This window comes from Saccoglossus kowalevskii, chromosome 12 (assembly GCF_978046115.1).
Source record: "Saccoglossus kowalevskii chromosome 12, keSacKowa6.1, whole genome shotgun sequence".
Classification (NCBI taxonomy): domain Eukaryota; kingdom Metazoa; phylum Hemichordata; class Enteropneusta; family Harrimaniidae; genus Saccoglossus; species Saccoglossus kowalevskii.
The window spans coordinates 7,225,390-7,297,478 of record NC_140652.1 but is presented as its reverse complement, the minus strand read 5'-3'; the positions used below and the strand labels follow the sequence as shown (position 1 = coordinate 7,297,478).

At 35.0% G+C, this 72,089-nt stretch overlaps 1 protein-coding gene across 1 annotated transcript; it reads right to left on the bottom strand.

Moving 5' to 3' along the window:
• Nucleotides 1-20,718: 20,718 nt before the first annotated feature.
• Nucleotides 20,719-67,846, bottom strand: LOC102807981 (glutamine-dependent NAD(+) synthetase-like). Its single transcript, XM_085505862.1, has 13 exons — nt 67,809-67,846; nt 30,861-30,942; nt 30,238-30,312; nt 29,491-29,664; nt 29,234-29,336; nt 27,463-27,631; nt 27,078-27,213; nt 26,596-26,702; nt 25,651-25,782; nt 24,727-24,796; nt 24,148-24,280; nt 22,301-22,476; nt 20,719-21,252 (listed from the first exon to the last, which is right to left on the bottom strand). The coding sequence occupies exons 1-13, from the start codon at nt 67,844-67,846 to the stop codon at nt 20,719-20,721; spliced, it is 1,929 nt and encodes a 642-aa protein (XP_085361988.1).
• Between the last annotated feature and the right edge of the window lie 4,243 nt (nt 67,847-72,089).

Genomic DNA, 72,089 nt, shown 5'->3' with positions numbered 1-72,089 from the left:
CAATGGACGATGTAACACTGTGTGGGAGGGATACGATGAAAATGGACGATGTAACACTGTGTGGGAGGGATACGATGACAATGGACGATGTAACACTGTGTGGGAGGGGCACGATGACAATGTACGATGTAACACTGTGTGAGAGGAATACGATGACAATGGACGATGTAACACTGTGTGGGAGGAATACGATGACAATGGACGATATATCACTTTGTGGGAGGGATACGATGACAATGGACGATGTAACACTGTGTGGGAGGGGCACGATGACAATGGATGATGTAACACTGTGTGGGAGGGATACGATGACAATGGACGATGTAACTCTGTGTAGGAGGGATACGATGACAATGGACAATGTAACACTGTTTAGGAGGAATACGATGACAATGGACGATGTAACACTGTGTAGGAGGGACACGATGACAATAGACGATGTAACACTTTGTGGAAGGGATACGATGACAATGGACGATGTAACACTGTGTGGAGGGATACGATGACAATGGACGATGTAACACTGTGTGGGAGGGATACGATGACAATGGACGATGTAACACTGTGTGGAAGGGATACGATGACAATGGACGATGTAACACTGTGTGGAAGGGATACGATGACAATGGACGATGTAACACTGTGTGGGAGGGATACGATGACAATGGATGATGTAACACTGTGTGGGAGGGATACGATGACAATTTACGATGTAACACTGTGTGGGAAGGATACGATGACAATGGACAATGTAACACTGTATGGGAGGGATACGATGACAATGGACGATGTAACACTGTGGGAGGGGCAGGATTACAATGGAGAACAATTTACTGAGGGCAAAAGGCTGCGTAACTCTCTCGCTTTCAACGAGATCTCGAGGCATTTGTAAATAAGATATATCAATTAACATAAACATAAAATGTAAATAAATACATAAATGAAGATTACAACCGAACGTTTAAGCGTAGTTGTAATGACGTTGTTGTTTGCATTGTAATCTCTAGGCACGGTAGCCTGGACAACTGACGAAACGGGAAGTTCTGAGTCAATGTCAGCTAAAATGAACAAATGTATTGGTTTTCAATTAGCAATGATGTCGCCGAGAGATATTCATTTTGGATTGCAATCCGATCTTTTAATATTCCAACTGAGTTAAGTTGGTTCTACACCATAAACAAATCTCACGCTAAAATTTCACAGATTAGTGTGTAATCTTAGCAACAATGACGAAATACATTGAACTCGTTCTATTATTGATAAATTAAAGATGTATTAATTTCAGACAAAACTCACAGAAAGTCCATCAATTGCATTGAACATTTCCTTTAACCTCTGTGCAATCGTGAACGGTTTCCTAACAGACATAATTGTGAAATCTCATTAATTACATATAATAGAAATATCCGATTCCAAAATACAGAGTTGCAATTCGTTATTATATTTGATGCCATGACTTGGGTTGATTAAAAGAGTTAGAGTCACTTACCATACTCATCAGATATTCATGGTGTATGGTTTAGCCGATCACTTGGTAAGCTATGTCGCCTCGTTTTGTATTGCCATGCATACACATACGCGTTATTTCGCACGCATTGCCACGTCGTATTGAAATTGAAATATGGATTCCGTATTATGCTGTTAAACCTGTGCCGTGACCGAATGACGATTAAATTAATAGTATTATAGACAGATCAGTAGCAGGTGCAGAATAGTCGTACACACACTGAGACAATGTAATTTGAATAATTTAACATTGGGAACATAACGACTATAATAACAAAGTAATTATTTATTTATTATTTTATGATTGACATTAGTGTGTTGAATATGTTATTACCTAAATGAAGAATACTTTCCACAATTAGCTACAATGTATGACGGTATATCGTCTAGTAAATATACCGGATATATAATATATAATACCAAAGCACTTATACGAAACATCAGTACAATTATTTGACTCCAATAAACGATCGTCGAGAAGAGAACCGCCATAGCAAATTATGCATATATGCAAATAAAGTATGCTTATTCCTTAATAATAATATGTTGATGTACAACGATACTTGTACGTGAGTCAAACTATCCAAGTATTTAGTTGATCACTATCATTTTAAATCTATCTAAAGAGGATCGATTATACTGAAGGGTTATCCGTTGCTGTGAGACGCACAACTGTATATCTACTATTATAGTTACCACGTGATTACCTGTAATACTTTGTCTACAACAACACGTAGATATAATACATAGTTAGTGATATACAAGGACAATGCACCAAAAAAAGTGTCACTTCTTGTAATTCAAAAAGGCTACTAATTTATAATTTAGACTTAAGGTATATAAGAATCAACTTATTCCCACACCAATGATCTTCACTTTGAAACAAGGATATACATTGAATTTCCAATATTAAAATTATCTGTTGAAAAGAAGAGTTTAAGTAAAAGAGTCATTTCCTTCCAGGTGTTAAATTATAGTACAGCGAAACTATCATTTATCTTATTTGTTGATTTACAATGTTCTTCATACTATGGCCCACGGCGAAATAAAGAACGCTATACTCCAAATCCCCATATAACGTTCTAACCCGACATAGAGCTAAGCTTATTCGCAATTAGATGCAATTTCTCGTCCTATAAATCACGTTGCTAACGTACTAGAGGACTTCAAGTCACATCGACAATCTTGTCGATGAAGTGTGTGATCGGCGTCTGATATTGTGGTCAGGGAAAAGTGCTTTATTTCAATCACGTGACAGCTTTGTTATCATAGGATTACATGACAGTGTATGAAGTCAATACAAGAACATACTTACAAAATGTGAATGATTCTTCACGTTTCATTGTTGTATTCAATTTCATGGCATTATAATTGAAATAAAGCACTTTTCCATCCGACGCTTGAAACCCCATATTATACAGTTTGTTCCTTCACACCCGCTGAATAATAGTAATTGTGAAAGCATAATTCATATATTTTTGTCAAATATGCTGTGAGTTAATTATAACAGCATTTACATACACAATAAAAGAATGATCAAAAAAGGTAAAATAATACACAGCTACATATATCTTATATCTAATACCAGGTAAATCAATTAATTAAAGACCATGAGTTGTTTCAACACATATTTCAATAACATACAGTATGCCGCGTCTGGCACTAATGATATTATCTCGTGTTCTTTTGCTCACTCGCCACTCACTCTGCTTTATATTATGAAATTTATTGTGTGTTGTCTGAGCCATAATTTCTGGTATTATATACCCGGCGTGACTCTGTACAATACTAGTATTTTATTTCATCGATAGGTACCGACTACGTGGAGGTTCATTTAAGGTCATGTTATGACATCTTTAGTAATTTGTTCTTGTTTTCCACCTAATCTCATCACTAAAATACAAATAATTATATTTACTTTCGGAGCTTCCCAGTAATAGTGTGGCATGTGTTGGGTACATATAGACTAAATATTGTGCATTAAGATGTTATTAACATAATTGTCTGTAGATCAAGTAATTATATTAGAATACAATTCATTATAATAAATTGAAACAAAATCGTACATCAATATTAGTTTTCTGTGTTTCATAATTTAGATTTTAGTGTTAGGGGATATCACCCTGGCACAGATTTCCGTATTTTATTATTTTATCTTACTCAATTCCCCAATTATTATACAAATAAGTTAAATAATAATAATAATAATAATAATAACGAGTTTGCAAGTCACCGTTTAGCATTTAGCATACATAATAGGCCCGTAGCCAGCGCTTTTGAATAGGGGGTTCGAAAACAATAATATGGTGTAATTTGATGTGAAATGTACATTTTTTAATTTTTAAAAGAAAAAGGAGCGAATTCTTTGGTATCTTATAGCTCTGTTACAGACATTTTTATATTCTTGGTTTTAAATTTAATTGGCTTACTTTGTGTTACGTTGTTAAGTTATTTCACGTAACATCTTTAACTATTTTACCATTTTTAGAGAAGGGGTTCCTGAGCCACCCCCACTCTCAGACAAACACAAACACCCAGACCCACTACTGCAAATTGTTGTAATTAAAGTTAAGATTTGATTTATTTTAGCATCATTTTCTAAGCATTTTAAGGTAGAATGCTACTCACGAGGGTTTATCTCTTCGCAAATTTTATAGCACATAGCAGTGACACTATTTGGTGACTGTCTGTGTTATTTGCATAATTGCATAGTGTTATTGACAAAAGATCTGACCTGGATATATAAAAGTGAAGTTCATTTTCTACCACTCATTTTCTCAAATGTATTACTGCAAAACAACAATTTCTTGATCTAACGGTATTTTTGTCTGTCTGCCTAACATTAAGTTTATGGCCAAAACAGCGAAAACTTGCCAGTATATATTTTACCTATAATTGCTTGCTAATAAAGTATCTTTAAGGTTCTAATAATTTGGTTTTTCCGTAAGTACACAGCCTGGATGATTGAGACATTTTCTTTCATTCATTGAGTAAATATGTTTGAGAAATTTGCAGTTTCCCCAACTTATTGACAATGCCGAAACCATATTTGAACAGAAGATGTTTTTCATGTGGGTTGTGTTTTCAACCAATACGAGATACAACGCTTGGAATAAAAACAGCATAATGGAAGCCTTCCACTGCAAAATTGTTTGTAGAACTATTAACACCAAGTAAAATGTTGTCCGTACCCTCTCAATGATCTACGAATGTTCGTACCCCCATATCTCGCTACCATAACAAATAGCTGTCACAATGATTGCATCGACCAAATTAAATGCACTATCCAATGGCATACCAGCAAGTTTTCTTACAGTATGTACATTTTTTTGGTTCACTGTAAATTTTTTTTGGGGGGGGGGGGCTGGTGGTAAAATAGTATGCATTCAGTTGTATTTTAGCAGCGGTCTCTATAGACTACAATGACTAAAATGTACTAAAAATATTGTCAACGTTTCACGACATCAAAACGAAACGTGACAGGCACTATTATTATTATATATCTTTGTTATCATATGTTACCGAGTCAAATTGTGAGATATATGCCTGCGATAAAAAAGACAATAGTAATATGCCCTAAAACAGGCAAAACAATTGCTGAACACAACTAGCTTCACTGTATTTTATTGATCGAGTACGGTGATCCCAATTTTTTTATTTCGTTTACTTCATTCTTGTAACATCATTTTTTTACATGATATATCATTTATGTAAAAATGAAGAGACTGACAATAGTTTGTGTAGCACACTACTTTGATAACGCAAACTTTGCATATCACACAATACATTACATAAGTTATCCTCCTTGGATGTAACTTTGCGAACGAATCCACAACACGATCAATATCGATTTCTCGATGAAATTGGAGTAAAATCTATTTCGCCCCATATATGTATTCAACCTTCTGAATGTGGAGAAACTGCGCTCACACTCACAGCTTGTCACTGAAATGACAGCAGTTTCTGTAGTCAAACGAATATGTTTGAAACGCGTGATTCATACTTTCAGTGCTGAAGCAATACACTGGAGTAAATTGTTGACTGCAAGAGGCTCTTCGACCTATACAACTCGTCATCGAACAATTTTGATGCTGATAAATCTTCGACATTTTTTTCAATGATCTTTTCAACCCGTAGCTGTACACTTTTGTCCAATACCACAGGCTACACGCAACAATACAATGAGTTGGCTACATTTGGCTGATTTATAAAAGCTTGCTATTTACAAAAACTCTTTTTGATTGGCTGCTGTTTAGCCTCTCAGCTTAACACCACATGCAAACTCTTTATATGATGGCAGTTAACAACAAAAATATCTTAATCACTGTAAATATATTAACAAACAGCCTCTGGCAGACTCATAACCTCAGTTAAATACATTGTTGATTGGTCGTGTAACTGTCTTTCTCGCTTTACAAAACTGGACCAAGAAGAGCAACTACTTCCGATGAATAACGCAGATCTGAACGCCAGTTCTTGTTCTACGAGAGAAAGAATGTAATTGTCTTCATAAAGGAATGTAAACTCTTTCCTCCCAGATTCAGCAATGAGACTTACTGGGGTGTAGACTCGTGTAATGCTCATCCGTAAATGTTCAACCACATTCCACGCGTCTGATGGCGCTGCCACATAGACGCACTTTACTTTATGGTGATTCATGGTCGACAGTAATTGTTCACTGATGATCGATCCAGTGTGGTTTAAATCATGAAGTAATCTGCATTCTGGGTATTTAAGTGTGTTGCACCATGTACGCATGAAATCGTCATTGATTCTCCAGTGCAGCACAGCATACGGAGCTCCGCTGCAGATAATTGCTTCAAATCCGTCTGCTAGTGTGTGGATTGCAGCTGTTCTGACCGTATGTTCATCAACTAGTCTCCCTATCGTGTAATACCTATTAACGCTGATAGGTGATGTTAGGTTCATGAATTCATAATCCATTGTCAATGGAGTGTAGAAACCTAGGCAATGAACACTTTGCGCATTTCTGAATTTCAAAGCACTTCTTAACACATATTTAGATGTAGCAGCGGACCCTGGTAGTACAATCCCAGTGGTGAAGTTCAGACGTCTGCGCGTTTTTCGATATTTATCCTTATAAAGTTCATAATCCGATACTGACTTCATCAACGGTCTTCCGTGCACAATCTTCTCAACTTCCCCATGACAGTCGCGATAGAATCGGTCAATGGATGCCACTGGTACAACAGATCTGATGGTAGAGACATCGAATGTCTCGTTAAAGTGTCTCATCTCTCGTTTCACAAGAAAGTGGTTATAGAACGGACCTAAAACCAAAGTCCTGTTAAAATGAATAGCAAACAGAGCCGCTACCTTAAAACTCCTGTACTGGTTATTCGGCCCTGTACCATATCGAAATATTGGTAGAAGATACATTGGGATGTCAGCGTGAGCGTAGTCTGTAAAAACTGTGGTCGAACGTATCACATTTCTTTCACCATTATATCCCACTGCTAAATCACTTAATGACAAATCAGCTAAATGAAGCGCGCGTTCGTTGGTGATTTTTCGGAACTTATCAAAGTCTTTTCTATGAAATTGAAGCCATAAAAATAGGAGAAATAAAGCAAATATTGAAACTGTGTATCGTACCAGAACCTTCATTATTCAGCAGTGAGTTCGCATTCGCGTAGTAAACTGTCACTTCAGTTATGTGAACTGAGGTATGACTGATCACCAACTTATAAATATGTAAAAGAAAACAGTGATAGGTTTTGATATGACAATATATATATCGACAGCTGCAACAAGAATCTATGATTACACGCGATGATAAAATATACAGTTTGTGCGTACCCATATATTGTACACCGATGTATATTACTCCATATTAAGTGTGAATATGAAAACAGTGTGTTATAAACCATTAACAGTTTCATTTTGTTGTATTTTACTACTGTTCACATCTTACTATTATATTTTCGAAATTATCAAAAGTGTGTTTCTATATCACTTATTTATTGTACTAGTAGTGTAGCCGACATATTTGAGCTGTGACTGAGTGTTTTAGATACTATGTCTACACGATATTGACTGATAATATGTAATTCAACTGAAAGACACATGATGTTGTAAGGCAATGGTCGAAGAGTAACATGTGCATCATATAAAACATGAAATTGCAATGATTGGTAAATAACAGTCATGTGTATAGGCTAAAGCGCCACCGACTGTCTTCTTTAATTTGAATGCGAAATATTGTTGGACAGGTTGGAAGACACACAATTCATACTCAATACGTCTGTTTATGCCACATGTAGACGATATGCCCTGACATACATACTGCATTCTCCGTAGTATTGACTCGCTTTGTAAACACACTTAAGTAAGGTTTGTTAAGCATATATTGTCTTTATACGTAATTAGGTATGTTTGATTGGCTCAGTATGTCGGGAGCAAAGACGTGTTCATTTCTAAATGTATGGTTTGAATTACCAACATATGTAGACAACAATGGAAAAGCAATATTTTAACAGAAACAAATATGCGAAATTATAACGACGTGAAAGGTCACGCTGAGTTATGTCTCTGAATATTCTCTCTAAATATAAACGGTATTGATCCTGAGAGTATGCATTGTTTGTAAAGCAAATGTTGTCGTAGGTGAGTATTACTTTCTATTGATATGCCAAGTATACTAAGATATACAGGATTTAGTTTAATTTAAATATACTAGGTTACCAAACACCTACACCTTCAATCATTACTTTCTATTGATATGCCAAGTATACTAAGATATACAGGATTTAGTTTAATTTAAATATACTAGGTAACCAAACACCTACACATTCAATCATCAGACATAACCAAAAAGCAATATTTTGTTTATATCTACAAAGGTCAGGACGTCAGGAGATCAATTATAAAACAGTGACACGTGACACATCCAGTAATATAGTTCATTTAGTATATTGTTCTTTGTTTTCTTTTTATATTTTGTATCGGTTTATGAGGCAGAGTTAGTAAATTATAGATATATTTAATCCATCCCGTTGGCGTTCCTTATTTCAGCAGTGATAAATAATGATGTTGATGCAAGCCCGCCAATGACGACCACATATTATTGAGATTAAACTTAAACATCGCCATGATGAAGAACTCATTGCTTTGCTCAAAATGAAAGAAAAAAGTTTCTCGAGCATCGAGAGATTCATATCGACGAAACTGTCGTTGTAGCTGGAGGTAATCGAGGAGTGAGACGTGATATTTGTGAAAATATCTAATTTCGAGTAAGCTGAGCTTTAGGTTGTAAAGAGCGTTATATGGCGATTCGAAGTTTAACGTTATTTTCTCTTTTGGTCTAGAAGCGACCTGTCAACCTTCCAAACTACAAAGCCCACCTTCACAAACATATATAATAATATATTATAACGACTCTGATAAATATGCGTACACAAACAACATTCGACTGATATCATCCTGGTATATTATCATAATTACATTGGCATCGCAATGATGTTTAACAGCGCCAGCACCGACGAAGAAAGATTCGGGTTTGTTTTCGCGATTGAGTGCGGCCTGTGTTCCTCCAATGGACGCACTTCGATTTCGGTAACATGGCGTACCAGACTTGTATTTACGGTGATTGTATAGAACGATCGAACCCCAAATAAGCAAGTCTAGTTGGTTTGCCTATATTACAGAATAATGCCTTAACCGAATGATCATCTACACGATTATTAATTTACAATTCTTGATGTTTAGCATATACAAAAAAGGAATCTTAACAATGCTATCACCGCATCCGCATAAACAATATATGAGCTAATATTATAACCAACGAACTCTGTAAAGTAGATGTAAGTGGTCCAATATCATCACATAGTCTTATAGCTGGTGTACTTGGTGGCGCTTTTGCACAACTGTGTTCTGGTATTTATATATATATATATATATATATATATATATATATATATATATATATATATATATATATATATATATATATATATATATATATATATATATATATATATATATATATATATATATATATATATATATATATACACTCGGATTTGTCATGATTGCTGATTATTGCGTCTGTCATCCAGTTGTTCTGACACGAATTGTTCACCTCATTTAAACACGACTTATCTACAATATATTGCTGTAACCGCAAAACACGTTGAAATACCGGCATGCAATTTTAGCGGATTTGACTCTTGGCATGAATTAACAAAATCTTAACTTAGCTAAAGTGCCTACTATCTCCTCGTCAGAATATACTTTCTGTTAAATTATCTGCATCTTGAATTAGCAAAATTACAGATTATCTAAATTAGCTAAAATAACATGCTAGCTAAAAAGACATGTTTTACAGTAGTAATCTCTGGCCCATCTTATTAAACTGTACCTCATGTTTTTTTTCTGGTTGGTCTTCAAGTGCCTTTTCCTTTGTCCATGTTGATACCTGGCAATGATTGTACTCTTCATGAAATTATCTTTTTTCTTGGTTGTTGAAAACTTCACGGTTCTTATGTCAAATATTATTTTTGAGTATGATAATAATTCTTGCATCTGTTTCATCTTAGAAACTGCAGAAAGTCTTAGTTGTATTTCTTTAATGGGTGGTAGTCGTTGCTCCATGCATGTGAGAAATATATGGGTCTCATATAAACAAAGATGGCGACTATGGCTGTCGCGCAGATTAATAAGTACAAACTGAGACGTTATCAAGCTTTAATTAGGTATTTTTAGGTGATTGGAATGTATCGAAAAGGTCACCGTAATTAGTGCAAGTCGCGCCCAGGGTAAACCTCATGTTGATTTTCATTAGAAGAGCGCATTGAATTGTGGGGAAAATCAATGTTTAGCAACAGAAATGTCGCACATGCGCAGCGCAATGATCACCGCCTTTTAATCATTTTTTTAAAATAATTTAACATATAGATGCCATGGTTTAATTTACTCAATAATAAAGTGTTTATTATTACGCTATTAGAATCACACAAACCACATTGCCATGTGTATGCAAACGTGAATTTACCGTGGCTATAGGTTATTGGTTGGTGAATAGTGTCTTAATTAAGATTGCTCTACCCTCAGCAATACATAAAACTATAAACAATGCACCTCAATAAGCATATACCAATGTGATTTAATTAAATAACAACTTACTATCAGTTTCAATAATAATAACAATTAGGAATCAAGTTACACCGAATCCACAAGAATAAACTATTAGCAACACAAACTAATCATAACCATAGCAACGAATCGCCACATACCAAACTAGGAGAATGCTTGGCCGTATCAAATATGCTAAATAAGAATTAAATTCGCACAAGCACTAAATTTTATTTCAAAGTAAATGATAGGTATTACGATATAAATATAATAAAGAAGTGTTTTAATAACAACTCTGAAGTGAATTAAAATCATTGTCCACTTTCTGTGTTACCAGGAATACCAACACTTAAAGGTTAGTGGCCCTGATGAAAAGTTGGTAGATCATCTTTCCAATGTTGTTAAAATCAGGAAAGCATCGGAAAGCAACATGCAGTATGTATGTACTTAAATTCAATACTGTAAATGAAACATCAATATCTTTTCTGACTTACGGAGTAACCTTCTCAATCTTTTCATGTAATTTGTATAACTTTGCTGCTGATTGTTGTCTCTACCGATATTTATTTATATTTATTGGCATTGCGAAAAGTCATTTTTGAAACAAAAGGCTCCAAAAATGATTATTTTCTAAACTGTTCCTGTATGGGTACGATAACTTTATTATACTGTGAGTTTGACGAGTTAATGTGGATTGTGTGATCCTTTTTTGTATAGAGAGATAATGAAGCGTTATTTTTGCAGCGTATACATGTGTGTGTTATATCAAACTATCAAACTATGTTTTTGCTATATCGCAAAAGAGTCGGTATTTAGTTTCACTAACAGGGGTTTCATGGAGGATCTGCCAGGACAGGATCTATTTCGTTTCCTTGGTGTGTGTGTGTTAGGTAACCGATTAGAATTACACAACACATATGTTACATGCACGTATACTTACTTGCAACACATTCAATTCTTTCATAATAAAAACCTTTTTTCCTAGAAATCCCTGGCACATCTTGATGTTTTAATTTTCATATTTTCTGGTGAGAACATTGCTGCATACGTGTGTTATGTAACTAGTTTTGTGTTGACGAACACAGGATTACATGCAGAAAAATAACACGTGATACATGTATCTGTATTCATGCATCACTTGTTACATTCGAACTGGATTTGAGACCCGGCGAAATAAAAATTTCCGGCTCAAAACATTGTCTTCATGGGGAAACAAGCTCCGTAATGCTCACCTGAAAATAAGATGCACTGATATTGTTCAGCTGGTGCTTCCAAAATGTATTCGAAACTAAAATCGCGTTTTCTAACCTACCGAGTTTGATGTCAATTTTGGGAAGGAGAGGCCGTTTAAATAACTAATCTGGGGTTGTTACTTTAGACCAATCGGCAGTGTTATTAGTGGACCAATAAGTAAGGCTTTTTCCGCCACTTACCGAAAGTAATTTTATTCTATATAATCTTACGTTTATTAGAAGTTTAGTCTCTCTGCGTAATAAACGTTGTTGCTGTTTCGTATTATACTGGTTGTGTCTGTTTGGCTTTGAATCGCATTCAAAAATAATCTCAGAGTGCAGCCTCTTTCTTAATTTCAATGGAGAAATGTTACAAATATGGAACCATTATTTTTCAGATCAACCAAACTCTTAAGTGATCACTCTACTGTCGAGCTAAGCAACTGATAGAATGGGTTGAAGTCATTAAAATGACATGTATCAGATATGATGTGAAACTCTGGTCTAAAAACGAAAGAAAAACACCAGGTTCTGGCAGAATCTTCCTGAAACTCACCTGAGTTAGTGGTTATCTGTAGCTGAAACTCCAATACCGATTTTGAGATAATTCTTCCAAAGCAACTTTCCATTTTTTCAATCAACGTTTTGCCTTCAAAATCTTCCTTGCTTTGCATACGACGTTTTTATCTTTTTAAACAACCTTCCTTACTTTGTAACAAACATTTACTTTTTTTAAAAACCGCTTTTCAACAACTCTCCCAACTTATAAAAAAGAACTAGGGACATTGCAGATGACTTTCTTGGCTTGTCAACCCACTTTTCATACCATTCAGGCAAAATGTTGGGCTTCCGAAGCAACTAGACTGACTTTTCATTGATATGCAATATCAAAGTATATGTATTCACTATTTGCAATATTAGGTGTGTTCTACTATCAATTACACAATCTTCGATTGCTGGCATCTCTGCGTGCTGTCTGTCCGCTTTGATATAGGACCTTTTTCCGTTTCGCAATAGTTTTATATTATGTAAAAATTACACGACTGTACCCGACTACGTTTTTAGGTATTGCCATGGAAACCAAACGCCATGGAATTTGACCAAACGCACCTGTCACTGATCTGTCTATAATACTATTATTTTTATCACCATGCGGTCACAACGTTATCAGCATAATACGGATTCCTTATTTCAGTGCATTTATATGTGTACGTGGAAACGTGTGTCAACAAATACGTATGTATAAACATGATAATACAAAACGGGGCGCCATAGCTTACCAAATTATCGGCTAAACCATGCACCATGAATATCCGATGAGTATAGTAAGTGGCTCTAACACTTTTAACTCTTTGTATTTGCAAATTGGATATTTATATCATATGTAATAGGTGGTTTTCCGTTCTGCTGTGAGATCTCGCGATTTGCGAGAAAGACGCGCGTCTGACGCAAAAATCGAACGATTTGATTTTGAACTCGAATTTCTTCATTTTGTAGCTCACTTCGGAAAGCCGATCTTTGACAGGAGAATACTGCGTTTGAGTATCCTCACCTTATCGAAATTTACCATCATCAAATATGTAGAGCATATTATTAAACATGAAAACAACCCTCTTTTGCGTTTGTCGAATCCCACGCGATGTTTGTAGCCACTACTACGTTATGACCTTTGTTTGTCCGGTTTTAGGTTCGATTTCACGCATAACGCGTGATCTCGCAGTGAACGGAAAATGGTCTATTAGAGACAACATAATCACAGCACTATATGTGTGTACACAATTATGCAAGTTAGGAAACCGTTCCATAGAAATTAAAGAGAAAGATAAATATAATGCAATTGACGGACTCACTGTAAGATGTCTGAAATTAAAACATTTTTATTCTATGAATAACAGAATGAGTACAATGTCATTATCATTCTCCAAAATTGTTAGATTTTGATACTTAGACATGTTAGGCACTGCTTTTGTGAGCGATTTCATTCAAACTTTGTATGGGGATCATGCATATTATTTTACAGGTTTCCATATATGGCCTGATTTAGTTGAACGTTTGTACATAGGTACTACTGTCGAGTTTGGAGGATATGTTTTTCTCTCACTGTTTATTTTATTTCTATATTCGTATGAAGCTGAATTTCTGCTAAAATTATTTAAAAAACAAAAGGTAGAAGAAGCCCAATCTTTTGAATTCGCATTCCGAATTTATTAAGTGAACGGTTTTGTAGATCCCTTAACAATCAAATTTTGTTTGCAGATATAATGATCTTACCGTTCAATACATAAAACTGTTACAAAGATGATCTTAGGTGGTAACAATGTCACTTGTCTGATGTAGGGATCTGGTTTCACAGAGAACCCATTCTATGACTAAGATTGATGTATGTGTAACATGATGTTCTTTTACAATTACCTTACATCCCACCATGTGTGCCATACGTCTATTGCTGTCAGGGAACATTACAACAGCATAGGTTAATAAGCTGAATACCAAATATGTGCATTTTTTATTTAGTTACGAAACATAGCGCCCCTCTTGTGTATTTTTTTCTCGAAAAGTTTATTGTAATAGACGCCTTATGTAATTGTGTCCTTACGTCATTGTTTAGAACACACTAGCGCCGTCTGGTGTTGAACATTAATACTCAGTTATCTACGTACATTAAAATTGTGCCTATCAATCATTATAAGATTGTCTAATATTAGTTATTTTTCTTTGTTTCTATTAGCACTGAGCTCTGATAAATTTTGTCTCAGTACACTATTGACCTTAATCCAAGCTTGCTATGGATTGCTTTAAGATTTTTGATCCCGTAGAAAACTTTGCATAAAGAGGGATTGCACGTTTTATGAACACAAAAATCTCTGCCTTTTCCATAAAGAGTGCGTTACACATGCATATAAAGCGTGTGTATGAATATTTGTACAATAAAGGTAAACATGTCAATTGCATTCGAAACTAGAAACTAGTGATCTCGTATCACGCCATATGTGACAATGTTTTTTTTATCATGGAATACAAAGTTTTTGGGAACCACCTAAAATTCTCGTGGATACTGCATTAAAATTCAGGACATATACAACATTGACCACAAGTTCTCGATGTCCATAGTGGTGGTTCACATTCACCAACTCAAAATACATGAAAAACTGTGTTAACAGATCCTGAACCACTCAATCATCTGCCCGATGTCCTTAAACTAGAAAAGCCTTCAACAGCATAGTGTTTGTAACTTATGACAAAATATGATTATTTGAACCAGGAGCATCTAACATATACAGGACGGGTATCATGTATGAACACTTTTACGGTCAAACTTAACAGACAGGTAACGTCTGGTAACAGGTAACAGTAACAAATACATCTATTCAAATCTGTGAATCAAAATCTAAAAATCTAAAACACATCTCATTCTAATTTGCTTGGGTGTGTGCCTAAAATTACTAGTTTGTTTTCGAGTCTATTCCACCGTTACAATGGCGTCACAAAAAAATGTTTTTCTTTTTCTTTTTTGAATGGAGCGGATCGCCAATCAGCCTACAGAAAAATAGTAAGTTAGTTGCGTTGTATTTGTACTTTGTAGTGCAAGTTTTGTTTATAAATTATGAATTCTGATCTTTATTGGGTATGATGTATTTCTATTTTGCTTATCTGAGAAACTTACGTACACTGTCGCCACTACCCAGTGACGCCAGATAGAGGGCGTGTCTGAGCAAGTTGGTTGGTTTCACATCGCTTCTGTAATTTCTCTATTTTCTCACGACTGTCTCGTCTAGTTCACTACCACAATGAGATGCATTGATTGCAAAACTACCAGGAAAGTTAATCTGTACCAAGGAGACTTACAATTATGCCAAAAATACGAAGAAAAGCGGTTTCAAACGCCAGCACCTAATACGCCAACAACGACAACAGCGCAAACAATAGACAACATGGCGAGTATGAAAATCTTGTCACCTTCCCGGCAAAGTCAAACACAGCCATCACAGCTACTGACTGCTGTATATGCAATACAGAAAGATATCCATGACATGAAGACGAATCAGCAAGGTATGGACACTTATATGAAGTTTATTAATAACCAATTTAAAGAAATGAGAAAAAGAATGAAGAAACTTGAATTGAGTAACACAAACCTGGCGCGAGAGAACATCCAATTACGTGACAGAGTTGGTGTATTAGAAAAGGAGCTTCGCGATCAAGATCAATACACCCGTCGAATTAACCTAGAAATCAATGGAATTCCAGAAAGTGAGAATGGTGAGGAGGATACGGAGCAAATTGCGTTATCTGTATTTCGCAAAATAGATCCGACCATAACACCAGCCGACATTGACGTCACACACAGCATTGGTAAAAAAGACACCTCAACCAACCAACCAACCTACGCGTCCGAGATCAATTATTGTTCGTTTTGCAGCCAGGAAAAAAACGCAATGTTATTTATGAAAATCGTCGCAAACTACGGGACATTACAACAAAAAATATCGGATACCGTCGTTCAAACTACATATTTGTGAATAAAAACTTAACACCATCGTCACGTCAGCTGTTATCAAGAGTCAATTGCGCAAGAAAGGAAGCACACTATCAGTATCTCTGGACTTATAATGGGCGCATATATGTAAAAAAGGATAACACTGCAATGTCCATCATAATTCACACTGAGCGTGATATCGAAAAAAAATTCATTAATTGAACATCATGTGAAATAACTCCAGGAACGTGAACTGTAATAATGGGTATGTCACAATGCTATGTTCTAAAGTTTATTTCATTCCAATTTCTATATTGTAATTGCATACTGTATAGTAATTCGTTATTACTACTACATTTATTATCAGTTCTTTCTCAAGCTGTAAATTTCAATGATGATAATGGATTCAAATAGTGAGGAATTTGACACACATTTTGACAGCTGCAACACTTATTCCTATAATGCATTTCTTGAATTCACTGGAGACATTCCGAAAGGTGCGTTTTCCATCACTCATGTCAACATAAGATCGCTTACTAAAAACTTTGATCAGTCAAAAATAAAGATATGTTCAATCTATATAATTACTCATTAGAAACAAAAGGCAGAACAAATCAAAGGGGTGGTGGAGTAGGGGCCTATATCCACACCTCTTTAAATTATAATTTGATTGATGTTGAGGTAAAACACGCTGAAACATTGTGGGTAAATGTTAATGTTGGTAGGAATAAGTCGCTGGTAATTGTCATAATCTACAGAAAACCAAACACAAATGTTGCTGAGTTTTTAGACAGTTTAGAGCATACAGTGTTACATAATTTACCAATTAATTCCGAATGTGTCTTAGTTGGTGATTTGAATATAAATTTAAATAATTTAGACTCTAGTCATGTTAGAAAACTTTGTCACACATTATCATGCTACAACTTTAAACAAATTATTAATGTACCCACACGTATAACAGCTAACTCTCATAGTGTAATTGACCATTTATTCACAAATATTCATTCAAATTTGTCAGTACAGGGACAATAGAGGTGGAAATATCCGATCACCTACCAATATTTGGAATTTTCCAAGACTTAGAAACGTATTTCCCGGAAACTGGTAATATATCATTTCGTGACTACTCCAAACTTGATATAATCAAATTTAAAAATGAACTTGAAAGTCAGAACTGGTCCGATGTGTATAATAGTAATGATGTTGATAATGTATATGAAGCATTCTCTGGCACTTTTTTGAATATTTGTAACAAACATGCCCCTCTCATTACCAAACAAATTGGTTCTCACACTATCCCCCAAAATCCCTGGTTAACTATAGAGTTAAAAAGGGCAATAAATAAAAAAAACATAAATTGTTTTCAAAAATGGTTAGATGTAATTAGAATGCGGACAGCATGGCTAAATATAAACGCTATAGAAATTATATGACAAATGCTCTTAGAGATGCCAAACGTAATTTCTATTCAGAACAGTTTGTTGAATATAAACTGTATATATTGGAAAACCAATAAAACCTGGAAAATAATAAATGAAATATTAGGAAGAGGACACTCAAAAACAAAATTACCGGACCACATTGATGTCCATTACCCCGGTAGCAATGCTACGACTACACTGAATGACCAAGATGCAATTGTGAATGGGTTCAATAACTTTTTTACCAGAGTTGGGGCGAACCTTGCAAACGAAATCCCACCACGTACATTCGACATTTACAATGCACATATGACAAATTCATTTTTCTTGCGTGATACCACAGCTCATGAAGTGTCAGATATATTGAGAGGGTTAGATAAAAAGAAGGCAGTTGGTTATGATGAAAAAAGTGCTAAGCTACTCATACATGCAGCGGAGTATATTTCTAAGCCCCTCTCTCACATTATAAATCTTTCATTCTCTTCTGGTTCGTTTTCAAATACTCTTAAAATAGCAAAGGTTACCCCTATCTTTAAAAAGGGAACTCCTTTTGACCCTGGTAATTATAGACCTGTCTCAGTACTGCCCCAATTAAGTAAATTATTCGAGAAAATAATCAACAAACAATTAACTTTATTTGAATAAATTCAATATATATTATTCCAAGCAGTACGGCTTTAGAGAAAACATTAGTACAAAACTCTCTGTTATAGACTTAGCACAAAAGATATTAGATGAAATTGATCAAGGGAATGTAGTTCTTGGAGTTTTCTTAGAGTTTTCTTAGATTTTAGAAAGGCGTTCGACACTGTTAATCACTCAATTTTACCTTTGGACTTGATCGACGGCTATTTACAAAAAAGGGAACAACATGTAAGTGTGAATGGTGTAACATCAGACTCACTTCCAATAATATGCGGTGTTCCGCAAGGGTCTGTACTTACATGGTCCTTCTTTGTTTCTTCTTTATGTTAATGATATAGCATTATCATCCACGTACTTTGACATCCGTCTGTTTGCAGGCGACACCAGTCTATTTCATACATTTCAATCTGGGAACAGTATTAATCTACACTATGTTAATGAAAAGTTAAATCAAATAGTTGACTGGTGCGACTGCAATAAACTGACAATAAATACTAACAAAACTGAATATATACTATTCAGAGGTAAAAATACAAAGGTAGTGACTTTTGGGAGTTTGACAATTAGAAACCAAAGCATTAGTGAGGTAAAGTGTACTAAATATGTTGGTGTGCTGCTGGACCACAAGTTAAATTGGAAAAAAACATATTGATCATGTGATGAGCAAAATAAGTGTCAAAGCAGGTATCATATATAAATTAAGAAAAATTGTTCCAAGGTCAACTCTATTATTATTGTATAACTCATTTATTTTTCCACATATTTCATATATGTTAGAAACCTGGGGAAATGCCCATAAAACTCATTTACAAACAATACTAATTATTCAAAAACGAATTGTACGTACTATTTCTGGTTCACCTCCTTTTTCACATACTCTCCCATTGTTTAACAGCTGTAATATACTTGATATATACAAACAACACCAGTTCCAATTAGCCCTTTTCGTTTTTGATAGTATTCATGGACATTTTCCTAATTCTATATCCCAACTCTTTCAGCATGTACCCAAAACTTATCATACTAGGTTTCATACCAAAGGAAATTTAATAATTCCAAAGTACCGTATTAATGTAGGTCAACGTTCTATTAAAAATACTGGCCCCCAAGCTATGGAACCAGCTACCACAGAATATAAAAGACATTACCTCAAGGAAATTGTTTAAGTTAAAAATGAAAGAAAAATTAATTGAATAATAATATAAGGTTATTACGAAGATACCTCAAAGTATGCACGAAGACAGTACAGCGGCAGTATCGACCGACCGTACTGTCTGTCGTAATAACCTTATTATTATACATCTTTTCCCTTCAAGGATACATCATGGAAATGCCGAAATCCAAAAAGTTTAGAACAGAATCAGCGAACTTCTTTGTATGGAGTCCGGACAAATCCTGGTGGCAGCCATGTTTGTTTTTATTATTAGAGGACGCTTACGCGCGTAATCATTCCATATTTGGAATTGGCATTTCCAAATATGGTAGTATGAAAATACCCCGTAAAATACCGCAAAATTATGGCACGCTGTAACTTATGGCGTTACGGTGACAGATGTATAATAATAATAATTATCATCATTATCATTATCATTGTCATTATTATTATTATTATTATTATTATTATTATTGTTATTATTATTATTGTTGTTATTGTTATTAATATTATTAGCTTCACTTACAGGTTCAGGTTATTATAAATCACCCTCAAAGATAGTGTAATTCATTATGTTTTTTGAGGAATCAGACTAGATTTGCCAACGGCTATTTCTGGTTCCTATTTTACCTATTTATAATTGATTCAGTAGTATTTCCGTGATGCACATTGAAGTTAAAAAATGTCAATGATTGTATAATAAGTTTCCATTGATACTAAATATAATATAGTTATCATAACCAGGAGTATGTTATTCAACAAATTGACTCGCTTATATCTACTTTATCTACTTATCTGTTTGGGTTGTTTATACGGTACGGATGGTCTAGGGTGTAGCAATACTTCAAAAAACAATGCTGGAAAATGCTAAAATGTCCGAATGGCAAACAAACTGAATTTTACTTGGTACGCGATAGGTTGAAACAATTTCTACGAAATTGCCTAAGAAAAAGCATAGGGCTTAAAAAGCATCAGGGACACCAACCATGATACCCGAGTTTCACCTTTTCTGAACTTTTTAATAGAATTTAGACATTATTTACATTTCATTATTCGATTTATTCACTGACCTAATTATTATTTGAATTATTCTAATGTTTTTGGAACGAGGTCTCCGGTTGATTATTTCGTAAATCATTAACATAGACATAGACAGACATAGGCTGGGGTAATGTATTCTTTGCGCCCTTAGGTTGAAGTTTTCCATGTCCAGGGCTTCCACCATGTAGCACCTAGATTAGAGAACCTACTGTTGGTAGCACTAGTACTCAAGGACCGTTTGAGCCCCGATATAGAACTTCTACGCTTTTTGATAGAACCCTTTAGGGTTTCAGTCACTCCTAAATCTTCGCTAACAAGACTGGCACATCGTTTTCTGCCTTTAAATCCTGGTTCAGATCTGGTTGAACATTGCCGATCGTGTGCTAAAATCTCATTCTCGTCTCTGTCAGTTGTTGCCGTCATGGCAACACATCCTGCATCATACTTAACACTGACAATGGAAGGATCAGTGCAAATTGAGAAATTTCTCGAAGCGGTTTCAGTTTCCATAGCAACGAATGCTCCAGCATCTGGTGTTTTGTCAGTGAAGAAAGCCCTTCCTGCTTTCTGCTCTCTTTCAGGACCACCAAACATTCTAGCATAATCTAAATCCTTCCTTTTACCAAACCTAGTGTTGCCATGGCGACTGTTCCTTTTATCTTTCTCCTCAAGCGTTTTCACCTATCAATAAATGCAAAACATACTTGATTTTTTACTCAAACTATTGTCTCATGTGTACAAGTGGCATTAAAGCAGCATGATGCAACATTCTCTTATTTTTACAACTGATATATTTGTAGTTGGTGAAATAGATAAAATAAAAAAATGATTAATCATAGTCTGAACACGCATCAAAGACTCTTGTATACTTTTCATCTGTATAAATATGCATTATGATATTATACAAAGCTGGGGGATTGTTTATTTTTATTATATCACATCACATCATAACATTATGTATTTTGTGTAATATTAAAAGGCGGTAATCGTCGCGCCACGCATTCGCGAGAGATATATGGGTCTAATATAAACAAAGATGGCGACTTTGACTGTTGCGCAGAAAGTCTACAAAAGTAGACGTATATTTAATTATTTTTTAGGTGATTGGAAGGTATGAAGGAGTCACCGGCGGTAATTAGTGCAAGTCGTGCACAGGTCAAGCCTCATAACTTGTGATTTCCGTTAGAAGAGTGCATTCTATTGTGGGAAAATCAAAGTTTATCAACACAAATGTCGCACATGCGCAGTGTGACGACCACCGTCTTTTAAGCATTGAAAAAAACATAAAAACAGAAATACTTAAAATGAGAAAAACAAACTCAAACTTTAACAAGGCATTCTGAATGTATTCACTGTGAAACAGAATCTGTTCTGGAATCAGATATTTGCCATCTTAATTGCATAAATGCTATGAGCAGCAGTCAATTCTAAACCAGTCTCCCGTATAAAAAACTGCTTACAATTCACAATGATTGTACTCCCTGACAAAAAATCTAGACTTGGATCAAATAAAAAAATCTAAAATTTGTTGCACCAGATATGGTATGCAAGATTTCAGGTTGCAGGTTGATTATGTTAATAGCTCCTTAATTTCTAGTGTTACCAAATGAAAAGCAAACTGCTGAGCATTGAGGTAATCGTAATCAAAGTAAAATATAAATGGATGGCAATGCCTTCAAATAATGTCATAATAAAGATATTCTATGTCTTCCTGTTAATACTGTCATACCTGCTCATCAATACTACGGAATTGCCAGGGCCATTTTGCATTGTACAGAAACTGACGTAGATCAAATCTGTTATCATCTAGACTGTAGGATTCAGCATGATATGATGGGGTCAGTGTTGTCATCTTATGTCGGTTGATGGAGTAGGTACGGAAAAATGCTTCACTTTCTCTGCTACCTGCAATACAGTAACATGATATGACATTTTTATGTATGCTGCAAGTCTTGAGACACACGCTGTTAATATTGTGCTTGACTATTTACTAGCATGTTTGTGGAAGTGAAAGCATTTTAATTTCACGCGTTTATACATTGTATTACCAGGTGTCCAACACAATTGATGCAAAAACAATGAAAAATGCAGCATGCATGCGTGGCAAACATCCCACAGTTAGCAACGAGCTTTCCCTTGAAATTAAATATTATGTGATGTGCTGTTCAAATAATCGAAACAATAATTTTCTAAAACACACGGCCCAATGTTTTCTATATTACGAGCGATTTAGTGAGATATATAGCATAGACATATATTTAATAGTATCATCATATAACTACACAGTTGAGTTAATTTAAATATGATCACTCGAAATTAAATTGTCAGTCTAACAACCACATTATACTCTCTACTTTGGGATTGCTTGCTTTAATCAAAACGTGGAATATAATTTTTCTAAGACTTCAAAACTTGGCAAGCAATGATACATAACATTATTTATAGGTACTTGTGCATCTCGATTTATATAACAGCAAATTACTTTGTATATGGGTCAATAGTATCCACAAAATTTACATTGTTACAACACATTTTTAGAATTAATTTGGTGATCAAAGAATTCTCCAAGTGACAATTTAAGTGACCTTATTTACAAACGGCTGCAGAGATCTGGCTGATAAAAGGAGAGCTATGTGACCTGGGCCCTCATAAAGTTCCATTCTCATAAACATTTTGCCACTACAAGGACTTTTCCATTACGTCATTATGGGCAAGCCAAACATTATTGTTGGCAATAATGATTTTAATTCCCTACCATGTGACCACGATTTGACCAATCAATGTGACATTTGCACATAAACCGAAATACAAGTATTGTTACTATTGAACATATAAAATAGGATTACCTTACAATAGCTATATGGCAACAATGTTCAATACCTTTTTTAACTAAATATCATAAGCAGTTATAGTTAATGGAAAAGTCAAATCTAACAACATAATACTCCCAGATGAAAGAGCTCGGCAAATGTAAGAAAATGCAATTCACAGTTTTTCACTTTTCATTATATATATATATATATATATATATATATATGTGGATCTGATGTCACACTTGAATATTTAGAGAATGAAAAGTGATATAAAAAAACTGTAAATTGCATTCTCCTACATTTATAGAGGTCTTTCTTTAGGGAGCATTATGTTGTTTGCCTTGACTTCCCCGTTAACTGAAGTAAGATTTTGTATTTTAAGATTACTGTTACTATTTTCCAATTTTGATTGTTAAATTCGTTTGTTTTATTGAGGAAAAACAATAGTTTTACTAAATGAAATAATATTTATTAGAGTTAATAGTCATATATGAGTTGTTTCAGCTGTTTCAGTCATAAATGACAATTGAAATAACAAACATTTCAAAAATATATTAAATTATGTTTTGTCTCTAACTAGTATTTTCGTGAATTCAGTAATAATCAAAATTATCGTTGGCATGCTTGTGGAATACATTTTTAATAAAATATTCATAATAATAACATATTTCTGTATTAACTTGTCAAAATCAATTGTTGTGGGGTGTTTTTTGGCCAAAAAAGAAGGGAAAATATTTATCGTAGTGTTTTTATAATATTTGACTTACCTGCCTTGGAGAGTATGCGTCCCTCCACTGATGTATCAACTTGCAAAACATTGAGAAAGGACCGCATTTGGACATTTTACGAAGTCTTCCACAGTCGAACAGTTGAGCATGAGACATGCCCATGTCTTCCTTCAATACAAATATAACAAATATTTTGAGATTATGGATTTTCAAAATAATTTTTAAAATTTCTAATATGAGGAACACTATATAAAAGTAATGAAAAGAATATCAATATTAAATTCAGAAAATGTATGCGTATTTGAAGCAGATTGCAGCAATGAAATGTGTACTACAGTTTTACTGTACATTTCAGTGTTGACAAATCTCACAATTTCGAAAGTTTAAGACATGTGTCCATTTATTAAAAAAAACTTGAAATCTAGATATATATCTGTCAGAAAAGTATTCATTCATTGTTAAAGAACAAAACTAATCAGACAACGTAACTCGTCTATATAAATATACCATATACAATTATACTAAGTATTATATTAAGTAACATCATTCAGCTTGAGAGAACCTACCTACACAGTAGATAATAGTACTTTAAAGAATGATATGGAGCCTATTACCTCATCTTTCTGTGTTATTTTCCCTGCAGTTAAAGGTTCTAGTTCAGCAGTCGGTGGTGTTTGGATGATTCTACAATTGGGAAAATGAATAATTACACAAATCAATAAAATAAGAAATTTTCAATAATTTGCCGTCACATAGTAAATGCTGTGTCTAATACTGAAACAATTCAATTGGATGCTGATTGATTGCCTTGGTAAGTGTCGTTCTCTTATAAACACATTACAGGTGGAACAGAAGTTGCATTGAGATGAGGGTTCCCATAAAAACCTCTGAATGTAATTATCTATATTTTGAATAACAAGGGATGGTATTCTTGTATTTCAAACTGTTTTATTTATTATTGTACACGAATAAACCCATCCAAGGTTTCTGAATTAAATTTTAGCGAACACCAACTCGGTTTTGGAAATGCACAACGTTTCCAATATTGCCAATAACAGTGTAGATGATCGGTTTCAATCTTCAACACAGATGATTTTGTTTGTTTTATTTAAAAAAAATGACAAATACCGTTTCATAATTTTGTTGGTACGCGACTATTTGGTTTTTATTCATGAAATAGCCCATCTTTTGAATCGCGTGGATTTGCGAGCTCCATGTAAACATACTTTTCTGTAAACGAAACCCTGTGGGTTACCTTGGCTGGCGAAGATTAAATAGCCTTACTTTTCAAGATTTTACATAGGTTTATTTGTAGTACGAGATCAGTTAGAACATGGCTAATGATTGGAGTGAAATTGGAGGTTTTATACGAGTGATACTGGTTGTGCTAATCAGTATATTCGAGATGGCAAGGTGTGCATTATGAGGTTCAAGTGAGCATACAGTACACTGCGATGGTCAGGTACAACAGTAAGACCAATCAAAAGCATCAAATTGCTTAAAAAGACTCCTTAACTCAGACAGTTTTTTGTACTTACTTGTCAAGTGAAGGCAGGTTGTATTTTTCTTTTGCATATAAAATGAATTGTCTGAGAATAGTTTTACTAATCCCACCAATAGGATTGATATCAGCGCTGGAAAAGTCATATTTAGTGAGATAACCTCTCAAGCTAATAATAAATGGAAACAAAATAAGTAAACATCTACATGTACATGTACAAGGACTGCAACCATGAGATGTTGCTCCAATATAGTCACCAATATCTACGCAAAACAACAGGTCATATAAGTCGTGATTAAGAACAATACTTGACAAGTTCGAGGTAAACATACTCTCCTATGCAGGATTGCACTAAGAAGTCGCGTATTTCACCTCAATAAAAATGCACAGATTTGAGGCGTCTCTAAAGCATGCGCACAACCACGACTGGCGTAACATATGACAAAAGGTCATAAACAAAATTGTAGCGTTGTGTTGCTGATCAAGAAGAGTTGCCGATGAATTTCCCACATTACACATTTACCACTTTCCAGGGCTGTCTATAGAATGTGGCCTAATACTGAACAAAAACCGTTGGTCGTAGAATATCACTTGATTGGCATGGGTTACAATGTGTATTTGAAGCAGGTACCGAAGATGATGACATGCGCCTCGAGCATGGGTCGGTCTGTACAAAATATTGAAATCATTCCTAAAATAATATCAGTGGAGTTCTTACATTAGGCAATACCGTGAATATAGTTACTATGTTTTCAATTGTATGTAGATGAAAGTCTGTGTTAATATTATACTGAAAAAAATATATATGTCACATCATGCACACAATTATTACCGTGCATTTCACAGCGAGCCTCACGTTAGTAAAATGGCAACTTAGTCTTGTGATTCTGACGAACGATGGAAAATCACAAATGTGGACACAGTTTGTTGGGTAAACATTATTTCACCTTTTCTATAAAAAACAGTATAAAATGAAGGATACCTTTCTTCAAAATTGGTAGATCCCAGTACTAATAGTACTCCACTTAATCCACGTGAACATAGTGATAACTGGGCAAACTGGTAAGATAGAACCATTCTCGTACGAGCCTATAACATATTAATTGTTTTGTTTTTTTGTGGTAATTTTATACCAAAATCAAGCACTTTTGATAAGTTTTTATTGTAAAATTCCACTTATTAATTATTAGTATTGTGTTAGCATGTAATATAAAACACCTCATACTAGACATAAAACGAAAAAAAAACACACAGGAATATGGAAACAGTAATATGCACATACATATTATATCTTCATTTTACTTGATTCATGGGCTGAATGAGAATAGCAAATCATTTCTTCTGTATCAATTTCTTACGAACAGTCAACATCAGAAGTCGATTAAAAGAGAAACTCAACATCTTACAATAGCCGGAATCTACACCAAAGTGCTGAAAACAACCAACAATAAAATAAATCTGTACCTGTATATTCTGCAAAGCAAGGTTTTCACGAACACTGCCTCCATGCGCTTTGAACTTTGGAGTTTTACCTGTTGTCATGGTGAATATTCCAACCGATGCAGACACAGCAGAGTCAATTTTGATGTCCAAATGGTAACTATGGTAACAGAATATATGGCATCTCTTATTATGAATAAATATATAAACAAAATTCTGTACACACATTATCCCATAACACAATTCTGGGTTTTGTCAAAAATCACAATATTAAGAAACACAAGTTAGCATACCACTGTATTTTCTCTGTAATCCACATATACAGACTAAACTAAACAGGCATTTGCACAAACACAAGCATGCAAATAGAGTTTGAGTCAACAGTTTTGACCTTCCATGATGAACTCACCTGCCAATATCAGCAGCCAATCTCTTGGCATTTTCCTTTGTTTCTTCAGATGAATTCACTGTTCCCATGTAACATGTTGTAAACATTTTGCAAGCCAAGTCTTTGGGATCTCTTGGTGTATATGTTTTATCACTGACTACTCTGTGTACGTCAGATAACACATCAATATCTATGGAAACGAAAAGTATACAATGACTTGAATGAATACTTTTGCATTCTGACATGAACTATTCGATTTATTTGAAAAAAAATAAAATGTCAATGTGATGAATACGTGTGACACCACATATCAAATGTAACATTGATAGCACTTTCACCAGAGATGGCATTAGACACCAAATGATGCATTGATAACACTTACTTTCATTAGAGATGGCGTCACACATCAAATGACACATTGATAACACTTACTTTCATTAGAGCTGACATCACACATCAAATGATACATTGATAACACTTACTTTCATTAGAGATGACGTCACACATCAAATGACACATTGATAAAACTTATTTTCATTAGAACTGACATCACACATCAAATGATACATTGATAACACTTTCATCAGAGATGACATTATACACCAACCGATACATTGATAACACTTACTTTCATTAGAGATGACATCACACATCAAATGATACATTGATAACACTTACTTTCATTAGAGATTACATCACACATCAAATGACACATTGATAACACTTACTTTCACTAGAGCTGACATCACACATCAAATGATACATTGATAACACTTTCGTCAGAGATGACATTAGACAGCAACCGATACATTGATAACACTTACTTTCATTAGAGATGACATCACACATCAAATGACACATTGATAACATTTACTTTCATTAGAGATGACATCACACATCAAATGACACATTGATAACACTTACTTTCATTAGAGATGACATCACACATCAAATGACACATTGATAACACTTTCATTAGAGCTGACATCACAAATCAAATGATACATTGATAACACTTTCATCAGAGATGACATTAGACACCAACCGATACATTGATAAAACTTACTTTCATTGGAGATGACGTCACACATTAAATGACACATTGATAACACTTACTTACACTAGAGCTGAAATCACACATCAAATGACACATTGATAACACTTACTTTCATTAGATCTGGCATCACACATCAAATGATACATTGATAATACTTTCATCAGAGATGACATTAGACACCAACCGATACATTGATAACACTTACTTTCATTAGAGATGTCACCACACATCAAATGACACATTGATAACACTTACTTTCATTAGAGCTGACATCACACATCAAATGATACATTGATAACACTTTTATCAGAGATGACATTAGACACCAACCGATACATTGATAACACTTACTTTCATTAGAGATTACATCACATATCAAATGACATATTGATAACACTTACTTTCACTAGAGCTGACATCACACATCAAATGATACATTGAACTTTCATCAGAGATGACACTAGACACCAACCAATACATTGATAACACTTACTTTCATTAGAGATGACATTACACATCAAATGACACATTGATAACACTTACTTTCATTGGAGATGACATCACACATCAAATGATACATTGATAGCACTTACTTTCATTAGAGCTGACATCACACATCAAATGATACATTGATAACACTTTCATTAGAGATGACATCACTCATCAAATGATACATTGATAACACTTTCATTAGAGATGACATCACACATCAAATGACACATTGATAACACTTACTTCCATTAGTGATGGCATCACACACCAAATGACACATTGCTAACAAAAGACATGCTGTAGACGAACTATCAATACCACCACTTAATGGAAGAAAAAATCCACCCTAAAGATAAGAAAACCACCAATGATCAAATGCAGTTAAGAGTACATTTCTATATATATAATAAAACTTAGGTGTCATGGAAGCAAAATTCATAAGAAATTATGTAACGCAATAATCGTTTAAATGAATCAAATACATTGAAATAAAATACAACCTGTCCACTGCGTCGTAGGTAGTCCCAAAGCCAGCATGCTGGACCAAGTGTAATTTCCTCAGGTACTGTGTGGTATTGCCATTCGATTGGTTGAAAGTAAGGAATCGCAACGTCGTCATCGAGCGACAGGGAAAAGTCAACTTGAATTCTGGGATAAACTTGTGCATTAGTTGCCTGGTAATGAAATAATAGATGCAGATATGAGCGTCACAATTTGATAAAATATGTTATTGATCAGATATTTTTTTTACATTTATAGACATTAGAGCATCCTTATCACAATCAGATGGCGACTTCATTCATTGCATCTTGTACTCTCACCAATTACAATGGCCAGGTTGACCATGTTTGTTACAGTATATAGTTTAGGTTATACCGTAAAGTATAAACTAGAAGATTGTATTAATTAATTAATGCAATCATGTTCTGCTTGAACTTTAGTCAATTTTTACCATTCTATCCTAAACCTATTCAAGCAACATAAATATGAATTTAATTCGTATTTATAAACACCACTTCCATATGTTATTTAGTGATACTTGAACATTTTGCTGGCTAGCACAATTATATCCATTTTCATACATTGTCAGTGAACATAATAGAGCCTCACTGATGTTAATGTGCTAATTTTTAAAACATAGTAGCACTGTTGAATGATACACATTTACATGTTAATATTGAATCAAGACTACTGAAATTTTGATTCAAATTGGCAATGGCATTTTATGATGCTTGTTAAGTAATTACCTGCATAGAGCGGCTTGAAAACTGGCCACGGAATGTTCGAGTATCCTCCAAATCTAAAATTGCAGTGTAAACTTCCTACAGAATGGAACAAATGAAGTCTATAGATACAAATTAACATATGAATCCCTTTTTCCCCGAACAGTACCTTTGTAGGGTTCATACTGCCCTCTAATCTTCATACTTAAATTTCTCTTGTTTGTTTGCATCTTCATTGCATATTCAAATGAGGCTTATTTACTATTTTGCATAGCATAGTTTGTCCCACTTTGTTTTGAATTCAATATAATATATGCATTGTATTGTCCATCAGAACTGATTTTGTAGGTGTCATTCTCAACTAGTGATGGAACGCATCTTTGACGTCAAAATGTTGTACATGGGTCAAGTCAATGATGGACGATTACAGATCTAATTGATATTGATGCTTTCAATGGCCTTTGTGTCACCCATTTACGTAACAGAAGTTGTCACTAGAGGGTGCAATTTATGGGAATGTTGCCATTTCCTTTTGAATACTACTTTTCCCATTTTTGACCCCCTGGATAAATACAGTCACATTACATTATAGGGCTTAGCTAGATAAGAGTTAAAACTAAATGACATGATTTCACAATAAAACATACCACGTTATTCAATGAAAACTGTTCTCCCTGAACAGCTATCTTGCCATTGAGACAAATCATAGAGCCCCCATCATAGTAGTATCTAGTATTGACCTATGACCTCTACATACTTGGAGCAACACTACGGTAATTTAACAGCAAGTCTCGAAATATTTATTCACATTTTCGAACTTTTAACTGTGGTTCTTGTTATTATGATATCTCAGGTAACAATCCCGCTTGAAACAACCAACTTTGCAATCAATTTTCACAACTTTGTAAGCAGTTTGTTGTCGATACTTCGGTTGGCTGTTGTGATAATTTGTTTATATATGAGGCATTCCTGTTGCATTTACTTAATGTTTTCTAAATTTAACTGCGGGGGTGTCGTTACAATGACTTAGGTTAAATAAACAAACAACTCCGCCAACATTTCCTTCGCTTTTTCCAACATTGCACGCTGTTTTCTAACATTTTACAGTCAGTTTATGTGAACATCCATAGCTTGCTTTCAATTGGCATTTATTAAATGTGTTGACTTTACAGCTGCACGTTTCTATATGCCAACAACTTAGGTCATGTATACCGATATATCTACCAAAGTTTCCATAACTTTGCACAACTTTGCCATCACTTTGAACAACTTTGCCCGGTGTGTTAACGGCTTAAAACCCACTATGTGCCGATAGCATCTACAACTTGTTCTTGAAAATTAGAAGCAATTTGAAAACTTTTCCTTAATTATAATAGTTACAAAAAAACCACGATTTTCCACTATAAATGATTGCCATCACTGTAAAAACGAATGAAGTAACGTGGCCTTATATCTTTACTATGTGTGTGATGAAACAAAAAAAATAAATTAAACTGTTCGTTTACTCAGGGAGTCTCCCATGCAAGTACTAACCACCTCCGATCGTGCTTTACTTTAAACATTTGTCGGTCACGTAACCACTTAGCTGCATGGATCATTTCAAGTTAAGCCGAATTGGCGGGTATTTCATGTTTTTGGATGTTTTAAAATCGTTATCGCTGGCACAAAGTACATTCTAGATTCTAGTATTGACCTATGACCTCTACATACTTGGAGCAACACTACGGTAATTTAACAGCAATTCTCGAAATATTTATTCACATTTTCGAACTTTTAACTGTGGTACTTGTTATTATGATATCTCAGGTAACAATCCCGCTTGAAACAACCAACTTTGCAATGAATTTTCACAACTTTGTAAGCAGTTTGTTGTCGATACTTCGGTTGGCTGTTGTGATAATTTGTTTATATATGAGGCATTCCTGTTGCATTTACTTAATGTTTTCTAAATTTAACTGCGGGGGTGTCGTTACAATGACTTAGGTTAAATAAACAAACAACTCCGCCAACATTTCCTTCGCTTTTTCCAACATTGCACGCTGTTTTCTAACATTTTACAGTCAGTTTATGTGAACATCTATAGGTTGCTTTCAATTGGCATTTATTAAATGTGTTGACTTTACAGCTGCACGTTTCTATATGCCAACAACTTAGGTCATGTATACCGATATATCTACCAAAGTTTCCATAACTTTGCACAACTTTGCCATCACTTTGAACAACTTTGCCCGGTGTGTTAACGGCTTAAAACCCACTATGTGCCGATAGCATCTACAACTTGTTCTTGAAAATTAGAAGCAATTTGAAAACTTTTCCTTAATTATAATAGTTACAAAAAACCACGATTTTCCACTATAAATGATTGCCATCACTGTAAAAAAGAATGAAGTAACGTGGCCTTATATCTTTACTATGTGTGTGATGAAACAAAAAAATAAATTCAAATGCTCGTTTACTCAGGGAGTCTCCCATGCAAGTACTAACCACGCCCGATCGTGCTTTACTTTAAACATTTGTCGGTCACGTAACCACATAGCTGCATGGATCATTTGAAGTTAAGCCGAATTGGCAGGTATTTCATGTTTTTGGATGTTTTAAAATCGTTATCGCTGGCACAAAGTACATTCTAGATTCTAGTATTGACCTATGACCTCTACATACTTGGAGCAACACTACGGTAATTTAACAGCAATTCTCGAAATATTTATTCACATTTTCGAACTTTTATCTGTGGTACTTGTTATTATGATATCTCAGGTAACAATCCCGCTTGAAACAACCAACTTTGCAATGAATTTTCACAACTTTGTAAGCAGTTTGTTGTCGATACTTCAGTTGGCTGTTGTGATAATTTGTTTATATATGAGGCATTCCTGTTGCATTTACTTAATGTTTTCTAAATTTAACTGCGGGGGTGTCGTTACAATGACTTAGGTTAAATAAACAAACAACTCCGCCAACATTTCCTTCGCTTTTTCCAACATTGCACGCTGTTTTCTAACATTTTACAGTCAGTTTATGAGAACATCTATAGGTTGCTTTCAATTGGCATTTATTAAATGTGTTGACTTTACAGCTGCACGTTTCTATATGCCAACAACTTAGGTCATGTATACCGATATATCTACCAAAGTTTCCATAACTTTGCACAACTTTGCCATCACTTTGAACAACTTTGCCCGGTGTGTTAACGGCTTAAAACACACTATGTGCCGATAGCATCTACAACTTGTTCTTGAAAATTAGAAGCAATTTGAAAACTTTTCCTTAATTATAATAGTTACAAAAAAACCACGATTTTCCACTATAAATGATTGCCATCACTGTAAAAAAAGAATGAAGTAACGTGGCCTTATATCTTTACTATGTGTGTGATGAAACAAAAAAATAAATTCAACTGCTCGTTTACTCAGGGAGTCTCCCATGCAAGTACTAACCACGCCCGATCGTGCTTTACTTTAAACATTTGTCGGTCACGTAACCACATAGCTGCATGGATCATTTGAAGATAAGCCGAATTGGCGGGTATTTCATGTTTTTGGATGTTTTAAAATCGTTATCGCTGGCACAAAGTACATTCTAGTATTGACCTATGACCTCTACATACTTGGAGCAACACTACGGTAATTTAACAGCAATTCTCGAAATATTTATTCACATTTTCGAACTTTTAACTATGGTACTTGTTATTATGATATCTCAGGTAACAATCCCGCTTGAAACAACCAACTTTGCAATCAATTTTCACAACTTTGTAAGCAGTTTGTTGTCGATACTTCGGTTGGCTGTTGTGACAATTTGTTTATATATGAGGCATTCCTGTTGCATTTACTTAATGTTTTCTAAATTTAACTGCGGGGGTGTCGTTACAATGACTTAGGTTAAATAAACAAACAACTCCGCCAACATTTCCTTCGCTTTTTCCAACATTGCACGCTGTTTTCTAACATTTTACAGTCAGTTTATGAGAACATCTATAGGTTGCTTTCAATTGGCATTTATTAAATGTGTTGACTTTACAGCTGCACGTTTCTATATGCCAACAACTTAGGTCATGTATACCGATATATCTACCAAAGTTTCCATAACTTTGCACAACTTTGCCATCACTTTGAACAACTTTGCCCGGTGTGTTAACGGCTTAAAACCCACTATGTGCCGATAGCATCTACAACTTGTTCTTGAAAATTAGAAGCAATTTGAAAACTTTTCCTTAATTATAATAGTTACAAAAAAACCACGATTTTCCACTATAAATGATTGCCATCACTGTAAAAAAGAATGAAGTAACGTGGCCTTATATCTTTACTATGTGTGTGATGAAACAAAAAAAATAAATTCAACTTCTCGTTTACTCAGGGAGTCTCCCATGCAAGTACTAACCACGCCCGATCGTGCTTTACTTTAAACATTTGTCGGTCACGTAACCACATAGCTGCATGGATCATTTGAAGATAAGCCGAATTGGCGGGTATTTCATGTTTTTGGATGTTTTAAAATCGTTATCGCTGGCACAAAGTACATTCTAGTATTGACCTATGACCTCTACATACTTGGAGCAACACTACGGTAATTTAACAGCAATTCTCGAAATATTTATTCACATTTTCGAACTTTTAACTATGGTACTTGTTATTATGATATCTCAGGTAACAATCCCGCTTGAAACAACCAACTTTGCAATCAATTTTCACAACTTTGTAAGCAGTTTGTTGTCGATACTTCGGTTGGCTGTTGTGATAATTTGTTTATATATGAGGCATTCCTGTTGCATTTACTTAATGTTTTCTAAATTTAACTGCGGGGGTGTCGTTACAATGACTTAGGTTAAATAAACAAACAACTCCGCCAACATTTCCTTCGCTTTTTCCAACATTGCACGCTGTTTTCTAACATTTTACAGTCAGTTTATGAGAACATCTATAGGTTGCTTTCAATTGGCATTTATTAAATGTGTTGACTTTACAGCTGCACGTTTCTATATGCCAACAACTTAGGTCATGTATACCGATATATCTACCAAAGTTTCCATAACTTTGCACAACTTTGCCATCACTTTGAACAACTTTGCCCGGTGTGTTAACGGCTTAAAACCCACTATGTGCCGATAGCATCTACAACTTGTTCTTGAAAATTAGAAGCAATTTGAAAACTTTTCCTTAATTATAATAGTTACAAAAAAACCACGATTTTCCACTATAAATGATTGCCATCACTGTAAAAAAAGAATGAAGTAACGTGGCCTTATATCTTTACTATGTGTGTGATGAAACAAAAAAAATAAATTCAACTGCTCGTTTACTCAGGGAGTCTCCCATGCAAGTACTAACCACGCCCGATCGTGCTTTACTTTAAACATTTGTCGGTCACGTAACCACATAGCTGCATGGATCATTTGAAGATAAGCCGAATTGGCGGGTATTTCATGTTTTTGGATGTTTTAAAATCGTTATCGCTGGCACAAAGTACATTCTAGTATTGACCTATGACCTCTACATACTTGGAGCAACACTACGGTAATTTAACAGCAATTCTCGAAATATTTATTCACATTTTCGAACTTTTAACTATGGTACTTGTTATTATGATATCTCAGGTAACAATCCCGCTTGAAACAACCAACTTTGCAATCAATTTTCACAACTTTGTAAGCAGTTTGTTGTCGATACTTCGGTTGGCTGTTGTGATAATTTGTTTATATATGAGGCATTCCTGTTGCATTTACTTAATGTTTTCTAAATTTAACTGCGGGGGTGTCGTTACAATGACTTAGGTTAAATAAACAAACAACTCCGCCAACATTTCCTTCGCTTTTTCCAACATTGCACGCTGTTTTCTAACATTTTACAGTCAGTTTATGAGAACATCTATAGGTTGCTTTCAATTGGCATTTATTAAATGTGTTGACTTTACAGCTGCACGTTTCTATATGCCAACAACTTAGGTCATGTATACCGATATATCTACCAAAGTTTCCATAACTTTGCACAACTTTGCCATCACTTTGAACAACTTTGCCCGGTGTGTTAACGGCTTAAAACCCACTATGTGCCGATAGCATCTACAACTTGTTCTTGAAAATTAGAAGCAATTTGAAAACTTTTCCTTAATTATAATAGTTACAAAAAAAACACGATTTTCCACTATAAATGATTGCCATCACTGTAAAAAAAGAATGAAGTAACGTGGCCTTATATCTTTACTATGTGTGTGATGAAACAAAAAAATAAATTCAACTGCTCGTTTACTCAGGGAGTATCCCATGCAAGTACTAACCACGCCCGATCGTGCTTTACTTTAAACATTTGTCGGTCACGTAACCACATAGCTGCATGGATCATTTGAAGATAAGCCGAATTGGCGGGTATTTCATGTTTTTGGATGTTTTAAAATCGTTATCGCTGGCACAAAGTACATTCTAGTATTGACCTATGACCTCTACATACTTGGAGCAACACTACGGTAATTTAACAGCAATTCTCGAAATATTTATTCACATTTTCGAACTTTTAACTGTGGTACTTGTTATTATGATATCTCAGGTAACAATCCCGCTTGAAACAACCAACTTTGCAATGAATTTTCACAACTTTGTAAGCAGTTTGTTGTTGATACTTCGGTTGGCTGTTGTGATAATTTGTTTATATATGAGGCATTCCTTTTGCATTTACTTAATGTTTTCTAAATTTAACTGCGGGGGTGTCGTTACAATGACTTAGGTTAAATAAACAAACAACTCCGCCAACATTTCCTTCGCTTTTTCCAACATTGCACGCTGTTTTCTAACATTTTACAGTCAGTTTATGTGAACATCTATAGGTTGCTTTCAATTGGCATTTATTAAATGTGTTGACTTTACAGCTGCACGTTTCTATATGCCAACAACTTAGGTCATGTATACCGATATATCTACCAAAGTTTCCATAACTTTGCACAACTTTGCCATCACTTTGAACAACTTTGCCCGGTGTGTTAACGGCTTAAAACCCACTATGTGCCGATAGCATCTACAACTTGTTCTTGAAAATTAGAAGCAATTTGAAAACTTTTCCTTAATTATAATAGTTACAAAAAAAACACGATTTTCCACTATAAATGATTGCCATCACTGTAAAAAAAGAATGAAGTAACGTGGCCTTATATCTTTACTATGTGTGTGATGAAACAAAAAAATAAATTCAACTGCTCGTTTACTCAGGGAGTCTCCCATGCAAGTACTAACCACGCCCGATCGTGCTTTACTTTAAACATTTGTCGGTAACGTAACCACATAGCTGCATGGATCATTTGAAGATAAGCCGAATTGGCGGGTATTTCATGTTTTTGGATGTTTTAAAATCGTTATCGCTGGCACAAAGTACATTCTAGTATTGACCTATGACCTCTACATACTTGGAGCAACACTACGGTAATTTAACAGCAATTCTCGAAATATTTATTCACATTTTCGAACTTTTAACTGTGGTACTTGTTATTATGATATCTCAGGTAACAATCCCGCTTGAAACAACCAACTTTGCAATGAATTTTCACAACTTTGTAAGCAGTTTGTTGTTGATACTTCGGTTGGCTGTTGTGATAATTTGTTTATATATGAGGCATTCCTTTTGCATTTACTTAATGTTTTCTAAATTTAACTGCGGGGGTGTCGTTACAATGACTTAGGTTAAATAAACAAACAACTCCGCCAACATTTCCTTCGCTTTTTCCAACATTGCACGCTGTTTTCTAACATTTTACAGTCAGTTTATGTGAACATCTATAGGTTGCTTTCAATTGGCATTTATTAAATGTGTTGACTTTACAGCTGCACGTTTCTATATGCCAACAACTTAGGTCATGTATACCGATATATCTACCAAAGTTTCCATAACTTTGCACAACTTTGCCATCACTTTGAACAACTTTGCCCGGTGTGTTAACGGCTTAAAACCCACTATGTGCCGATAGCATCTACAACTTGTTCTTGAAAATTAGAAGCAATTTGAAAACTTTTCCTTAATTATAATAGTTACAAAAAAAAACACGATTTTCCACTATAAATGATTGCCATCACTGTAAAAAAGAATGAAGTAACGTGGCCTTATATCTTTACTATGTGTGTGATGAAACAAAAAAATAAATTCAAATGCTCGTTTACTCAGGGAGTCTCCTATGCAAGTACTAACCACGCCCAATCGTGCTTTACTTTAAACATTTGTCGGTCACGTAACCACATAGCTGCATGGATCATTTGAAGTTAAGCCGAATTGGCAGGTATTTCATGTTTTTGGATGTTTTAAAATCGTTATCGCTGGCACAAAGTACATTCTAGATTCTAGTATTGACCTATGACCTCTACATACTTGGAGCAACACTACGGTAATTTAACAGCAATTCTCGAAATATTTATTCACATTTTCGAACTTTTATCTGTGGTACTTGTTATTATGATATCTTAGGTAACAATCCCGCTTGAAACAACCAACTTTGCAATGAATTTTCACAACTTTGTAAGCAGTTTGTTGTCGATACTTCGGTTGGCTGTTGTGATTATTTGTTTATATATGAGGCATTCCTGTTGCATTTACTTAATGTTTTCTAAATTTAACTGCGGGGGTGTCGTTACAATGACTTAGGTTAAATAAACAAACAACTCCGCCAACATTTCCTTCGCTTTTTCCAACATTGCACGCTGTTTTCTAACATTTTACAGTCAGTTGATGAGAACATCTATAGGTTGCTTTCAATTGGCATTTATTAAATGTGTTGACTTTACAGCTGCACGTTTCTATATGCCAACAACTTAGGTCATGTATACCGATATATCTACCAAAGTTTCCATAACTTTGCACAACTTTGCCATCACTTTGAACAACTTTGCCCGGTGTGTTAACGGCTTAAAACCCACTATGTGCCGATAGCATCTACAACTTGTTCTTTAAAATTAGAAGCAATTTGAAAACTTTTCCTTAATTATAATAGTTACAAAAAAAACACGATTTTCCACTATAAATGATTGCCATCACTGTAAAAAAAGAATGAAGTAACGTGGCCTTATATCTTTACTATGTGTGTGATGAAACAAAAAAATAAATTCAACTGCTCGTTTACTCAGGGAGTCTCCCATGCAAGTACTAACCACGCCCGATCGTGCTTTACTTTAAACATTTGTCGGTAACGTAACCACATAGCTGCATGGATCATTTGAAGATAAGCCGAATTGGCGGGTATTTCATGTTTTTGGATGTTTTAAAATCGTTATCGCTGGCACAAAGTACATTCTAGTATTGACCTATGACCTCTACATACTTGGAGCAACACTACGGTAATTTAACAGCAATTCTCGAAATATTTATTCACATTTTCGAACTTTTAACTATGGTACTTGTTATTATGATATCTCAAGTAACAATCCCGCTTGAAACAACCAACTTTGCAATGAATTTTCACAACTTTGTAAGCAGTTTGTTGTCGATACTTCGGTTGGCTGTTGTGATAATTTGTTTATATATGAGGCATTCCTGTTGCATTTACTTAATGTTTTCTAAATTTAACTGCGGGGGTGTCGTTACAATGACTTAGGTTAAATAAACAAACAACTCCGCCAACATTTCCTTCGCTTTTTCCAACATTGCACGCTGTTTTCTAACATTTTACAGTCAGTTTATGTGAACATCTATAGGTTGCTTTCAATTGGCATTTATTAAATGTGTTGACTTTACAGCTGCACGTTTCTATATGCCAACAACTTAGGTCATGTATACCGATATATCTACCAAAGTTTCCATAACTTTGAACAACTTTGCCATCACTTTGAACAACTTTGCCCGGTGTGTTAACGGCTTAAAACCCACTATGTGCCGATAGCATCTACAACTTGTTCTTGAAAATTAGAAGCAATTTGAAAACTTTTCCTTAATTATAATAGTTACAAAAAAACCACGATTTTCCACTATAAATGATTGCCATCACTGTAAAAAAAGAATGAAGTAACGTGGCCTTATATCTTTACTATGTGTGTGATGAAACAAAAAAATAAATTCAACTGCTCGTTTACTCAGGGAGTCTCCCATGCAAGTACTAACCACGCCCGATCGTGCTTTACTTTAAACATTTGTCGGTCACGTAACCACATAGCTGCATGGATCATTTGAAGTTAAGCAGAATTGGCGGGTATTTCATGTTTTTGGATGTTTTAAAATCGTTATCGCTGGCACAAAGTACATTCTAGTATTGACCTATGACCTCTACATACTTGGAGCAACACTACGGTAATTTAACAGCAATTCTCGAAATATTTATTCACATTTTCGAACTTTTAACTATGGTACTTGTTATTATGATATCTCAAGTAACAATCCCGCTTGAAACAACCAACTTTGCAATCAATTTTCACAACTTTGTAAGCAGTTTGTTGTCGATACTTCGGTTGGCTGTTGTGATAATTTGTTTATATATGAGGCATTCCTGTTGCATTTACTTAATGTTTTCTAAATTTAACTGCGGGGGTGTCGTTACAATGACTTAGGTTAAATAAACAAACAACTCCGCCAACATTTCCTTCGCTTTTTCCAACATTGCACGCTGTTTTCTAACATTTTACAGTCAGTTAATGTGAACATCTATAGGTTGCTTTCAATTGGCATTTATTAAATGTGTTGACTTTACAGCTGCACGTTTCTATATGCCAACAACTTAGGTCATGTATACCGATATATCTACCAAAGTTTCCATAACTTTGAACAACTTTGCCATCACTTTGAACAACTTTGCCCGGTGTGTTAACGGCTTAAAACCCACTATGTGCCGATAGCATCTACAACTTGTTCTTGAAAATTAGAAGCAATTTGAAAACTTTTCCTTAATTATAATAGTTACAAAAAAACCACGATTTTCCACTATAAATGATTGCCATCACTGTAAAAAAAGAATGAAGTAACGTGGCCTTATATCTTTACTATGTGTGTGATGAAACAAAAAAATAAATTCAACTGCTCGTTTACTCAGGGAGTCTCCCATGCAAGTACTAACCACGCCCGATCGTGCTTTACTTTAAACATTTGTCGGTCACGTAACCACATAGCTGCATGGATCATTTGAAGTTAAGCAGAATTGGCGGGTATTTCATGTTTTTGGATGTTTTAAAATCGTTATCGCTGGCACAAAGTACATTCTAGTATTGACCTATGACCTCTACATACTTGGAGCAACACTACGGTAATTTAACAGCAATTCTCGAAATATTTATTCACATTTTCGAACTTTTAACTATGGTACTTGTTATTATGATATCTCAGGTAACAATCCCGCTTGAAACAACAAAGTTTGCAATCAATTTTCACAACTTTGTAAGCAGTTTGTTGTCGATACTTCGGTTGGCTGTTGTGATAATTTGTTTATATATGAGGCATTCCTGTTGCATTTACTTAATGTTTTCTAAATTTAACTGCGGGGGTGTCGTTACAATGACTTAGGTTAAATAAACAAACAACTCCGCCAACATTTCCTTCGCTTTTTCCAACATTGCACGCTGTTTTCTAACATTTTACAGTCAGTTTATGTGAACATCTATAGGTTGCTTTCAATTGGCATTTATTAAATGTGTTGACTTTACAGCTGCACGTTTCTATATGCCAACAACTTAGGTCATGTATACCGATATATCTACCAAAGTTTCCATAACTTTGCACAACTTTGCCATCACTTTGAACAACTTTGCCCGGTGTGTTAACGGCTTAAAACCCACTATGTGCCGATAGCATCTACAACTTGTTCTTGAAAATTAGAAGCAATTTGAAAACTTTTCCTTAATTATAATAGTTACAAAAAAAACACGATTTTCCACTATAAATGATTGCCATCACTGTAAAAAAAGAATGAAGTAACGTGGCCTTATATCTTTACTATGTGTGTGATGAAACAAAAAAATAAATTCAACTGCTCGTTTACTCAGGGAGTCTCCCATGCAAGTACTAACCACGCCCGATCGTGCTTTACTTTAAACATTTGTCGGTCACGTAACCACATAGCTGCATGGATCATTTGAAGATAAGCCGAATTGGCGGGTATTTCATGTTTTTGGATGTTTTAAAATCGTTATCGCTGGCACAAAGTACATTCTAGTATTGACCTATGACCTCTACATACTTGGAGCAACACTACGGTAATTTAACAGCAATTCTCGAAATATTTATTCACATTTTCGAACTTTTAACTGTGGTACTTGTTATTATGATATCTCAGGTAACAATCCCGCATGAAACAACCAACTTCGCAATCAATTTTCACAACTTTGTAAGCAGTTTGTTGTCGATACTTTGGTTGGCTGTTGTGATAATTTGTTTATATATGAGGCATTCCTGTTGCATTTACTTAATGTTTTCTAAATTTAACTGCGGGGGTGTCGTTACAATGACTTAGGTTAAATAAACAAACAACTCCGCCAACATTTCCTTCGCTTTTTCCAACATTGCACGCTGTTTTCTAACATTTTACAGTCAGTTTATGTGAACATCTATAGGTTGCTTTCAATTGGCATTTATTAAATGTGTTGACTTTACAGCTGCACGTTTCTATATGCCAACAACTTAGGTCATGTATACCGATATATCTACCAAAGTTTCCATAACTTTGCACAACTTTGCCATCACTTTGAACAACTTTGCCCGGTGTGTTAACGGCTTAAAACCCACTATGTGCCGATAGCATCTACAACTTGTTCTTGAAAATTAGAAGCAATTTGAAAACTTTTCCTTAATTATAATAGTTACAAAAAAAACACGATTTTCCACTATAAATGATTGCCATCACTGTAAAAAAAGAATGAAGTAACGTGGCCTTATATCTTTACTATGTGTGTGATGAAACAAAAAAATAAATTCAACTGCTCGTTTACTCAGGGAGTCTCCCATGCAAGTACTAACCACGCCCGATCGTGCTTTACTTTAAACATTTGTCGGTCACGTAACCACATAGCTGCATGGATCATTTGAAGATAAGCCGAATTGGCGGGTATTTCATGTTTTTGGATGTTTTAAAATCGTTATCGCTGGCACAAAGTACATTCTAGTATTGACCTATGACCTCTACATACTTGGAGCAACACTACGGTAATTTAACAGCAATTCTCGAAATATTTATTCACATTTTCGAACTTTTAACTGTGGTACTTGTTATTATGATATCTCAGGTAACAATCCCGCTTGAAACAACCAACTTTGCAATGAATTTTCACAACTTTGTAAGCAGTTTGTTGTTGATACTTCGGTTGGCTGTTGTGATAATTTGTTTATATATGAGTCATTCCTTTTGCATTTACTTAATGTTTTCTAAATTTAACTGCGGGGGTGTCGTTACAATGACTTAGGTTAAATAAACAAACAACTCCGCCAACATTTCCTTCGCTTTTTCCAACATTGCACGCTGTTTTCTAACATTTTACAGTCAGTTTATGTGAACATCTATAGGTTGCTTTCAATTGGCATTTATTAAATGTGTTGACTTTACAGCTGCACGTTTCTATATGCCAACAACTTAGGTCATGTATACCGATATATCTACCAAAGTTTCCATAACTTTGCACAACTTTGCCATCACTTTGAACAACTTTGCCCGGTGTGTTAACGGCTTAAAACCCACTATGTGCCGATAGCATCTACAACTTGTTCTTTAAAATTAGAAGCAATTTGAAAACTTTTCCTTAATTATAATAGTTACAAAAAAAACACGATTTTCCACTATAAATGATTGCCATCACTGTAAAAAAAGAATGAAGTAACGTGGCCTTATATCTTTACTATGTGTGTGATGAAACAAAAAAATAAATTCAACTGCTCGTTTACTCAGGGAGTCTCCCATGCAAGTACTAACCACGCCCGATCGTGCTTTACTTTAAACATTTGTCGGTCACGTAACCACATAGCTGCATGGATCATTTGAAGTTAAGCAGAATTGGCGGGTATTTCATGTTTTTGGATGTTTTAAAATCGTTATCGCTGGCACAAAGTACATTCTAGTATTGACCTATGACCTCTACATACTTGGAGCAACACTACGGTAATTTAACAGCAATTCTCGAAATATTTATTCACATTTTCGAACTTTTAACTATGGTACTTGTTATTATGATATCTCAGGTAACAATCCCGCTTGAAACAACAAAGTTTGCAATCAATTTTCACAACTTTGTATGCAGTTTGTTGTCGATACTTCGGTTGGCTGTTGTGATAATTTGTTTATATATGAGGCATTCCTGTTGCATTTACTTAATGTTTTCTAAATTTAACTGCGGGGGTGTCGTTACAATGACTTAGGTTAAATAAACAAACAACTCCGCCAACATTTCCTTCGCTTTTTCCAACATTGCACGCTGTTTTCTAACATTTTACAGTCAGTTTATGTGAACATCTATAGGTTGCTTTCAATTGGCATTTATTAAATGTGTTGACTTTACAGCTGCACGTTTCTATATGCCAACAACTTAGGTCATGTATACCGATATATCTACCAAAGTTTCCATAACTTTGCACAACTTTGCCATCACTTTGAACAACTTTGCCCGGTGTGTTAACGGCTTAAAACCCACTATGTGCCGATAGCATCTACAACTTGTTCTTGAAAATTAGAAGCAATTTGAAAACTTTTCCTTAATTATAATAGTTACAAAAAAAACACGATTTTCCACTATAAATGATTGCCATCACTGTAAAAAAAGAATGAAGTAACGTGGCCTTATATCTTTACTATGTGTGTGATGAAACAAAAAAATAAATTCAACTGCTCGTTTACTCAGGGAGTCTCCCATGCAAGTACTAACCACGCCCGATCGTGCTTTACTTTAAACATTTGTCGGTCACGTAACCACATAGCTGCATGGATCATTTGAAGATAAGCCGAATTGGCGGGTATTTCATGTTTTTGGATGTTTTAAAATCGTTATCGCTGGCACAAAGTACATTCTAGTATTGACCTATGACCTCTACATACTTGGAGCAACACTACGGTAATTTAACAGCAATTCTCGAAATATTTATTCACATTTTCGAACTTTTAACTGTGGTACTTGTTATTATGATATCTCAGGTAACAATCCCGCTTGAAACAACCAACTTTGCAATGAATTTTCACAACTTTGTAAGCAGTTTGTTGTTGATACTTCGGTTGGCTGTTGTGATAATTTGTTTATATATGAGGCATTCCTTTTGCATTTACTTAATGTTTTCTAAATTTAACTGCGGAGGTGTCGTTACAATGACTTAGGTTAAATAAACAAACAACTCCGCCAACATTTCCTTCGCTTTTTCCAACATTGCACGCTGTTTTCTAACATTTTACAGTCAGTTTATGTGAACATCTATAGGTTGCTTTCAATTGGCATTTATTAAATGTGTTGACTTTACAGCTGCACGTTTCTATATGCCAACAACTTAGGTCATGTATACCGATATATCTACCAAAGTTTCCATAACTTTGCACAACTTTGCCATCACTTTGAACAACTTTGCCCGGTGTGTTAACGGCTTAAAACCCACTATGTACCGATAGCATCTACAACTTGTTCTTGAAAATTAGAAGCAATTTGAAAACTTTTCCTTAATTATAATAGTTACAAAAAAAACACGATTTTCCACTATAAATGATTGCCATCACTGTAAAAAAGAATGAAGTAACGTGGCCTTATATCTTTACTATGTGTGTGATGAAACAAAAAAATAAATTCAAATGCTCGTTTACTCAGGGAGTCTCCTATGCAAGTACTAACCACGCCCAATCGTGCTTTACTTTAAACATTTGTCGGTCACGTAACCACATAGCTGCATGGATCATTTGAAGTTAAGCCGAATTGGCAGGTATTTCATGTTTTTGGATGTTTTAAAATCGTTATCGCTGGCACAAAGTACATTCTAGATTCTAGTATTGACCTATGACCTCTACATACTTGGAGCAACACTACGGTAATTTAACAGCAATTCTCGAAATATTTATTCACATTTTCGAACTTTTATCTGTGGTACTTGTTATTATGATATCTTAGGTAACAATCCCGCTTGAAACAACCAACTTTGCAATGAATTTTCACAACTTTGTAAGCAGTTTGTTGTCGATACTTCGGTTGGCTGTTGTGATAATTTGTTTATATATGAGGCATTCCTGTTGCATTTACTTAATGTTTTCTAAATTTAACTGCGGGGGTGTCGTTACAATGACTTAGGTTAAATAAACAAACAACTCCGCCAACATTTCCTTCGCTTTTTCCAACATTGCACGCTGTTTTCTAACATTTTACAGTCAGTTTATGTGAACATCTATAGGTTGCTTTCAATTGGCATTTATTAAATGTGTTGACTTTACAGCTGCACGTTTCTATATGCCAACAACTTAGGTCATGTATACCGATATATCTACCAAAGTTTCCATAACTTTGAACAACTTTGCCATCACTTTGAACAACTTTGCCCGGTGTGTTAACGGCTTAAAACCCACTATGTGCCGATAGCATCTACAACTTGTTCTTGAAAATTAGAAGCAATTTGAAAACTTTTCCTTAATTATAATAGTTACAAAAAAACCACGATTTTCCACTATAAATGATTGCCATCACTGTAAAAAAAGAATGAAGTAACGTGGCCTTATATCTTTACTATGTGTGTGATGAAACAAAAAAATAAATTCAACTGCTCGTTTACTCAGGGAGTCTCCCATGCAAGTACTAACCACGCCCGATCGTGCTTTACTTTAAACATTTGTCGGTCACGTAACCACATAGCTGCATGGATCATTTGAAGTTAAGCAGAATTGGCGGGTATTTCATGTTTTTGGATGTTTTAAAATCGTTATCGCTGGCACAAAGTACATTCTAGTATTGACCTATGACCTCTACATACTTGGAGCAACACTACGGTAATTTAACAGCAATTCTCGAAATATTTATTCACATTTTCGAACTTTTAACTATGGTACTTGTTATTATGATATCTCAGGTAACAATCCCGCTTGAAACAACAAAGTTTGCAATCAATTTTCACAACTTTGTAAGCAGTTTGTTGTCGATACTTCGGTTGGCTGTTGTGATAATTTGTTTATATATGAGGCATTCCTGTTGCATTTACTTAATGTTTTCTAAATTTAACTGCGGGGGTGTCGTTACAATGACTTAGGTTAAATAAACAAACAACTCCGCCAACATTTCCTTCGCTTTTTCCAACATTGCACGCTGTTTTCTAACATTTTACAGTCAGTTTATGTGAACATCTATAGGTTGCTTTCAATTGGCATTTATTAAATGTGTTGACTTTACAGCTGCACGTTTCTATATGCCAACAACTTAGGTCATGTATACCGATATATCTACCAAAGTTTCCATAACTTTGCACAACTTTGCCATCACTTTGAACAACTTTGCCCGGTGTGTTAACGGCTTAAAACCCACTATGTGCCGATAGCATCTACAACTTGTTCTTGAAAATTAGAAGCAATTTGAAAACTTTTCCTTAATTATAATAGTTACAAAAAAAACACGATTTTCCACTATAAATGATTGCCATCACTGTAAAAAAAGAATGAAGTAACGTGGCCTTATATCTTTACTATGTGTGTGATGAAACAAAAAAATAAATTCAACTGCTCGTTTACTCAGGGAGTCTCCCATGCAAGTACTAACCACGCCCGATCGTGCTTTACTTTAAACATTTGTCGGTCACGTAACCACATAGCTGCATGGATCATTTGAAGATAAGCCGAATTGGCGGGTATTTCATGTTTTTGGATGTTTTAAAATCGTTATCGCTGGCACAAAGTACATTCTAGTATTGACCTATGACCTCTACATACTTGGAGCAACACTACGGTAATTTAACAGCAATTCTCGAAATATTTATTCACATTTTCGAACTTTTAACTGTGGTACTTGTTATTATGATATCTCAGGTAACAATCCCGCTTGAAACAACCAACTTTGCAATGAATTTTCACAACTTTGTAAGCAGTTTGTTGTTGATACTTCGGTTGGCTGTTGTGATAATTTGTTTATATATGAGGCATTCCTTTTGCATTTACTTAATGTTTTCTAAATTTAACTGCGGGGGTGTCGTTACAATGACTTAGGTTAAATAAACAAACAACTCCGCCAACATTTCCTTCGCTTTTTCCAACATTGCACGCTGTTTTCTAACATTTTACAGTCAGTTTATGTGAACATATATAGGTTGCTTTCAATTGGCATTTATTAAATGTGTTGACTTTACAGCTGCACGTTTCTATATGCCAACAACTTAGGTCATGTATACCGATATATCTACCAAAGTTTCCATAACTTTGCACAACTTTGCCATCACTTTGAACAACTTTGCCCGGTGTGTTAACGGCTTAAAACCCACTATGTACCGATAGCATCTACAACTTGTTCTTGAAAATTAGAAGCAATTTGAAAACTTTTCCTTAATTATAATAGTTACAAAAAAAAACACGATTTTCCACTATAAATGATTGCCATCACTGTAAAAAAGAATGAAGTAACGTGGCCTTATATCTTTACTATGTGTGTGATGAAACAAAAAAATAAATTCAAATGCTCGTTTACTCAGGGAGTCTCCTATGCAAGTACTAACCACGCCCAATCGTGCTTTACTTTAAACATTTGTCGGTCACGTAACCACATAGCTGCATGGATCATTTGAAGTTAAGCCGAATTGGCAGGTATTTCATGTTTTTGGATGTTTTAAAATCGTTATCGCTGGCACAAAGTACATTCTAGATTCTAGTATTGACCTATGACCTCTACATACTTGGAGCAACACTACGGTAATTTAACAGCAATTCTCGAAATATTTATTCACATTTTCGAACTTTTATCTGTGGTACTTGTTATTATGATATCTTAGGTAACAATCCCGCTTGAAACAACCAACTTTGCAATGAATTTTCACAACTTTGTAAGCAGTTTGTTGTCGATACTTCGGTTGGCTGTTGTGATAATTTGTTTATATATGAGGCATTCCTGTTGCATTTACTTAATGTTTTCTAAATTTAACTGCGGGGGTGTCGTTACAATGACTTAGGTTAAATAAACAAACAACTCCGCCAACATTTCCTTCGCTTTTTCCAACATTGCACGCTGTTTTCTAACATTTTACAGTCAGTTGATGAGAACATCTATAGGTTGCTTTCAATTGGCATTTATTAAATGTGTTGACTTTACAGCTGCACGTTTCTATATGCCAACAACTTAGGTCATGTATACCGATATATCTACCAAAGTTTCCATAACTTTGCACAACTTTGCCATCACTTTGAACAACTTTGCCCGGTGTGTTAACGGCTTAAAACCCACTATGTGCCGATAGCATCTACAACTTGTTCTTTAAAATTAGAAGCAATTTGAAAACTTTTCCTTAATTATAATAGTTACAAAAAAAACACGATTTTCCACTATAAATGATTGCCATCACTGTAAAAAAAGAATGAAGTAACGTGGCCTTATATCTTTACTATGTGTGTGATGAAACAAAAAAATAAATTCAACTGCTCGTTTACTCAGGGAGTCTCCCATGCAAGTACTAACCACGCCCGATCGTGCTTTACTTTAAACATTTGTCGGTCACGTAACCACATAGCTGCATGGATCATTTGAAGATAAGCCGAATTGGCGGGTATTTCATGTTTTTGGATGTTTTAAAATCGTTATCGCTGGCACAAAGTACATTCTAGTATTGACCTATGACCTCTACATACTTGGAGCAACACTACGGTAATTTAACAGCAATTCTCGAAATATTTATTCACATTTTCGAACTTTTAACTATGGTACTTGTTATTATGATATCTCAAGTAACAATCCCGCTTGAAACAACCAACTTTGCAATGAATTTTCACAACTTTGTAAGCAGTTTGTTGTCGATACTTCGGTTGGCTGTTGTGATAATTTGTTTATATATGAGGCATTCCTGTTGCATTTACTTAATGTTTTCTAAATTTAACTGCGGGGGTGTCGTTACAATGACTTAGGTTAAATAAACAAACAACTCCGCCAACATTTCCTTCGCTTTTTCCAACATTGCACGCTGTTTTCTAACATTTTACAGTCAGTTTATGTGAACATCTATAGGTTGCTTTCAATTGGCATTTATTAAATGTGTTGACTTTACAGCTGCACGTTTCTATATGCCAACAACTTAGGTCATGTATACCGATATATCTACCAAAGTTTCCATAACTTTGAACAACTTTGCCATCACTTTGAACAACTTTGCCCGGTGTGTTAACGGCTTAAAACCCACTATGTGCCGATAGCATCTACAACTTGTTCTTGAAAATTAGAAGCAATTTGAAAACTTTTCCTTAATTATAATAGTTACAAAAAAACCACGATTTTCCACTATAAATGATTGCCATCACTGTAAAAAAAGAATGAAGTAACGTGGCCTTATATCTTTACTATGTGTGTGATGAAACAAAAAAATAAATTCAACTGCTCGTTTACTCAGGGAGTCTCCCATGCAAGTACTAACCACGCCCAATCATGCTTTACTTTAAACATTTGTCGGTCACGTAACCACATAGCTGCATGGATCATTTGAAGTTAAGCAGAATTGGCGGGTATTTCATGTTTTTGGATGTTTTAAAATCGTTATCGCTGGCACAAAGTACATTCTAGTATTGACCTATGACCTCTACATACTTGGAGCAACACTACGGTAATTTAACAGCAATTCTCGAAATATTTATTCACATTTTCGAACTTTTAACTATGGTACTTGTTATTATGATATCTCAGGTAACAATCCCGCTTGAAACAACAAAGTTTGCAATCAATTTTCACAACTTTGTAAGCAGTTTGTTGTCGATACTTCGGTTGGCTGTTGTGATAATTTGTTTATATATGAGGCATTCCTGTTGCATTTACTTAATGTTTTCTAAATTTAACTGCGGGGGTGTCGTTACAATGACTTAGGTTAAATAAACAAACAACTCCGCCAACATTTCCTTCGCTTTTTCCAACATTGCACGCTGTTTTCTAACATTTTACAGTCAGTTTATGTGAACATCTATAGGTTGCTTTCAATTGGCATTTATTAAATGTGTTGACTTTACAGCTGCACGTTTCTATATGCCAACAACTTAGGTCATGTATACCGATATATCTACCAAAGTTTCCATAACTTTGCACAACTTTGCCATCACTTTGAACAACTTTGCCCGGTGTGTTAACGGCTTAAAACCCACTATGTGCCGATAGCATCTACAACTTGTTCTTGAAAATTAGAAGCAATTTGAAAACTTTTCCTTAATTATAATAGTTACAAAAAAACCACGATTTTCCACTATAAATGATTGCCATCACTGTAAAAAAAGAATGAAGTAACGTGGCCTTATATCTTTACTATGTGTGTGATGAAACAAAAAAATAAATTCAACTGCTCGTTTACTCAGGGAGTCTCCCATGCAAGTACTAACCACGCCCGATCGTGCTTTACTTTAAACATTTGTCGGTCACGTAACCACTTAGCTGCATGGATCATTTCAAGTTAAGCCGAATTGGCGGGTATTTCATGTTTTTGGATGTTTGAAAATCGTTATCGCTGGCACAAAGTACATTCTAGATTCTAGTATTGACCTATGACCTCTACATACTTGGAGCAACACTACGGTAATTTAACAGCAATTCTCGAAATATTTATTCACATTTTCGAACTATTAACTATGGTACTTGTTATTATGAAATCTCAGGTAACAATCCCGCATGAAACAACCAACTTCGCAATCAATTTTCACAACTTTGTAAGCAGTTTGTTGTCGATACTTTGGTTGGCTGTTGTGATAATTTGTTTATATATGAGGCATTCCTGTTGCATTTACTTAATGTTTTCTAAATTTAACTGCGGGGGTGTCGTTACAATGACTTAGGTTAAATAAACAAACAACTCCGCCAACATTTCCTTCGCTTTTTCCAACATTGCACGCTGTTTTCTAACATTTTACAGTCAGTTTATGTGAACATCTATAGGTTGCTTTCAATTGGCATTTATTAAATGTGTTGACTTTACAGCTGCACGTTTCTATATGCCAACAACTTAGGTCATGTATACCGATATATCTACCAAAGTTTCCATAACTTTGCACAACTTTGCCATCACTTTGAACAACTTTGCCCGGTGTGTTAACGGCTTAAAACCCACTATGTGCCGATAGCATCTACAACTTGTTCTTGAAAATTAGAAGCAATTTGAAAACTTTTCCTTAATTATAATAGTTACAAAAAAACCACGATTTTCCACTATAAATGATTGCCATCACTGTAAAAAAAGAATGAAGTAACGTGGCCTTATATCTTTACTATGTGTGTGATGAAACAAAAAAATAAATTCAACTGCTCGTTTACTCAGGGAGTCTCCCATGCAAGTACTAACCACGCCCGATCGTGCTTTACTTTAAACATTTGTCGGTCACGTAACCACATAGCTGCATGGATCATTTGAAGTTAAGCCGAATTGGCGGGTATTTCATGTTTTTGGATGTTTTAAAATCGTTATCGCTGGCACAAAGTACATTCTAGTATTGACCTATGACCTCTACATACTTGGAGCAACACTACGGTAATTTAACAGCAATTCTCGAAATATTTATTCACATTTTCGAACTTTTAACTATGGTACTTGTTATTATGATATCTCAGGTAACAATCCAGCATGAAACAACCAACTTCGCAATCAATTTTCACAACTTTGTAAGCAGTTTGTTGTCGATACTTTGGTTGACTGTTGTGATAATTTGTTTATATATGAGGCATTCCTGTTGCATTTACTTAATGTTTTCTAAATTTAACTGCGGGGGTGTCGTTACAATGACTTAGGTTAAATAAACAAACAACTCCGCCAACATTTCCTTCGCTTTTTCCAACATTGCACGCTGTTTTCTAACATTTTACAGTCAGTTTATGTGAACATCTATAGGTTGCTTTCAATTGGCATTTATTAAATGTGTTGACTTTACAGCTGCACGTTTCTATATGCCAACAACTTAGGTCATGTATACCGATATATCTACCAAAGTTTCCATAAATTTGCACAACTTTGCCATCACTTTGAACAACTTTGCCCGGTGTGTTAACGGCTTAAAACCCACTATGTGCCGATAGCATCTACAACTTGTTCTTGAAAATTAGAAGCAATTTGAAAACTTTTCCTTAATTATAATAGTTACAAAAAAACCACGATTTTCCACTATAAATGATTGCCATCACTGTAAAAAAAGAATGAAGTAACGTGGCCTTATATCTTTACTATGTGTGTGATGAAACAAAAAAATAAATTAAACTGCTCGTTTACTCAGGGAGTCTCCCATGCAAGTACTAACCACGCCCGATCGTGCTTTACTTTAAACATTTGTCGGTCACGTAACCACATATCTGCATGGATCATTTGAAGTTAAGCCGAATTGGCGGGTATTTCATGTTTTTGGATGTTTTAAAATCGTTATCGCTGGCACAAAGTACATTCTAGTATTGACCTATGACCTCTACATACTTGGAGCAACACTACGGTAATTTAACAGCAATTCTCGAAATATTTATTCACATTTTCGAACTTTTAACTATGGTACTTGATATTATGATATCTCAGGTAACAATCCCGCTTGAAACAACCAACTTCGGAATCAATTTTCACAACTTTGTAAGCAGTTTGTTGTCGATACTTTGGTTGGCTGTTTTGATAATTTGTTTATATATGAGGCATTCCTGTTGCATTTACTTAATGTTTTCTAAATTTAACTGCGGGGGTGTCGTTACAATGACTTAGGTTAAATAAACAAACAACTCCGCCAACATTTCCTTCGCTTTTTCCAACATTGCACGCTGTTTTCTAACATTTTACAGTCAGTTTATGTGAACATCTATAGGTTGCTTTCAATTGGTATTTATTAAATGTGTTGACTTTACAGCTGCACGTTTCTATATGCCAACAACTTAGGTCATGTATACCGATATATCTACCAAAGTTTCCATAACTTTGCACAACTTTGCCATCACTTTGAACAACTTTGCCCGGTGTGTTAACGGCTTAAAACCCACTATGTGCCGATAGCATCTACAACTTGTTCTTGAAAATTAGAAGCAATTTGAAAACTTTTCCTTAATTATAATAGTTACAAAAAAACCACGATTTTCCACTATAAATGATTGCCATCACTGTAAAAAAAGAATGAAGTAACGTGGCCTTATATCTTTACTATGTGTGTGATGAAACAAAAAAATAAATTAAACTGCTCGTTTACTCAGGGAGTCTCCCATGCAAGTACTAACCACGCCCGATCGTGCTTTACTTTAAACATTTGTCGGTCACGTAACCACTTAGCTGCATGGATCATTTCAAGTTAAGCCGAATTGGCGGGTATTTCATGTTTTTGGATGTTTTAAAATCGTTATCGCTGGCACAAAGTACATTCTAGATTCTAGTATTGACCTATGACCTCTACATACTTGGAGCAACACTACGGTAATTTAACAGCAATTCTCGAAATATTTATTCACATTTTCGAACTATTAACTATGGTACTTGTTATTATGAAATCTCAGGTAACAATCCCGCATGAAACAACCAACTTCGCAATCAATTTTCACAACTTTGTAAGCAGTTTGTTGTCGATACTTTGGTTGGCTGTTGTGATAATTTGTTTATATATGAGGCATTCCTGTTGCATTTACTTAATGTTTTCTAAATTTAACTGCGGGGGTGTCGTTACAATGACTTAGGTTAAATAAACAAACAACTCCGCCAACATTTCCTTCGCTTTTTCCAACATTGCACGCTGTTTTCTAACATTTTACAGTCAGTTTATGTGAACATCTATAGGTTGCTTTCAATTGGCATTTATTAAATGTGTTGACTTTACAGCTGCACGTTTCTATATGCCAACAACTTAGGTCATGTATACCGATATATCTACCAAAGTTTCCATAACTTTGAACAACTTTGCCATCACTTTGAACAACTTTGCCCGGTGTGTTAACGGCTTAAAACCCACTATGTGCCGATAGCATCTACAACTTGTTCTTGAAAATTAGAAGCAATTTGAAAACTTTTCCTTAATTATAATAGTTACAAAAAAACCACGATTTTCCACTATAAATGATTGCCATCACTGTAAAAAAAGAATGAAGTAACGTGGCCTTATATCTTTACTATGTGTGTGATGAAACAAAAAAATAAATTCAACTGCTCGTTTACTCAGGGAGTCTCCCATGCAAGTACTAACCACGCCCGATCGTGCTTTACTTTAAACATTTGTCGGTCACGTAACCACATAGCTGCATGGATCATTTGAAGTTAAGCAGAATTGGCGGGTATTTCATGTTTTTGGATGTTTTAAAATCGTTATCGCTGGCACAAAGTACATTCTAGTATTGACCTATGACCTCTACATACTTGGAGCAACACTACGGTAATTTAACAGCAATTCTCGAAATATTTATTCACATTTTCGAACTTTTAACTATGGTACTTGTTATTATGATATCTCAGGTAACAATCCCGCTTGAAACAACAAAGTTTGCAATCAATTTTCACAACTTTGTAAGCAGTTTGTTGTCGATACTTCGGTTGGCTGTTGTGATAATTTGTTTATATATGAGGCATTCCTGTTGCATTTACTTAATGTTTTCTAAATTTAACTGCGGGGGTGTCGTTACAATGACTTAGGTTAAATAAACAAACAACTCCGCCAACATTTCCTTCGCTTTTTCCAACATTGCACGCTGTTTTCTAACATTTTACAGTCAGTTTATGTGAACATCTATAGGTTGCTTTCAATTGGCATTTATTAAATGTGTTGACTTTACAGCTGCACGTTTCTATATGCCAACAACTTAGGTCATGTATACCGATATATCTACCAAAGTTTCCATAACTTTGCACAACTTTGCCATCACTTTGAACAACTTTGCCCGGTGTGTTAACGGCTTAAAACCCACTATGTGCCGATAGCATCTACAACTTGTTCTTGAAAATTAGAAGCAATTTGAAAACTTTTCCTTAATTATAATAGTTACAAAAAAACCACGATTTTCCACTATAAATGATTGCCATCACTGTAAAAAAAGAATGAAGTAACGTGGCCTTATATCTTTACTATGTGTGTGATGAAACAAAAAAATAAATTCAACTGCTCGTTTACTCAGGGAGTCTCCCATGCAAGTACTAACCACGCCCGATCGTGCTTTACTTTAAACATTTGTCGGTCACGTAACCACTTAGCTGCATGGATCATTTCAAGTTAAGCCGAATTGGCGGGTATTTCATGTTTTTGGATGTTTGAAAATCGTTATCGCTGGCACAAAGTACATTCTAGATTCTAGTATTGACCTATGACCTCTACATACTTGGAGCAACACTACGGTAATTTAACAGCAATTCTCGAAATATTTATTCACATTTTCGAACTATTAACTATGGTACTTGTTATTATGAAATCTCAGGTAACAATCCCGCATGAAACAACCAACTTCGCAATCAATTTTCACAACTTTGTAAGCAGTTTGTTGTCGATACTTTGGTTGGCTGTTGTGATAATTTGTTTATATATGAGGCATTCCTGTTGCATTTACTTAATGTTTTCTAAATTTAACTGCGGGGGTGTCGTTACAATGACTTAGGTTAAATAAACAAACAACTCCGCCAACATTTCCTTCGCTTTTTCCAACATTGCACGCTGTTTTCTAACATTTTACAGTCAGTTTATGTGAACATCTATAGGTTGCTTTCAATTGGCATTTATTAAATGTGTTGACTTTACAGCTGCACGTTTCTATATGCCAACAACTTAGGTCATGTATACCGATATATCTACCAAAGTTTCCATAACTTTGCACAACTTTGCCATCACTTTGAACAACTTTGCCCGGTGTGTTAACGGCTTAAAACCCACTATGTGCCGATAGCATCTACAACTTGTTCTTGAAAATTAGAAGCAATTTGAAAACTTTTCCTTAATTATAATAGTTACAAAAAAACCACGATTTTCCACTATAAATGATTGCCATCACTGTAAAAAAAGAATGAAGTAACGTGGCCTTATATCTTTACTATGTGTGTGATGAAACAAAAAAATAAATTCAACTGCTCGTTTACTCAGGGAGTCTCCCATGCAAGTACTAACCACGCCCGATCGTGCTTTACTTTAAACATTTGTCGGTCACGTAACCACATAGCTGCATGGATCATTTGAAGTTAAGCCGAATTGGCGGGTATTTCATGTTTTTGGATGTTTTAAAATCGTTATCGCTGGCACAAAGTACATTCTAGTATTGACCTATGACCTCTACATACTTGGAGCAACACTACGGTAATTTAACAGCAATTCTCGAAATATTTATTCACATTTTCGAACTTTTAACTATGGTACTTGTTATTATGATATCTCAGGTAACAATCCAGCATGAAACAACCAACTTCGCAATCAATTTTCACAACTTTGTAAGCAGTTTGTTGTCGATACTTTGGTTGACTGTTGTGATAATTTGTTTATATATGAGGCATTCCTGTTGCATTTACTTAATGTTTTCTAAATTTAACTGCGGGGGTGTCGTTACAATGACTTAGGTTAAATAAACAAACAACTCCGCCAACATTTCCTTCGCTTTTTCCAACATTGCACGCTGTTTTCTAACATTTTACAGTCAGTTTATGTGAACATCTATAGGTTGCTTTCAATTGGCATTTATTAAATGTGTTGACTTTACAGCTGCACGTTTCTATATGCCAACAACTTAGGTCATGTATACCGATATATCTACCAAAGTTTCCATAAATTTGCACAACTTTGCCATCACTTTGAACAACTTTGCCCGGTGTGTTAACGGCTTAAAACCCACTATGTGCCGATAGCATCTACAACTTGTTCTTGAAAATTAGAAGCAATTTGAAAACTTTTCCTTAATTATAATAGTTACAAAAAAACCACGATTTTCCACTATAAATGATTGCCATCACTGTAAAAAAAGAATGAAGTAACGTGGCCTTATATCTTTACTATGTGTGTGATGAAACAAAAAAATAAATTAAACTGCTCGTTTACTCAGGGAGTCTCCCATGCAAGTACTAACCACGCCCGATCGTGCTTTACTTTAAACATTTGTCGGTCACGTAACCACATATCTGCATGGATCATTTGAAGTTAAGCCGAATTGGCGGGTATTTCATGTTTTTGGATGTTTTAAAATCGTTATCGCTGGCACAAAGTACATTCTAGTATTGACCTATGACCTCTACATACTTGGAGCAACACTACGGTAATTTAACAGCAATTCTCGAAATATTTATTCACATTTTCGAACTTTTAACTATGGTACTTGATATTATGATATCTCAGGTAACAATCCCGCTTGAAACAACCAACTTCGGAATCAATTTTCACAACTTTGTAAGCAGTTTGTTGTCGATACTTTGGTTGGCTGTTTTGATAATTTGTTTATATATGAGGCATTCCTGTTGCATTTACTTAATGTTTTCTAAATTTAACTGCGGGGGTGTCGTTACAATGACTTAGGTTAAATAAACAAACAACTCCGCCAACATTTCCTTCGCTTTTTCCAACATTGCACGCTGTTTTCTAACATTTTACAGTCAGTTTATGTGAACATCTATAGGTTGCTTTCAATTGGCATTTATTAAATGTGTTGACTTTACAGCTGCACGTTTCTATATGCCAACAACTTAGGTCATGTATACCGATATATCTACCAAAGTTTCCATAACTTTGCACAACTTTGCCATCACTTTGAACAACTTTGCCCGGTGTGTTAACGGCTTAAAACCCACTATGTGCCGATAGCATCTACAACTTGTTCTTGAAAATTAGAAGCAATTTGAAAACTTTTCCTTAATTATAATAGTTACAAAAAAACCACGATTTTCCACTATAAATGATTGCCATCACTGTAAAAAAAGAATGAAGTAACGTGGCCTTATATCTTTACTATGTGTGTGATGAAACAAAAAAATAAATTAAACTGCTCGTTTACTCAGGGAGTCTCCCATGCAAGTACTAACCACGCCCGATCGTGCTTTACTTTAAACATTTGTCGGTCACGTAACCACTTAGCTGCATGGATCATTTCAAGTTAAGCCGAATTGGCGGGTATTTCATGTTTTTGGATGTTTTAAAATCGTTATCGCTGGCACAAAGTACATTCTAGATTCTAGTATTGACCTATGACCTCTACATACTTGGAGCAACACTACGGTAATTTAACAGCAATTCTCGAAATATTTATTCACATTTTCGAACTATTAACTATGGTACTTGTTATTATGAAATCTCAGGTAACAATCCCGCATGAAACAACCAACTTCGCAATCAATTTTCACAACTTTGTAAGCAGTTTGTTGTCGATACTTTGGTTGGCTGTTGTGATAATTTGTTTATATATGAGGCATTCCTGTTGCATTTACTTAATGTTTTCTAAATTTAACTGCGGGGGTGTCGTTACAATGACTTAGGTTAAATAAACAAACAACTCCGACAACATTTCCTTCGCTTTTTCCAACATTGCACGCTGTTTTCTAACATTTTACAGTCAGTTTATGTGAACATCTATAGGTTGCTTTCAATTGGCATTTATTAAATGTGTTGACTTTACAGCTGCACGTTTCTATATGCCAACAACTTAGGTCATGTATACCGATATATCTACCAAAGTTTCCATAACTTTGCACAACTTTGCCATCACTTTGAACAACTTTGCCCGGTGTGTTAACGGCTTAAAACCCACTATGTGCCGATAGCATCTACAACTTGTTCTTGAAAATTAGAAGCAATTTGAAAACTTTTCCTTAATTATAATAGTTACAAAAAAACCACGATTTTCCACTATAAATGATTGCCATCACTGTAAAAAAAGATTGAAGTAACGTGGCCTTATATCTTTACTATGTGTGTGATGAAACAAAAAAATAAATTCAACTGCTCGTTTACTCAGGGAGTCTCCCATGCAAGTACTAACCACGCCCGATCGTGCTTTACTTTAAACATTTGTCGGTCACGTAACCACATAGCTGCATGGATCATTTGAAGTTAAGCCGAATTGGCGGGTATTTCATGTTTTTGGATGTTTTAAAATCGTTATCGCTGGCACAAAGTACATTCTAGTATTGACCTATGACCTCTACATACTTGGAGCAACACTACGGTAATTTAACAGCAATTCTCGAAATATTTATTCACATTTTCGAACTTTTAACTATGGTACTTGTTTTTATGATATCTCAGGTAACAATCCCGCATGAAACAACCAACTTCGCAATCAATTTTCACAACTTTGTAAGCAGTTTGTTGTCGATACTTTGGTTGACTGTTGTGATAATTTGTTTATATATGAGGCATTCCTGTTGCATTTACTTAATGTTTTCTAAATTTAACTCCGGGGTGTCGTTACAATGACTTAGGTTAAATAAACAAACAACTCCGCCAACATTTCCTTCGCTTTTTCCAGCATTGCACGCTGTTTTCTAACATTTTACAGTCAGTTTATGTGAACATCTATAGGTTGCTTTCAATTGGCATTTATTAAATGTGTTGACTTTACAGCTGCACGTTTCTATATGCCAACAACTTAGGTCATGTATACCGATATATCTACCAAAGTTTCCATAAATTTGCACAACTTTGCCATCACTTTGAACAACTTTGCCCGGTGTGTTAACGGCTTAAAACCCACTATGTGCCGATAGCATCTACAACTTGTTCTTGAAAATTAGAAGCAATTTGAAAACTTTTCCTTAATTATAATAGTTACAAAAAAACCACGATTTTCCACTATAAATGATTGCCATCACTGTAAAAAAAGAATGAAGTAACGTGGCCTTATATCTTTACTATGTGTGTGATGAAACAAAAAAATAAATTAAACTGCTCGTTTACTCAGGGAGTCTCCCATGCAAGTACTAACCACGCCCGATCGTGCTTTACTTTAAACATTTGTCGGTCACGTAACCACATAGCTGCATGGATCATTTGAAGTTAAGCCGAATTGGCGGGTATTTCATGTTTTTGGATGTTTTAAAATCGTTATCGCTGGCACAAAGTACATTCTAGTATTGACCTATGACCTCTACATACTTGGAGCAACACTACGGTAATTTAACAGCAATTCTCGAAATATTTATTCACATTTTCGAACTTTTAACTATGGTACTTGATATTATGATATCTCAGGTAACAATCCCGCTTGAAACAACCAACTTCGGAATCAATTTTCACAACTTTGTAAGCAGTTTGTTGTCGATACTTTGGTTGGCTGTTTTGATAATTTGTTTATATATGAGGCATTCCTGTTGCATTTACTTAATGTTTTCTAAATTTAACTGCGGGGGTGTCGTTACAATGACTTAGGTTAAATAAACAAACAACTCCGCCAACATTTCCTTCGCTTTTTCCAACATTGCACGCTGTTTTCTAACATTTTACAGTCAGTTTATGTGAACATCTATAGGTTGCTTTCAATTGGCATTTATTAAATGTGTTGACTTTACAGCTGCACGTTTCTATATGCCAACAACTTAGGTCATGTATACCGATATATCTACCAAAGTTTCCATAACTTTGCACAACTTTGCCATCACTTTGAACAACTTTGCCCGGTGTGTTAACGGCTTAAAACCCACTATGTGCCGATAGCATCTACAACTTGTTCTTGAAAATTAGAAGCAATTTGAAAACTTTTCCTTAATTATAATAGTTACAAAAAAACCACGATTTTCCACTATAAATGATTGCCATCACTGTAAAAAAAGAATGAAGTAACGTGGCCTTATATCTTTACTATGTGTGTGATGAAACAAAAAAATAAATTAAACTGCTCGTTTACTCAGGGAGTCTCCCATGCAAGTACTAACCACGCCCGATCGTGCTTTACTTTAAACATTTGTCGGTCACGTAACCACTTAGCTGCATGGATCATTTCAAGTTAATCCGAATTGGCGGGTATTTCATGTTTTTGGATGTTTTAAAATCGTTATCGCTGGCACAAAGTACATTCTAGATTCTAGTATTGACCTATGACCTCTACATACTTGGAACAACACTACATTAATTTAACAGCAATTCTCGAAATATTTACTCACATTTTCGAACTTTTAACTATGGTACTTGTTATTATGATATCTCAGGTAACAATCCCGCTTGAAACAACCAACTTCGCAATCAATTTTCACAACTTTGTAAGCAGTTTGTTGTCGATACTTTGGTTGGCTGTTGTGATAATTTGTTTTTATATGAGGCATTCCTGTTGCATTTACTTAATGTTTTCTAAATTTAACTGCGGGGGTGTCGTTACAATGACTTAGGTTAAATAAACAAACAACTCCGCCAACATTTCCTTCGCTTTTTCCAACATTGCACGCTGTTTTCTAACATTTTACAGTCAGTTTATGTGAACATCTGTAGGTTGCTTTCAATTGGCATTTATTAAATGTGTTGACTTTACAGCTGCACGTTTCTATATGCCAACAACTTAGGTCATGTATACCGATATATCTACCAAAGTTTCCATAAATTTGCACAACTTTGCCATCACTTTGAACAACTTTGCCCGGTGTGTTAACGGCTTAAAACCCACTATGTGCCGATAGCATCTACAACTTGTTCTTGAAAATTAGAAGCAATTTGAAAACTTTTCCTTAATTATAATAGTTACAAAAAAACCACGATTTTCCACTATAAATGATTGCCATCACTGTAAAAAAAGAATGAAGTAACGTGGCCTTATATCTTTACTATGTGTGTGATGAAACAAAAAAATAAATTAAACTGCTCGTTTACTCAGGGAGTCTCCCATGCAAGTACTAACCACGCCCGATCGTGCTTTACTTTAAACATTTGTCGGTCACGTAACCACATAGCTGCATGGATCATTTGAAGTTAAGCCGAATTGGCGGGTATTTCATGTTTTTGGATGTTTTAAAATCGTTATCGCTGGCACAAAGTACATTCTAGTATTGACCTATGACCTCTACATACTTGGAGCAACACTACGGTAATTTAACAGCAATTCTCGAAATATTTATTCACATTTTCGAACTTTTAACTATGGTACTTGATATTATGATATCTCAGGTAACAATCCCGCTTGAAACAACCAACTTCGGAATCAATTTTCACAACTTTGTAAGCAGTTTGTTGTCGATACTTTGGTTGGCTGTTTTGATAATTTGTTTATATATGAGGCATTCCTGTTGCATTTACTTAATGTTTTCTAAATTTAACTGCGGGGGTGTCGTTACAATGACTTAGGTTAAATAAACAAACAACTCCGCCAACATTTCCTTCGCTTTTTCCAACATTGCACGCTGTTTTCTAACATTTTACAGTCAGTTTATGTGAACATCTATAGGTTGCTTTCAATTGGCATTTATTAAATGTGTTGACTTTACAGCTGCACGTTTCTATATGCCAACAACTTAGGTCATGTATACCGATATATCTACCAAAGTTTCCATAACTTTGCACAACTTTGCCATCACTTTGAACAACTTTGCCCGGTGTGTTAACGGCTTAAAACCCACTATGTGCCGATAGCATCTACAACTTGTTCTTGAAAATTAGAAGCAATTTGAAAACTTTTCCTTAATTATAATAGTTACAAAAAAACCACGATTTTCCACTATAAATGATTGCCATCACTATAAAAAAAGAATGAAGTAACGTGGCCTTATATCTTTACTATGTGTGTGATGAAACAAAAAAATAAATTAAACTGCTCGTTTACTCAGGGAGTCTCCCATGCAAGTACTAACCACGCCCGATCGTGCTTTACTTTAAACATTTGTCGGTCACGTAACCACTTAGCTGCATGGATCATTTCAAGTTAATCCGAATTGGCGGGTATTTCATGTTTTTGGATGTTTTAAAATCGTTATCGCTGGCACAAAGTACATTCTAGATTCTAGTATTGACCTATGACCTCTACATACTTGGAGCAACACTACATTAATTTAACAGCAATTCTCGAAATATTTACTCACATTTTCGAACTTTTAACTATGGTACTTGTTATTATGATATCTCAGGTAACAATCCCGCTTGAAACAACCAACTTCGCAATCAATTTTCACAACTTTGTAAGCAGTTTGTTGTCGATACTTTGGTTGGCTGTTGTGATAATTTGTTTTTATATGAGGCATTCCTGTTGCATTTACTTAATGTTTTCTAAATTTAACTGCGGGGGTGTCGTTACAATGACATGGTTAAATAAACAAACAACTCCGCCAACATTTCCTTCGCATTTTCCAACATTGCACGCTGTTTTCTAACATTTTACAGTCAGTTTATGTGAACATCTATAGGTTGCTTTCAATTGGCATTTATTAAATGTGTTGACTTTACAGCTGCACGTTTCTATATGCCAACAACTTAGGTCATGTATACCGATATATCTACCAAAGTTTCCATAACTTTGCACAACTTTGCCATCACTTTGAACAACTTTGCCCGGTGTGTTAACGGCTTAAAACCCACTATGTGCCGATAGCATCTACAACTTGTTCTTGAAAATTAGAAGCAATTTGAAAACTTTTCCTTAATTATAATAGTTACAAAAAAACCACGATTTTCCACTATAAATGATTGCCATCACTATAAAAAAAAGAATGAAGTAACGTGGCCTTATATCTTTACTATGTGTGTGATGAAACAAAAAAATAAATTAAACTGCTCGTTTACTCAGGGAGTCTCCCATGCAAGTACTAACCACGCCCGATCGTGCTTTACTTTAAACATTTGTCGGTCACGTAACCACTTAGCTGCATGGATCATTTCAAGTTAATACGAATTGGCGGGTATTTCATGTTTTTGGATGTTTTAAAATCGTTATCGCTGGCACAAAGTACATTCTAGATTCTAGTATTGACCTATGACCTCTACATACTTGGAGCAACACTACATTAATTTAACAGCAATTCTCGAAATATTTACTCACATTTTCGAACTTTTAACTATGGTACTTGTTATTATGATATCTCAGGTAACAATCCCGCTTGAAACAACCAACTTCGCAATCAATTTTCACAACTTTGTAAGCAGTTTGTTGTCGATACTTTGGTTGGCTGTTGTGATAATTTGTTTTTATATGAGGCATTCCTGTTGCATTTACTTAATGTTTTCTAAATTTAACTGCGGGGGTGTCGTTACAATGACATGGTTAAATAAACAAACAACTCCGCCAACATTTCCTTCGCATTTTCCAACATTGCACGCTGTTTTCTAACATTTTACAGTCAGTTTATGTGAACATCTATAGGTTGCTTTCAATTGGCATTTATTAAATGTGTTGACTTTACAGCTGCACGTTTCTATATGCCAACAACTTAGGTCATGTATACCGATATATCTACCAAAGTTTCCATAACTTTGCACAACTTTGCCATCACTTTGAACAACTTTGCCCGGTGTGTTAACGGCTTAAAACCCACTATGTGCCGATAGCATCTACAACTTGTTCTTGAAAATTAGAAGCAATTTGAAAACTTTTCCTTAATTATAATAGTTACAAAAAAACCACGATTTTCCACTATAAATGATTGCCATCACTGTAAAAAAAGAATGAAGTAACGTGGCCTTATATCTTTACTATGTGTGTGATGAAACAAAAAAATAAATTAAACTGCTCGTTTACTCAGGGAGTCTCCCATGCAAGTACTAACCACGCCCGATCGTGCTTTACTTTAAACATTTGTCGGTCACGTAACCACTTAGCTGCATGGATCATTTCAAGTTAAGCCGAATTGGCGGGTATTTCATGTTTTTGGATGTTTTAAAATCGTTATCGCTGGCACAAAGTGCATTCTAGATTCTAGTATTGACCTATGACCTCTACATACTTGGAGCAACACTACGGTAATTTAACAGCAATTCTCGAAATATTTATTCACATTTTCGAACTTTTAACTATGGTACTTGTTATTATGATATCTCAGGTAACAATCCCGATTGAAACAACCAACTTCGCAATCAATTTTCTCAACTTTGTAAGCAGTTTGTTGTCGATACTTTGGATGGCTGTTGTGATAATTTGTTTATATATGAGGCATTCCTGTTGCATTTACTTAATGTTTTCTAAATTTAACTGCGGTGGTGTCGTTACAATGACTTAGGTTAAATAAACAAACAACTCCGCCAACATTTCCTTTGCTTTTTCCAACATTGCACGCTGTTTTCTAACATTTTACAGTCAGTTTATGTGAACATCTATAGGTTGCTTTCAATTGGCATTTATTAAATGTGTTGACTTTACAGCTGCACGTTTCTATATGCCAACAACTTAGGTCATGTATACCGATATATCTACCAAAGTTTCCATAACTTTGCACAACTTTGCCATCACTTTGAACAACTTTGCCCGGTGTGTTAACGGCTTAAAACCCACTATGTGCCGATAGCATCTACAACTTGTTCTTGAAAATTAGAAGCAATTTGAAAACTTTTCCTTAATTATAATAGTTACAAAAAAACCACGATTTTCCACTATAAATGATTGCCATCACTGTAAAAAAAGAATGAAGTAACGTGGCCTTATATCTTTACTATGTGTGTGATGAAACAAAAAAATAAATTAAACTGCTCGTTTACTCAGGGAGTCTCCCATGCAAGTACTAACCACGCCCGATCGTGCTTTACTTTAAACATTTGTCGGTCACGTAACCACTTAGCTGCATGGATCATTTCAAGTTAAGCCGAATTGGCGGGTATTTCATGTTTTTGGATGTTTTAAAATCGTTATCGCTGGCACAAAGTGCATTCTAGATTCTAGTATTGACCTATGACCTCTACATACTTGGAGCAACACTACGGTAATTTAACAGCAATTCTTGAAATATTTATTCACATCTTCGAACTTTTAACTATGGTACTTGTTATTATGATATCTCAGGTAACTATCCCGATTGAAACAACCAACTTCGCAATCAATTTTCTCAACTTTGTAAGCAGTTTGTTGTCGATACTTTGGATGGCTGTTGTGATAATTTGTTTATATATGAGGCATTCCTGTTGCATTTACTTAATGTTTTCTAAATTTAACTGCGGTGGTGTCGTTACAATGACTTAGGTTAAATAAACAAACAACTCCGCCAACATTTCCTTTGCTTTTTCCAACATTGCACGCTGTTTTCTAACATTTTACAGTCAGTTTATGTGAACATCTATAGGTTGCTTTCAATTGGCATTTATTAAATGTGTTGACTTTACAGCTGCACGTTTCTATATGCCAACAACTTAGGTCATGTATACCGATATATCTACCAAAGTTTCCATAACTTTGCACAACTTTGCCATCACTTTGAACAACTTTGCCCGGTGTGTTAACGGCTTAAAACCCACTATGTGCCGATAGCATCTACAACTTGTTCTTGAAAATTAGAAGCAATTTGAAAACTTTTCCTTAATTATAATAGTTACAAAAAAACCACGATTTTCCACTATAAATGATTGCCATCACTGTAAAAAAAGAATGAAGTAACGTGGCCTTATATCCTGACTATGTGTGTGATGAAACAAAAAAATAAATTAAACTGCTCGTTTACTCAGGGAGTCTCCCATGCAAGTACTAACCACGCCCGATCGTGCTTTACTTTAAACATTTGTCAGTCACGTAACCACATATCTGCATGGATCATTTCAAGTTAATCCGAATTGGCGGGTATTTCATGTTTTTGGATGTTTTAAAATCGTTATCGCTGGCACAAAGTACATTCTAGATTCTAGTATTGACCTATGACCTCTACATACTTGGAGCAACACGACATTAATTTAACAGCAATTCTCGAAATATTTACTCACATTTTCGAACTTTTAACTATGGTACTTGTTATTATGATATCTCAGGTAACAATCCCGCTTGAAACAACCAACTTCGCAATCAATTTTCACAACTTTGTAAGCAGTTTGTTGTCGATACTTTGGTTGGCTGTTGTGATAATTTGTTTATATATGAGGCATTCCTGTTGCATTTACTTAATGTTTTCTAAATTTAACTGCGGGGGTGTCGTTACAATGACTTAGGTTAAATAAACAAACAACTCCGCCAACATTTCCTTCGCTTTTTCCAACATTGCACGCTGTTTTCTAACATTTTACAGTCAGTTTATGTGAACATCTATAGGTTGCTTTCAATTGGCATTTATTAAATGTGTTGACTTTACAGCTGCACGTTTCTATATGCCAACAACTTAGGTCATGTATACCGATATATCTACCAAAGTTTCCATAACTTTGCACAACTTTGCCATCACTTTGAACAACTTTGCCCGGTGTGTTAACGGCTTAAAACCCACTATGTGCCGATAGCATCTACAACTTGTTCTTGAAAATTAGAAGCAATTTGAAAACTTTTCCTTAATTATAATAGTTACAAAAAAACCACGATTTTCCACTATAAATGATTGCCATCACTGTAAAAAAAGAATGAAGTGACGTGGCCTTATATCTTTACTATGTGTGTGATGAAACAAAAAAATAAATTAAACTGCTCGTTTACTCAGGGAGTCTCCCATGCAAGTACTAACCACGCCCGATCGTGCTTTACTTTAAACATTTGTCGGTCACGTAACCACTTAGCTGCATGGATCATTTCAAGTTAAGCCGAATTGGCGGGTATTTCATGTTTTTGGATGTTTTAAAATCGTTATCGCTGGCACAAAGTACATTCTAGATTCTAGTATTGACCTATGACCTCTACATACTTGGAGCAACACTACGGTAATTTAACAGCAATTCTCGAAATATTTATTCACATTTTCGAACTTTTAACTATGGTACTTGTTATTATGATATCTCAGGTAATAATCCCGCTTGAAACAACCAACATCGCAATCAATTTTCACAACTTTGTAAGCAGTTTGTTGTCGATACTTTGGTTGGCTGTTGTGATAATTTGTTTATATATGAGGCATTCCTGTTGCATTTACTTAATGTTTTCTAAATTTAACTGCGGGGGTGTCGTTACAATGACTTAGGTTAAATAAACAAACAACTCCGCCAACATTTCCTACGCTTTTTCCAACATTGCACGCTGTTTTCTAACATTTTACAGTCAGTTTATGTGAACATCTATAGGTTGCTTTCAATTGGCATTTATTAAATGTGTTGACTTTACAGCTGCACGTTTCTATATGCCAACAACTTAGGTCATGTATACCGATATATCTACCAAAGTTTCCATAACTTTGCACAACTTTGCCATCACTTTGAACAACTTTGCCCGGTGTGTTAACGGCTTAAAACCCACTATGTGCCGATAGCATCTACAACTTGTTCTTGAAAATTAGAAGCAATTTGAAAACTTTTCCTTAATTATAATAGTTACAAAAAAACCACGGTTTTCCACTATAAATGATTGCCATCACTGTAAAAAAAGAATGAAGTAACGTGGCCTTATATCTTTACTATGTGTGTGATGAAACGAAAAAATAAATAAAACTGCTCGTTTACTCAGGGAGTCTCCCATGCAAGTACTAACCACGCCCGATCGTGCTTTACTTTAAACATTTGTCGGTCACGTACCCACTTAGCTGCATGGATGATTTCAAGTTAAGCCGAATAGGCGGGTATTTCATGTTTTTTGGATGTTTTAAAATCGTTATCGCTGGCACAAAGTACATTCTAGATTCTAGTATTGACCTATGACCTCTACATACTTGGAGCAACACTACGGTAATTTAACAGCAATTCTCGAAATATTTATTCACATTTTCGAACTGTTAACTATGGTACTTGTTATTATGATATCTCAGGTAACAATCCCGCATGAAACAACCAACTTCGCAATCAATTTTCACAACTTTGTAAGCAGTTTGTTGTCGATACTTTGGTTGGCTGTTGTGATAATTTGTTTATATATGAGGCATTCCTGTTGCATTTACTTAATGTTTTCTAAATTTAACTGCGGGGGTGTCGTTACAATGACTTAGGTTAAATAAACAAACAACTCCGCCAACATTTCCTTCGCTTTTTCCAACATTGCACGCTGTTTTCTAACATTTTACAGTCAGTTTATGTGAACATCTATAGGTTGCTTTCAATTGGCATTTATTAAATGTGTTGACTTTACAGCTGCACGTTTCTATATGCCAACAACTTTGGCCATGTATACCGATATATCTACCAAAGTTTCCATAACTTTGCACAACTTTGCCATCACTTTGAACAACTTTGCCCGGTGTGTTAACGGCTTAAAACCCACTATGTGCCGATAGCATCTACAACATGTTCTTGAAAAGTAGAAGCAATTTGAAAACTTTTCCTTAATTATAATAGTTACAAAAAAAACACGATTTTCCACTATAAATGATTGCCATCACTGTAAAACAAGAATGAAGTAACGTGGCCTTATATCTTTACTATGTGTGTGATGAAACAAAAAAATAAATTAAACTGCTCGTTTACTCAGGGAGTCTCCCATGCAAGTACTAACCACGCCCGATCGTGCTTTACTTTAAACATTTGTCGGTGACGTAACCACTTAGCTGCATGGATCATTTCAAGTTAAGCCGAATTGGCGGGTATTTCATGTTTTTGGATGTTTTAAAATCGTTATCGCTGGCACAAAGTACATTCTAGATTCTAGTATTGACCTATGACCTCTACATACTTGGAGCAACACTACGGTAATTTAACAGCAATTCTCGAAATATTTATTCACATTTTCGAACTTTTAACTATGGTACTTGTTATTATTATATCTCAGGTAACAATCCCGATTGAAACAACCAACTTCGCAATCAATTTTCACAACTTTGTAAGCAGTTTGTTGTCGATACTTTGGATGGCTGTTGTGATAATTTGTTTATATATGAGGCATTCCTGTTGCATTTACTTAATGTTTTCTAAATTTAACTGCGGTGGTGTCGTTACAATGACTTAGGTTAAATAAACAAACAACTCCGCCAACATTTCCTTTGCTTTTTCCAACATTGCACGCTGTTTTCTAACATTTTACAGTCAGTTTATGTGAACATCTATAGGTTGCTTTCAATTGGCATTTATTAAATGTGTTGACTTTACAGCTGCACGTTTCTATATGCCAACAACTTAGGTCATGTATACCGATATATCTACCAAAGTTTCCATAACTTTGCACAACTTTGCCATCACTTTGAACAACTTTGCCCGGTGTGTTAACGGCTTAAAACCCACTATGTGCCGATAGCATCTACAACTTGTTCTTGAAAATTAGAAGCAATTTGAAAACTTTTCCTTAATTATAATAGTTACAAAAAAACCACGGTTTTCCACTATAAATGATTGCCATCACTGTAAAAAAAGAATGAAGTAACGTGGCCTTATATCTTTACTATGTGTGTGATGAAACGAAAAAATAAATAAAACTGCTCGTTTACTCAGGGAGTCTCCCATGCAAGTACTAACCACGCCCGATCGTGCTTTACTTTAAACATTTGTCGGTCACGTACCCACTTAGCTGCATGGATGATTTCAAGTTAAGCCGAATTGGCGGGTATTTCATGTTTTTGGATGTTTTAAAATCGTTATCGCTGGCACAAAGTACATTCTAGATTCTAGTATTGACCTATGACCTCTACATACTTGGAGCAACACTACGGTAATTTAACAGCAATTCTCGAAATATTTATTCAAATTTTCGAACTTTTAACTATGGTACTTGTTATTATGATATCTCAGGTAACAATCCCGATTGAAACAACCAACTTCGCAATCAATTTTCACAACTTTGTAAGCAGTTTGTTGTCGATACTTTGGATGGCTGTTGTGATAATTTGTTTATATATGAGGCATTCCTGTTGCATTTACTTAATGTTTTCTAAATTTAACTGCGGTGGTGTCGTTACAATGACTTAGGTTAAATAAGCAAACAACTCCGCCAACATTTCCTTCGC

Excerpts from the sequence above, each read along its gene's own strand:
- LOC102807981 (XM_085505862.1), bottom strand. The coding sequence starts at position 67,846 with ATGCAGATATGTGGTTACGTGACTGACAAATGTTTAAA. Across the intron at positions 30,943-67,808 it reads GTGACTGACAAATGTTTAAA|ATACTACTATGATGGGGGCT; the intron begins GTAAAGCACGAT and ends GGTCAATACTAG. Across the intron at positions 29,665-30,237 it reads TTTCAAGCCGCTCTATGCAG|GCAACTAATGCACAAGTTTA; the intron begins GTAATTACTTAA and ends TTTCATTACCAG.